The sequence below is a fragment of the Pristiophorus japonicus genome, unplaced genomic scaffold, assembly GCF_044704955.1.
Source record: "Pristiophorus japonicus isolate sPriJap1 unplaced genomic scaffold, sPriJap1.hap1 HAP1_SCAFFOLD_42, whole genome shotgun sequence".
In the NCBI taxonomy this organism is placed as follows: Eukaryota; Metazoa; Chordata; class Chondrichthyes; family Pristiophoridae; genus Pristiophorus; species Pristiophorus japonicus.
Genome location: NW_027254090.1, coordinates 6,274,573 through 6,346,350, shown reverse-complemented (window position 1 = coordinate 6,346,350; position 71,778 = coordinate 6,274,573). Strand labels below are relative to the sequence as shown.

General features: G+C 47.4%; 6 non-coding genes across 6 annotated transcripts; 4 read left to right on the top strand and 2 right to left on the bottom strand.

Moving 5' to 3' along the window:
- Positions 1–4,826: 4,826 nt before the first annotated feature.
- On the bottom strand, positions 4,827–4,898 carry trnaw-cca (transfer RNA tryptophan (anticodon CCA)). Its single transcript has one exon. It is a non-coding gene; the product is annotated as a tRNA-Trp (tRNA).
- A 6,252-nt stretch (positions 4,899–11,150) lies between these two features.
- Positions 11,151–11,223, top strand: trnav-uac (transfer RNA valine (anticodon UAC)). The gene has a single exon. It is a non-coding gene; the product is annotated as a tRNA-Val (tRNA).
- A 35,726-nt stretch (positions 11,224–46,949) lies between these two features.
- Positions 46,950–47,021, top strand: trnaq-uug (transfer RNA glutamine (anticodon UUG)). The gene has a single exon. It is a non-coding gene; the product is annotated as a tRNA-Gln (tRNA).
- Positions 47,022–48,271: 1,250 nt separating this feature from the next.
- trnan-guu (transfer RNA asparagine (anticodon GUU)) lies at positions 48,272–48,345 on the top strand. The gene has a single exon. It is a non-coding gene; the product is annotated as a tRNA-Asn (tRNA).
- Positions 48,346–63,288: 14,943 nt separating this feature from the next.
- Positions 63,289–63,361, top strand: trnak-cuu (transfer RNA lysine (anticodon CUU)). Its single transcript has one exon. It is a non-coding gene; the product is annotated as a tRNA-Lys (tRNA).
- Positions 63,362–65,202: 1,841 nt separating this feature from the next.
- Positions 65,203–65,276, bottom strand: trnan-guu (transfer RNA asparagine (anticodon GUU)). Its single transcript has one exon. It is a non-coding gene; the product is annotated as a tRNA-Asn (tRNA).
- Between the last annotated feature and the right edge of the window lie 6,502 nt (positions 65,277–71,778).

Below are 71,778 nucleotides of genomic sequence, written 5' to 3'. Positions count from 1 at the left end.
TCAGAAAATTTACAAGGTTGTGGGACATTGTGTTTGGTTAATATTGAACCACGAATATGAATCAATCCATTTTTTCCAATATTTAATTGAGCAAGTTTTCAAAATGTTTCCACCCAATTTTGAACCAGGAACTTTTCGCGTGTGAGGCAAATGTGACAACCACTACGCTACGGAAACACTGCATTTGAAGTAATGTTAGGAACATTACCAGAGCTTTAACCTACACAGCTGGACTATACTTCAGGAGCTGGTTTTACGAGAATAGAAAGACGGTGCTATATTTAGGAAGGCTGTGAGTGTGGTAGGAATTGATCCAGTGTTTCCCAGACTTTACACATAGGAACAGGAGCTGGCTATTTAGAAGCGAGTGGGTAGGATCTGGAATGTACTGGAGGCAGACTCAATCTTATCTTTCAAACAGGAGTTGGATAAGTGTCTGAAGGAATAACAATTGCAGGCCTCAGGGGAAAGAGCGGGGGAGTGGGACTCACTGAGAGTCGGCACGGGCTCGACGGGCCGAATGGCCTTCCGTGCTGTAACCATTCCATGATTCTATAAGTTAGTGGCACATTTCATAGTGTTGGTGGAAGCAGAACATTGCAAAGGGACATTGATTGAGTCGGCAAAACAAGATGCATCTGATTCAGGAGATTCGAGGGTTGTGGAAATTCGGGAGTTTAATGAATTTGAAAGGAACATTTTTGTTTTGTGCAGTTTTGGTCAGAGAAATGTTTGTGAAAGGAATTTTTTGCACAGAGGAATGCAGCATTTAATCTTCTGCCTTAACACTTCTTTCTGTGTCTCGTGGTCACATTTCTTTTCGATGTCATTCTTCCAGAATTGCTGTTTCACAAAAACCAGACCCTTGCTCTAAAGTCAGTCGCACTGTTTCCCCAGTCTCCTGTTGATGTTACCAGCAATGAACATTTTGAATCAGATCCCTAAAGCACAGTGTGTAAAATGGGATATGTTTTAACCATTAACGTGGGGCTCACACCCCTGAATCAAAGATTAAGATTCTCATGCTCGACTGATTGACCTCGCCGGGCTTCTGCCAAATGCACCTTTTTGTCGCTGATTGCAGCCAGGCACCTGTTGGCTCCGCCCCAGATGTTTAAACTTGCTGTCGAGGAACTGCCAGGATCCTCTTGAATGGTGGACCAGGCTCGAGGGGCCGAAAGGCCTACTCCGGCTCCGAATCCTTACATGTTTATGATCTTATAACCTTTCACAGGAGAACAAACTCTCCCCTGAGCATGCATGAGGAGAAAGCTCCAGAAAATATTACCACCCGGTGAGCTTTCGCTTGTAAGTGTAAAGTCCTGACCCTGCAGTACAAACTCAGACGTGGCACATGCTGAAGTCAAGGTCACTCTGGACCTGCACCTTTATTTCACAGCTCTCAAGTGCCACACTTGCCTGAGACCTGCCTTTATATACCTGTGTGGAACAGGTATGCAGTGTCTCCTGCAAGTGCACCCCTGGTGGTAACGTATGCTTGTGGTTACAGGTCACATCTCGTTACAGTCATGTATAGCATGGTAAGATACAGTTATATACAGTAGTGTGAGATACCTGACATCACCCTCCCCCTAGGTCTTATTGTCTTTATAGATTCAGACTCTCAGGTGGTCTATGCTCTCGCGTGGAGCGTCTTAGTTGTGGTTCAGTTGTTTGCCTTGGTGCCTGTTTTTCTTTCAGTGTGATTGCTGGTATCTCGCCTGGGCTGTCTGTTGAGACTTCCCTTTCCTCAGGTTGTTCCCTCTCTCTGTCCACCAGGTGTGGTGTGAGTTCCATACTGTAGTCTGCCTCTCGTCCTGCAGTATTGTTGGTGAATCTACTTTTTACTTGGTCTACATGCCTCCGACAGGTTTGGCGATTGTCCATTTGTACAACCAGTAGCCTGTTTTCTTCCTTGCCTGTTACTGTCCCTGCACGTCATTTGGGACCCCTGCCATAGTTTAGCACAAGCACTTTGTCCCCTATCTCATTCCACCTCCCCCTCAAATTTAGGTCATGGTACTCAGTTAGCTTCCGGCGCTTAGCCTCAACAATTTCATGCATGTCTGGGAGGATTAACAAGAGCCTGGTCTTTAAGGTTCATTTCATCAATATTTGCGCGGGGGGAACCCCAGTCAACGAATGTGGACGAGATCTGTATGCCAGCAGCAGTCGCGACAGGCGGCTCTGCAGCGTGGGACCTTGGATTCTGCGCATGCCTTGTTTAATGATCTGCACTGCTTGCTCCGCCTGGCCATTGGAGGCCGGTTTGAACGGTGCCGTCTTAACGTGATTTATGCCGTGGTCAACTATAAAATCTTGAAATTTTCCGCGAGTGAAGCACGGACCATTATCACTGACCAATATGTCAGGAATTCCGTGCATTGCAAACATGGTTCTCAGGCTCTCCACAGTGGTGGAGGTGGTGCTCGAATTTAAAATGGTGAACTCGATCCATTTTGAAAATGCATCAACGGCTACGAGGGACATTTTACCAATGAATGGGCCCGCATTGTCTACATGCACCCGCGACAACGGTTTTTGTGGGCCAGGGCCAGGGGCTTAGGCGGGGCCTCCCTGGGGGCATTACTGAGTTGGGCACAAATGATGCACCGACGGATGCAGAGCTCCAAGTCCGCATCAATGCCAGGCCACCAGACGTGGGATCTGGCTATGGCCTTCATTAGGACGATCCCCGGGTGCTCGCGGTGGAGCTCTCGGACAAACGCCTCTCAGCCTTGCAAGGGCATAACTACTCGGCTGCCCCACATCAGGCAGTCTGCCTGTAGTGATAGTTCATTCATGCGCCTATGGAAATGTTTGATCTCCTCGGGGCAGGCATCGCGGGTCTCTGCCCAGTCACCAGTTAAAACGCATCTTTTGACAAAGGATAACGTGGAGTCGCTGGTCGTCCAGGCTCTGATTTGGTGAGACATCATGGGCGAACCTGTGGATTCAAAGGCACTGATTGCCATGACCATCTCACAGTCCTGTTCGTCCGAACCTTCCGTGGTCGCCAGGGGTAGCTTGCTAAGCGCGTCGGCACAGTTGTTTGTGCCTGGTCTGTGCATTATTGTGTAGTCGTAAGACACCAGCATGAGTGCCCACCGCTGAATGCGCGCCGAGGCTTTGGCGTTTATTGCCTTGCACTCAGATAGCAGGGACATGAGGGGTTTGTGGTTGGTTTCTAACCCGAACTTGGCCACGAAAAGGTATTGGTGTATCTTTTTGACACTGAACACGCACGCGAGCGCCTCCTTCTCAACCATATCGTACCCGCACGCCGCCAGCGAAAGTGACCTGGAGGCATAAGCAATGGGTTGTAATTTACCCGCATCATTGACATGCTGTAAAACGCACCCGACCCTGTACACTGACGCATCACATGTAAGAATTAACTTTTTACCTGGGTCAAAAAAGGCTAAAACACTGTTGGAACATAGAAGATTGAGTTCTTTATTGAAGGCGCGTTCTTGGGCGTCCCCCCAAAACCAATCACACCCCTTTCTAAGTAGCACGTGGAGAGGCTCCAGCAGCGTGCTCAAGTTCTGCAGAAAGATCCCAAAGTAATTGAATAGCCCGAGAAAGGCGGGCAGTTCCGAGATATTCCAGGGCCTGGGTGCCAGACGAATTGCTTCGGTTTTGGATTCTGTTGGGCGGATTCCATCAGCGGCAATCCTTCTGCCCAAAAATTCAACCTCAGGCGCGAGAAACAGACACTTGGATTTCTTAACTCTTAGGCCTACTCGATCCAATCGACTTAGTACTTCCTGCAAATTGCGGAGATGGGAGTCGGTGTCCCTGCCCGTGATGAGTATGTCATCTTGAAACACAACCGTCCCCTGGATGGACTTGAGCAGACTCTCCATGTTGCGGTGGAATATAGCAGCTGCCGACCTGATGCCGAATGGGCATCGATTGTACATAAAAAGGCCTCGATGTGTGTTGATGGTGGTGAGTAGCTGAGACTCTTCGGTCAGTTCTTGCGTCATATACGCAGATGCAAGATCTAGTTTCGAGAAAAGTTTTCCTCCAGCCAACGTGGCAAGTAGGTCCTCTGCTCTGGGCAGCGGGTATTGGTCCTGTAGGGAGACTCTGTTTATGGTAGACTTGTAATCCCCACAGATTTGTACGGATCCATCAGGCTTCATGACGGGGATGATGGGACTTGACCAGTCGCTAAATTCCACGGATGAGATAATGCCTTCCCGCAGGTCCAGTTCGTGTTCAATCTTTTCCCTCATCACATAAGGCACAGCTGTAGCCTTGTGATGGACCGGTCTGGCATGCTGTGTGATGTAGATTTTAACTTTAGCCCCTTTGAAGGTACCCACACCTAGCTGAAAGAGATGTTCAAAACGACTTAGAACTGCAGAGTAGTGTGAGATACATGACAGTAAGGTGAACGTGTGAACGGCCACACTGCAGAAACATCTGCACCTTCAGCACCAGGTCAGACGGAGATGCTGAGTGAGCAGGTGAACTGCAGAATACCACTTTTTAGGAGCTGATCGTTGTGCCAAGCAAATGAGTTTTGCTTAATGACTAAAAATAAAAGGTGCTAGAAGTGGGATTCAAACCCACACTTTCAGAGCAGACTGAACACAACAGCTTAGACCGCTCGGCTGTCCTGACTATCAAGTGCTGTATATGGCCACCTGCAGGTTGATTTTGAACTTTTGTGTCTTGTCACAAGAAATAAATGAGGGCAACAGGTGTTTCTCTGACTGACACCGGGGAAACAGTGAGACAGACCTTGGAGCAAGGGTCTGGTTGTTGCCAAACAGCAAAGAAAATATTAATTCCGGGATTTCCCAAAAGAGCAGTGACCTCGACATGATTTGAACACGCAACCTTCTGATCTGGAGTCAGACGCGCTGCCGTTGCGCCACAAGGTCTACACCTGGAGCTTGAGATGTTCCTCTATATGAAGATTCTGCAATACAAGGGGCTTTAAAATCCCTGCCCATTCCCACCAGGTATCAGAAGAAGCGCTCACCTGCCAGTCACCGTATGTTTTTTGGTTAACTTTCGTGTTGTTTTCACGGGAAAGCATCAATAATTAACCCGTCATCTTCTTTTGTACAATGAAAGAAATGCTGACTGAGGGACAGTCGATACTTCAATCATTTGTTCTGTGCTTTGCATGTTAACTGTTAAACCATATCCCATTTTACACACTGTGTTTTAGGAGTCTGGTTCAAAATCCTCATCGCTGGCGACACCAGGAATCTGGGGCAACTTTTGTCAAATTTAACAGCACCGGTTATTCCGACACGCCAAATTTCTCCGGTGGATCCATTTTCTCTCGCTAAAAGTTATCTATTTATTGGTGAAATAAAGAGCAACTAAGGAATAAGGGAGTCCTTTTGCTAAGAGAATAAATAGAAAAGAAAAACAGCAAATGCTGAAAGTCTCAGCAGGTCAGTTAGCATTTGCCAGGAGACGAGACTCGCCTCCGATTGTTCCCCGATAGGAAATTTAAACATAATGGTCCCGCCCGGGATCAAACCGGTGACTGTCACGTGGAAAGCAAACGTGATAAGCGCTACACTACGGAATGCTCTGGCACAGCATCCCCAACAGAGGGGAGCTGACCAGTGAGCTCCCTCTGTGCTGATCACCACTGATTTTTAATGTGGAAGCAAGTCATCCTCGACTCCGGGGATTACCGAAGAGGAGAGGAGGATCAGGAATGTATAGGCTCACCTTAAACAACTTCTGTCCCACACTGAAAGTTCTCAATCCTTCTCCTCCGCTGCCCTTTACAGAAATGTCACAAATCACCCAGCCACCGTGTTCACTTCCACATCCTCACAGTGGGGACACAGAGGCTCCTACCGTCTCCCCGTGATCAGCGAACTCAAAATTAAACCGGGAACACGTGTCCGGCAAAGGGCAGGAGAAGCGGGAGAGTGTGTAAGCTCGTTCTGTAACAGATAGTAGTGGGGTTATTAACGGCGATTACAGCAATCATTAATCCTCTCACACACCTCAATTATGTTTCTGCGATGAACTGATTGAGAATGGAAAGGGTTAATGCTCGGGATCTTAACCACTCGACCACCAGGGAACAGCTTCGATAATTTGTATCAATATAAAAATATATGTTTATATATGAACCTGAATATCAACGGCTAGCTGTCTAGACCTCATGGCACAACGGTCGTGAATCTAACTTTGAGTGAGAGAAATTGTTCCACAGTGACACCCATTTCATCTTTTCAACACTAGAAACTGAGACAGGGGAAATAAATAGAGAAATACAAGCACAGGGATACAGACAAGAGGAAGAGAGAAGGGAAAATACTGTCCCCACACAGAACTAATGCAGAAACCCCTCTGCTGCGCTCGGGGTGGCCACCCGCAGCCTGGATAGACTAACGTCCCAACAGTTCATTGACTGTCGGAGTGGGACCGTGCGGCGCTTCAGAAGACAGGTCGAAAAAGCCAAGTCACTGATTCGGTCTCATGTGCTTCTCTAATCAAGAGTAGCCACACACAAAAACTTGCTTTTATAATGGCTATACATTACCATTCTGATTGTCAAGCAGTTGGTTTGTTGATCTAAAAGCGTGACTTCAGCTGAGTCGAAGTTAAATGAAATTTGCGAGAAGTCTTGGGTTCCAATCCTGGACGAGTCCATTATTGTCCCGGCGAGTTTTGAAATTGCATAGAAATTTTGCAAAGAAGGACTTGCATTTCTGCAGTGCTTTCAGAACTCATGTCGTCCCAAAGCGCTTTGCAGCCGTTGAGTTATGTTTGAAGTGTTGTAGTGTGTGGAAAGATGTGCCCAAATCACCCCACACAAACCTCAACTCTTTGCGAAGGAGTTTGGTGCAAATAATCAGGTGCCTCAGGGACTTGGGCTTTCTTTGAATGAGTTCTGCTTGTACCTGCATTCAAGCTTGAAACAGCAACTGGGCTTCCATCTCACGGGAGCAGCGTGTAGCGGTTCGCGAGTAGGTGACGAGGTTTGGGGTTGATGTGCGTCACTTTCAATCTTTGAAATTTCACCAAGCAAAGAAATGGTGAATCCAACTGTCCCTGCAAGCATTCAGTTCCTGTTTAATCACAGGAATATCTGCAGTCAGGAGCTGAAAAGGAATTAAAACCTAATACTGGCTTCGGGACAATCAGAATACTTCATCACAGACAAGGCACCGGAAATCTGGAAGATCGATCACACCGGTTGTGGGAGAGCTGGTTGGCGGTGACATGGAAGTGTCTGCAGTGTGCAGGACCAGACTGCTTCCACGCATCCACAGTGAATGTCCCACCCTTTATTTGGGAAAAGTGCAACTGAGAGTGGACAAGTTCCAACTGGTCGGAGCAATCTGAAGCTTTAACTGACGGACACCCTGGATTGGGATGTCTTGCAGTGTACATTTGCGTCAGTCTCTGTGGCGCAATGGGTTAGCGTGTTCGGTTGTTAACCAAAACATTGGTGGTTTCAGCCCCCTCAGGGACTTCAACTGTTTTCCCCAAGGATACTGTGCCGCACAGTTCCAGGTTGTCATTGTGTGCTTTGGTGTCACGAATATATTCTGCAAACATTGCCAGCTGTGCTGTTATCCAGTGAGTTCCCACTCCAATACTTTTATGAGCATTCAGTTCAATTGTCGAGTTTGAGTGTATCCAGAACTGAACATAGATATCAGAAAATTTAACAAGGCTGTGGGACATTGTGCTTTGTTAATATTGAAACACTAACATGAATAAATCCATTTTTTCTAATATTTAATTAAACGAGTTTTCAAAATGTTTCCGCCCAGTTTCGAACCAAAGATCATTTGCGAGTGAAGAAAATGTGACAACCACTGCACTACGGAAGCACTGCAATTGAAGTGATGTTAGGAACATAACCAGAGCTTTAACCTACACAGCTGGCCTACACTTCAGGAGCTGGTTTTACGAGAATAGAAAGACGGTGCTATATTTAAGAAGTCTGTGAGTGTGGCAGGAATTGATCTCGTGTTTCCCAGACTTTACACATAGGAACAGGAGATGACCATTTAGCAGCGAGTGGTTAGGATCTGGAATGCACGGCTTGAAAGGGTGGTGGAGGCAGACTCAATCTTATCTTTCAAACGGGAGTTGGATCAGTGTCTGAAGGAAAAACAATTGCAGGGCTACGTTAAAAGAGCGGGGGAGTGGGACTCGCTGAGAGTCGGCACGGGCTCGACGGGCTGAATGGCCTTCCGTGCTGTAACCATTCCATGATTCTATAAGTTAGCGGCACATTTCATAGTGTGGGTGGAAGCAGAACATTGCAAAGGGACATGGATTGAGTCGGCAAAACTAGAGGCATCTGATTCAGGAGATTCTGGTGAAGCGGAAATTCGGGAGTTTAATGACTTTGAAACGAACATTTTTGTTTTGTGCAGCTTCGGTCAGAGAAATGTTTGTGAAAGGAATGTTTTGCAGAAAGGGATGCAGCATTTCATCTTCTGTCTTAACACTTCTTTCTGGGTGTCGGGTCACATTTCCTTTCGATGTTATTCTTCCAGAATGTATATTTTCTTTGGTGTTTCACAATAACCAGACCCTTGCTCTAAAGTCAGTCTCACTGTTTCCCCAGTCTCCTGTTGATGTTACCAGCAATGAACATTTTGAACCAGACCCCGACAGCAGTGTGTAAAATGGTTTATGGTTTAAGAGTTAACTTGCAGAGCATAGATAAATTATCCAATTATGGACTCTCCTTCAGTTAGAATTTCTTTATTTGTGCAAAAGAAGATCATCGGTTAATTAACGATGTATTCCCGTGAAAGCAACATAAAATGTAGTTAAAAAGTAATCAACAAACTTGGTGTTTGAACCCGAGAATCTGAGATTAAAAATCTCACGCTGTATCAACTGAGCTCGCTGTGCTTCTGCTAAAGCAAACGTTTTTGTCACTGATTGCAGCCAGGCGCCTGTTGGCTCTGCCCCAGATGTTTAAACTTGATGTCGAATAACTGCCAGAATCTTCTTGAATGGTGGACCAGCTCGAGGGGCCGAATGGCCTACTCTGGCTCCTAATCCTCACATGTTTATGATCATATGACCTTTCACAGGAGAACAATCTCGCCCTGAGCATGCATGGGGAGAAAGCTACAGCAAATATTCCCACCCGGTGAGCTTTCGCGTGTGAGGCGAACGTGTTAACCGCTACACTGCGGAAACATCGCCACTTTCAGCACCAGGTCAGACGGAAATGTTAAGCGAGCAGGTGAACTGCTGAATCCCACTTTTAAGGAGCTGGCCGTGGTGCCAAGCAAATGAGTTTTGCTGAATGACTAAAAATAAGAAAAGGGATTTGAAACCGCGCATTAAGAGCAGACTGCAAACTGAACGCAGCACCTTCGACGGCTCGGCCATCCAGACTGTAAGTTCATTTAAATTTTGAACTTTCGTGTCTTGTTACATGAAGTGCATGAGGGCATCTGGCATATCTGTGCCTGACACCGGGGAAACAGAGAGACAAACCTTGGAGCAAGTGTCAGGTTATTGCCAAATAGCAAAGGAGTTCACAACTCCTGAAGAACAATGATCCTGACATGAATTGAATACACAGCCTTCTGATCTGGAGTCAGACACACTACCGTTGCACCACTAGGTCTACAGTGCAAATTTTCCATGTTTGGAAACATGAAGGTTCCTGAAACACAGTTTCATTTACGCTGCATTGGTTCAATGAAAGGGCTTTAAAATCCCCGGCCACTCCCACCGTGGGTTAGACAGCATCAGAAGCAGTGCCCACCTGTCACTCACCCTCTCACACCCGCTTTCATCACCTGCTGCCCGCGGACTGCAGCAAATCCAGTTCATCATCATCAAAGGCAGTCCCTCGAAGCGAGGATGACTTGCTTCCTCGCCAAAAAAGGATGAGTTCACAGGTGTTGCAATATTCCAGGTCCTGAACTGTATGTTGAAGGGTGGAAGATATCTGTGCGTGGATTTTTTTAACATGTGATGGCCGTTGCACCCCAGCTATCACACGGGCTTGACAGAGCGGGGCCTTGGTCCAGTGGCAAAGGTTAAATAAGACGACTGGAGACCAGCTCTGCTGCACGGACCCATTGTGCACACATATCTCAGTGTGGGCTGGCCCGTGCTGCCCCTGGGCCCCTGGCCCTGAACTCATGCCTCCCCTGGGCCCCGATCACATCCCTCCACAGTCTCTTGCCGCTCCTTCGCCCCGATCTCGCCGCTCCTGCTGCATCTGTCCACGCTCCAATCACCGACCTGGACCTTGATGACGTCACTCTTCGCTGCCGCCGCCCTCCTGCACCAGCTCGCGCTGCTCCCTGGTGTCGTCTCCCGGGACCTCCAAGCTGCTCCCAGGGCCGCTCGCCGTTCCTTTTATGGCCCCGACCTGCCGCTGGTGTTCTCCCGTTAGTGTATCCAGGCTGTGGGTGGCCACCCCGAGCGCAGCAGAGGGGTTTCTGCATTAGTTCTGGGTGGGGGCAGTATCTTTCCCCTTCTTTCTTCCTCTTGTCGATATCCCTGTGCTTTTATTTCTCTATTTATTCCCCCTGTCTCAGTTTCTCGTGTTTAAAAGGGAACAAAAGATGAAATGGGTTTCATTGTGGAACAATTTACTTCACTCAAAGTTAGATGCACTGCTGTTCGCCATGAGGTCGAGGTAGCTAGCCGTTGATTTTCAGGTTCATATATAAATATATATAAATATATCTACATCTATCACAACTGTTCCCTGGTGGTCGAAGGGTTAAGTTCCGGTGCACTAACCTGGTAACGATACTCGATCAATTCATCGCATAAAAATAATTGAGGTCTGTGAGACGATTAATAATTGCTGTAAGCACCATGAATACCAATACATTCTGTGATAGAACGAGCTTACAGACTATCTGGCTTCTCTTTCCCTTTGCCGGGCACGTGTTCCGGGTTTAATTTTGTAAATTGAGCGAGTTCGCTGATCGCGGGGAGACGGTAGGAGCCTCTGTGGCACCACTGTGAGGATGTGGAAGTGAACACGGTGGCTGGGTGATCCGTGACATTTCTGTAAAGGGCAGCGGAGGAGAAGGATTGAGAACTTTCAGTGTGGGACAGAAGTTGTTTCAGGTGAGCCTCCTCATTCCCGATCAGCGCAGAGGGAGCTCACTGGTCAGCTCCCCTCTGTTGGGGCTGTTATACCAGTGGTTTCTGTAGTGTAGTGGTTATCATGTTTGCTTTACACGCAAAAGGTCCCTGGTTCGATCCCAGGCAGAAACATTTTGTTTAAACTTGCCAAATGGGAACAATCGGAGGCGAGTTTAGTCTCCTAGCAAATGCTGCCTGATTTGCTGAGGTTTCCAGAATTTGCTGTTTTTATTTGCTATTTATTCTCCTGGCCAAAGGGCTCCCTTATTCCTGAATTGCTCTTATTTAACCAATAAATAGATAACTTTCAGTGAGAGAAAACGGATCCACTGGGGACCTTTCGCGTGTGAGGCCAAGGTGATATCCGCTACACTGCAGCCCATCAAAGGGAAGAAACCACTGAATATAAAGGATGAGCTCACAAATATCAGGGGCAGTGCAGTCTGGTCAACGTCAAACCCTCCTTTCTTATTCAGCAGAGGCATGAACGGGAGTCAGACGCCACAAAGTATAATTAAAGGCACAAATACAAGTAACACTTCAAAATCTTTTCACTGTAAAATTATTTTACTTTATTTGAAATCCTGCTGCATTGAATCTGAAAATGAGCACCGTAGGATTTTATCTTCACTAATGATTCTATTTTCTGTGCATGGTAGGAATAACCGGTGTTGTTAATTTTGACAAAAGTTGCCCCAGATTCCTGGTGTCATCAGCAATGAAGATTTTGAACCAGACACCTACAATACAGTGAGCAAAATGGGTCAACATGCATAAGAACATAAGAAAATAAGAAATAGGAGCAGTAGTCGACCATACACCCCTCGAGCCTGCTCCGACATTTAATACGATCATGGCCGATGCAATCATGGACTCAGGTCCACTTTCCTGCCCGCTCCCCAAAGCACAGGACAAATGATTGAAGTGTCGACTCTCCCTCAGTCAGCATTTCTTTCATTGTGCAAAAGAATGTGAGGGGTTAATTAATGATGCTTTCCCGTGAAAGCAACACAAAATTTTAAGAAAAAAACATAAGGTGACTGGCAGGTGAGCGCTGCTTCTGATACCTGGTGGGAATAGGCGGGGATTTTCAAGCCCCTTGTATTGTGAAACCTTCATATCGCCGAACATCTCAGACTTCATGTGTGGACCTTGTCAGGCAATGGTAGCACGCCTGACTCCAAATCGAAAGGTTGTGTGTTCTAATCATGTTGGGGTTGCAATTATTTTCAACATTGTTCTTCCAGAAAATATTTTCTTTGCTGTTTGGCAATAACCAAACCCTTGCTCCAAGATCTGTCTCACTGTTTCCCCGGTGTCAGGCAGAGATACGCCTGCTGCCCTCATTTATTTCATGTGTCAGGACACAAAAGTTCAAAATCAACCTGCAGGTGGCCACATCTACCATTGAATACTCAGGGTGGCGGAGTGTTTTAAAGTGCTGTGTTCAGATCGCAGTTTCCTCTGGAGATGCATGTTCGACTTTGACATTTCTTCTTTTTAATCATTTAGTGAAACTCATTGTTTGACACCACGACCACCTCCTTAAAAGTGGCATTCTGCAGTCCACCTGCTCGCTTCACATTTCTGTCTGACCAGGTGCTGAAAGTGCAGATGTTTCCGCAGTGTCGCGATTAACACGTTCACCTCACAAGGGAAAGCTCCCTGGCCGAGAATATTTTCTGGAGCTTTTTCCTCATACATGCTCAGGGGCGAGTTCTGTCCTGAACACTTTAGCTGAAGTGCTGAGTTCATTGCCCATGTTGTTAGCAGCCTGCCAGTGAATCTGTTTAAGATGTTCAAACAGATTCCTGACAAAGATTTCCCGGCTCGCTTCCCGGAGACACCGTGGTCACCAGCGCCCCAGTTTCAGTGGGTCAGCCCCGGGAGGTAGGCCATCCATTAGAGAATACCCAAGATCAGGGATCAGTCTACGGACAGGGATCCCCAGCCGGCAGCCTTCGGCGGTGAGGGACTCACAGGAGAGGTCGTGGTGGACCAGCCACGAACTGAGAGTCCCCAGCCGACAGCCCCCGGCAGTGCAGAATCCTCAGTTAATGAAATGAACTCAGCAGCCACACCTAAAGGGGAAGTGTGTTGTTGCCCCAGAGGGGCCATTCCCCCGATAATGTGGGACTCAGGCACACCTCCAGTCAGAACACTCTGGGTCCTGCGGTACAGACTGCCTCACCGCCGGCCACACTGGCAAACCAGAGGCTGAATAAGGGAAGGAAAAGAACAGGGATTAACTTGGCCAGTCGGAGACGGGTGGCAGATGTATATAATAGCACGATATGAGTTTAAGAATGTTTAAGAATTCTAGTTTTAAATTAAAATTTTTGAAATTTCAGGTCACCACAACCTCACGAGGAATCCATGGTTAAAGAAGTAGTGAGAGGAATAAGATCGGTTATGAAGGAGTTGTGGCTGGCAGTGTAAGGGGTGGTTTTCAGGGAGTCAGCTTTCCCTTCTGACCTTATATGAGCGGTTCCGAATCGCTCGCTGACCCTTGGTTCTCGACACTGGAATTATGAAGGGACTGTAAAAGACTTGGACCGACAATCGGTTTCAAGGTAGGAAGAAGGTATGGCTTTATTGTGTTTATAAAGAAGTAAAAGGCACACCTTTAATAACACACACAGACCAATACACACTGAGGGGTACAACACATTGAATTAATTGTCAAATTACAGCCTGTGGGGAAAAGAATACAGCTTAAACTCGAAATGGGGTAAAGAGGAGAATGCAGATACATTTACACAAGTTATCCCAGTCTCCCCCCTCCCAATTCCCCTAACTAACTAAGTTATAGCTCTGAGGGTTCAGGGGCTATGCTCACCAATCCCTTTAGACAGTTGCCGGTGATTCGTGGTTTCGGGGTTCGCTGCACTTGGCCTTCTAGGCGAGCCGTACCCCGGACAGAGGAGAGGACTTCGGACTGCGTAGTCTTCGGTTGGGGTGCGTCCGTTGATACGCTAAGTTGCGTTTTGGATGTATGGGGTAAGTACCCACTTTCTTTGGTTAGGAGTAGTTTTAGTTAGTCCCTTTTGGTAATTTCTTCCCCGTTGGGTCGTTCAGAAGTAGATTGTAGAGTGATTGTCAGTTTGGTTGCTGACAACCTTCCGTTTCGTAGGCCTCGTGCTCGGTCAGTTCTTGATGAATTCTGGTAGTTTCCTTCACTGTTCCATTTCTTCACTGTAGAGGAAGTAGGCTGCTTGCGTCTGTGTCTGTTATCCAGTCTATGTCCTTGTTCGAGTCAGTGCGAGTTCCAGTCTGTGTTCTGTTAGTTTTTCCTTGTAAAACTGGGGGATAGATATATCCCCCAAAAAAGGCTTTGTTATCTCCTATCAAATCTCTTGGGCTCTGTTTAAACTGTTCTGTCCATTGATTTTCAAATGTCTCCTTTGTCGGCAGTAACTCGATTAGGGTGTGAGAATGTGCTATCACTGGTTTTGCATTGTTTGAGGATTGTCCAGTTTTCCTGACCATGATTTCCATTGTGCTTGATTGGGTCATTCGATTATCTCTTATGGGATGAATAGATCCCCCCAGACAGTCTGGGATCCTTAATACATGAATTTGCTTCACAGAGTTTAGCCCCACCTCCTGTATTCGGTAACTCTTTTTCGCAGCCAAAATGTTGTAGAATCTTAAAATTGATCTGCTCCTTTCCATAGATGTTTAGTGGATCTCAGGCTTCTGAAATTTAGGTCCATTTTGAATTCCCTTTCCTATGAGTCCAAACACTGTGGGGGGGGGGGGGGGTCTCGATGAATGCATTTTATCCCCTGCAGGCATCGTCTGCCCCTTTAAACTCATTTCAAAATCCCAGAAATGAATTCTTCTCCTCTGCAGGGGAAAGGTACCAGGCATCTTTGCGAGATATTGGTAAATTCTACATTCCCCCCTGTGATACCATGTCATTTATGGTATCATCTTACAGGTGAGCAAAGTTCCTGGCTCTCAAGAAATAACCTTCCCTGTAAATTAACTAAACTAATACCCAAAATATGCATTACACTTATGCAACATCACCACAGATACACACTTTTCCCTTTACAGGTACAAACTTTTTACGTTTACACCCTCCCAGCTTGGAGGGGGTTCCATCCCTACAATTGCATTTCAGCACAGTTACATTTCATTTCAATTACATTATATTCACCAGCATGTAGTCAACGTACAACCACATTACAGAAGGAAGAACATAGATTAAAATTAAACAACATCAATTGGTCTCCTGAGGTTTGTCCATCACCTGGTAATGTCTGGATCCTGCCCTTGAGAACTGCTCTCAGGCTGGCTGACACACAAGACAAACTCAAAACAATCACCTAAACATTACTGCAACATTACCCTCAATTCTAAACTAAACCTTAAAATGTAAAATGGTGCAGTCAGCAACCTTCGACTAAAAATTAGAGCTATGTACAGCCGCCACCCGTCTCCGGGTGGCCTGGTTAGTCCCTGTCAGGCCCATGCCAGGTGCGGTCTGATAGCCGCCTGGATGCTAGGGTTTCCCCGCAGCCGGTGAGCTGGAGAACCTTGTCTCTGGGACAGCTCGATGCTACTGCTCCTGTGAGACCCTCACCGCTGGAGGCGGCTGGCTGGGGGTCCCTACTCTGAGTGGCCTCTGTACTTCTGACCTTCGGCCTTTCCTGTCAGGCTGCCCTTCTCCTAGGGTAGAATCGCTGAGGCTCAGATGCCGGTGACCACGGTATCTTTGGCCGTGGTGTACGGAGGGTCCTTCTCAGGGCTTGGGTTACTGGGGGTGCGTCCGAATCCCAAACGATGGGTGGGATAGCCCCTCCAGTTTGCAATTCACCGTCCCTATAGGCACGGTTTCTGAGCCTGCCACATTCCCTGTGGGCCGTCCACCGTCGGGGGCGGCCAACGGAGGGTCCCTGTCCTGAGGACAGTTCACACATCCCGGCTGCCCTCTGTGCTTGGCTGACCCTGGGTTGTAGAGCTTGCACTGGTTGATGTGGAACCACTTAGTACAGCGGGGCAGCTTTATGGCATAGACCATCGGGCTTGCCTTGTCGACAATGCTGTATGGCCCCATATATAATGCTTCACAAACCCCGACCCGAGCATGGTTCCTCACCATGACCTGGCCTCCTATCTCCCATTCGTGGTCTTTGCTGGGTTCTAGCAGCATTCGGTTACTCTGATGCTGTCTGCCCATGTTACGAGCAGCCTGCCAGTGAATCTGTTTGAGGTGTTCAAACAGGTTCCTGACAAAGCAGTCCCAGTTCACCTCTCTGAACTGACCTTCTGTGAGCACCGGGGCAAGGACATGGGTGGGGGTCCGCATGAGCTCGCATGGGGAATACCCCGTGCTCTTTGACTGGCTGGCTCTGATCCCGATTAGGACCAACGGTAAGACCTCCACCCACTTTTGGGGTGAGTCTCCTGTCTCCTTCCGCAGCCTTTCTTTAATGGTGTAGTTTAAAAGCTCCACATTACCCGATGACTGTAGATTGTGGGCAATGTGCCATTTCCCCTCAATGCCGAGCACGTTAAGGGTTGCCTGCAATAACTGCCCGGTGAAATGGCTCCCCTGGTCCGACTCCACATACTGTGGGAGTCCCCACCGGGAGAATACTTCCCTCACTAGAATCTTAGCTGTTCCTAGTGCGGTGGCTGTTCGGCAGTTGAAGGCTTCAACCCATTTTCAGAACACGTCCACCAGGACTAGCCAGTATTTGTAGCCTCCCTGGGCGGTGGTTAGGGGCCCGATGCAGTCAATTTGGATTGACTGCCATGGTCCCTCTACCCTCCTTACGTGTCCTAGGGACACCTTCCTTTTCTGGGGGTCAGGGTTGTTCGCAGACACACCAGGCAGTTCGCACAGAACCCACGGACATCCTCCCTGAGTCCCGGCCACCATCCTGCCTGTTCCACCCGTTGCCAGGTGGTCTCATCCCGGGGTGTCCCACTCCTGGACCCTCATGGGCCAGTTTTAGGAATTCCCTCTGGTGCTGCTGTGGCACGACCCATTGTCCCTCTTCAAACAGCATGCCTTCATTAACGGTAATGGCTGCTGTGCCGTACGGACCTTCTACTCTCTCTCCTCTAGCTAGCGCGTTCAGGACAGCTTTCAGGACCGGGTCCTGTGCCTGAACTGTTTTTAAGTCCGGGGCCAAAGCTATCCCTGTACTCTCTGCTGCCCTGTTCTTATTCTTGACCGCTGCTATGCGGCCGGTGTCATAGGGGTCGCAGAACTTTCCCGTGCGGGCACCTTCTTTGGCCAGTTTGTCAGCCTGTTGGTTTTCCTCTGCATGGGGTTCGGTTTTTGAATGGTCCTTCACCTTATGTATGTAGACCTTTCCTTCTTCCCCCACCGCTGTCATGATTTTCTCCAGCAGGGGCTTGATTGCCAGGGGACTCCTGTCAGCGGACGTGTATCCGCGACGGGACCATATAGCCAGCTACTCTGTACACGAATTGCAGGTGAACATACTCTCCGAGCAAATCGTGTACGGGGTAGGGAATTCCTCGGGGTGGGGCACCACGTACATTACGGCGGACAGTTCAGCATGCTGGGCGCTCATGAAGCTGCGGAGCTTGATTACCCGGGCAATACCTGACCTGGGGTCATAGGCTCCGCACTCAGTGAGTCGTTTGCCAGCAGATACCATGCTGGACCCGTCCACGTAGATGTCCCGGCCTGTAGGGTGTAACCCAGCCCGAAGGCAAATGTTCACCTCCCATACCCCTTCTACGGCGCACCTGTGGGCTTTCCCTGGGTAGATTAGGTTGGCTGCGAGCCTTGGCTCATGGGGGCCTTCTACTCTGAGGTCCATCTGGGAGAGGAGCAGGGTCCAGTGAGCAAAGCGGGCAATGCTCACCATCCCGTCCTTAATCACCCCATCTAGGAGCATCTGAATAGATGTGTGGTGGGTTAGGAGTGTTAGAGGAGACCCTCCCGTGAAGATCAAGGATCTTTTCACTGCCCAATGTGTGGCGAGGAGGTGTCTCTCACAGTTGTAGTACCCCTTCTCCACATCTGTGAGGATCCTGGAGGAGTAAACCACCGGTCTCAGCTGGCCGTGCCGCTCTTGAAGCAGCACTGAGCTCAAACTGTCCCCGCTGGCTGCCCTTCCAGGAAAAACTCCTTTCCTACATCTATCGCTCCTCAGGCTGGCGCGGTCTGCAAGTCCTTCTTGAACTGATTAAATGCTGCCTCACAAACCCTCATCCCAGTCCCACTCTACCCCCTTGAGTAGGAGCCTGAGCAGAGGGGCTGCGGTGGCTACATAATCCTCAATAAAGTCTCTGCAGTACCCGGTGAGCCCTAGAAAGGATCTTACCCCTGTCACTGTGTTGGGGGCTGTTAACTCCTGTACTGCCTCCCTTCTAGCCTTGTCTATGGCCCGTTCCCCAGCGCACACAGTCAGCCCCAGGAACTTGACTTCCTTCTGGCCGATCTGTGCCTTATTCGGGTTCACTTTAAACCCTTCTTCTTTTAGCAGCTCCAGCAGCTCAGCCAGCAGTGGGTCATGCTCCTCCCCCTGATCGGTGAACAGGAGCAGGTCATCCACATACTAACCAACTGCTGGGGTCTGCTAAAGCCCTTTAAACAGTTCGCCATGCATTGGTGAAAAATGCTGGGCTGTTGTGGAAGCCCTGGGGAAGACAGTTCCACGTGTATTGTTGGCCCTTAAAGGTAAAGGCGAACTTGTACTGGTCCTCCCGATATAAAAGAATGGACCAGAACCCATTTGAAATGTCCAACACCGCGAAAGTGGTCGCGGATGCTGGAATACTCCCTCTGAGGTTGCTACGGCTGCTACAGTGTGTGCACAGGCAGGGATATTCTTATTTAGCACTCGATAGTCCACGGTGGCCCTCCATGAGTTGTCCGGTTTCTTAACCGGCCACAGTGGAGAGGTCACATGGGTTGCTATCGGTCTTAACACCCCTTGCTCTACCAGTGATCCCAGCGCCGTTGTCAGGACTACCTCTGCCTCCCTGGGGAAGTTATATTGCTTTTGTGGTTGGGTCATGAGGTCCCCTTCTATACTAACTTCCACCCCCGTTACCTGCCACAGTCATGTTTGTGGGTGGCGAATGCTGCAAGGTGTGCCCGTACATATGCCTGGTACTCCACTGGGGTGTTACTGACCAGTAATTCCAAGTCATAACCCTCCTTTGGCTTCACGGTACACAACGTTCCCTTGGCCTCTTTTTCTGGGATCGCCGCCACCTCACCTTCCCTGTCTGTCTCTATGGCTCCCCATCGACAGTGGTTCCTCAGATCCAAAAGGATCTAGTGGCTAATGATAAAATCAGCCCCCAGGATACATTTTCCCTCCTGCTCCCATTTCATCAGGACACACTTCCATTTGGTTTTGAGTGTCCCCAACTGAATGGTGAGCGGGATGGGAAACAAACCAGTTTGCTCGTTGCCTGTGAACCCCACTAGACTGCACGGGACCCCGTTCGATAGAGGTGAGGTAGCCGGGTTATCTGCATGTACAAGGGTGCAGGAAGCACCAGTATCTAGCAGGTAGGTCCCGTTCACTTTCTCCACCTCCATTGTAACGCACGGTCTCTTCCAGGCATCGTACTCTAGGGAACACAGGTACACAGGCTGCGCTGGCTATAGTCATACACATGGGTGGGTTGGAGCAGAGGAATTTACCGTACCGGCTACTGTACCGGTTGCGGTAGCTACTGCTCCCAGTCCATTTATAAGTGTCTGCAGGGTTGCTACGAGTGTCTCATATGAGTCGGGTGTTCCTGCCCCGGCCTTACGGGCTGGGTCTGAAGTGGTCTTTCCCTTAGTCTCTTTCCATGGGTTCCTACAGTCCTTCCTCCAGTGCCCACTTTTCCCACACCCAAATCTTTCACCCCCTTTGTAGGGAGGATTCCCACCTTCCTGATGCCACTCTCTCTTGCCTTGGCTGGGTTTAATCTGATGGACTTTCCCGTTCCGGTAAGCCAGGGTCAACTGTCTGACCACTGTCTCCTCGGTGGTTCTGGGATCTCTTGGATCGAACCAGACCTAGACTTTTGCCTTTGTTCCAGGTAAGCTGTTTGCCACCAGGCTGCGGAGCCAGTGAGCCAGCTCGTTAGGGGCCAGGTGGGCCCGGTCAAGAACCCCACTACAGGCCCTTTCGTAGACCGGCCACAACCTGTCGGCGAAAGCCTGTGGAGTCTCCCCATGGAGCTGTACTGTCGTCTCCACTCGGGAGAAAGGACTCCCGTCGTTCATACCCATGGCCTCTAGAACCTCCTCCTTCAACGTAGCGTACGTGTTTCGCCCCTTTCTGCTGTCCGCAGAGAGGGAATGGCACAGCTTGGTGTCTCGTGAGAGGAGCAACAGCTTAGCCTGCTCTGAATCATCGCACCCGTTAATATCCCCTGTGTGTTCCACTTCCAGGAAGTGTACCGAGGGATCCCCCTGTTGGGTGAGCTTAATTAGGTGGCCGATCATAGCGCTCAGTTTCTGGGTGTCATGGGGGCTATGAAATTGCTTACTAGGGGTCCTGCTGCCCCATTTGCACCAGGTGGGCCAAACGTCTGCTGCCGGACCGAGTGCATTGGCCCTGGTTCCAGCCCTCCTTGTATTGGCTTGCCTGCTTCCCCCTGCTACCAAACCGATTTAAAACTTGGGGCCGCCGGTAATGGTAGTTCGCAATCCTTGCATGCCCCGCACTCTGGTTGACACCCCCGCTGCTCTGGGCTGTTCCCGGGAGCTGCAGGTGGTGACTGCGGGGTTTCTCCTTGCTCTACCAGGTATTCCTGGGCTAAACCCGGGTTTATCAGGCACACCATGCCTTTAGCCCGGGATAGAGCAAGGTTCAAGCCTTGGCTCAGCTGCTGGCAGGGGCCATGGTCACCAGCCTCAAATTCCCTGGTACTGGCTACCTAATAGGCTACCTGAATGTCTTTCACCCTCTCCCCATAATCTTTAACTTGCTTGGCGAGGCAGGAATTATATTCCCGCAATGCAAGTTCGCTATTCTTGGCTTCAATAATCTGACACTGTAAAAGGTCCAGTTGGGTTTTGTGCCTTTCTTTAGTGAGCTCTCTACTTTCCTTTCACTGTCCCACCTCAGTCCACAGCCTTTCCCCGACTGTGTCCCTTGCACTGGACCTCTCTTCTGCCTGCCTCAATACTCCCTTTAATTTCTCATTCTCCACATCTAGAAGCCGGATCTGTTGCTGAAGGCAAATTAGCCAAATCGCCTTCTCTTTTGACTTTTTATGGTCCTTGCTCTCGGTCCATTGAGCTGCAGCATCTTCTGGACGCTCAGCATACAATAGATCGAGTCCCCACTCCTTCGCCACATTTACCCTCTTAAACACATAAGAGGAAATTTCCTCTTCCTTTTTGCTTCTTTTCATGAAACCACTCTCTCTCTTATCACGTCCCTTGCCCCAGAGGCCCTTGGTGGTCACCATTATGTAAGGGGTGGTTTTCGGAGGGTCAGCTTTCCCTTCTGCCCTTAAGTGAATCGCTCCCACACCCTTGATTCTAGACACTTGAATTATAAAGGGGCTGTGACAGACTTGGGCAAACAATCGGTTTCAAGATAGGAAGCAGGGATGGCTTTATTGTGTTTAAAAGGAAGCAAAAGGCACATCTTTAATAACACACACAGAACAGTAATAGCAACAGACACTAAGGGGTACAACACGTTGAATAAGTTGTCAACATACAGCCTGTGGGGAAAAGAATACAGCTTAAACTCTAAATGGGGTGAAAAGGAGAATGCAGATACATTTACACAAGTTATCCTAGCCTCCCCCGCTCTCAATTCCCCTGACTAACTAAGTTATAGCTCTGGGGGTTCAGGAGCTATGCTCACCAATCACTTTTGTCAGTTGCCGGTGAATCGCGGTTTCGGGGTTCACTGCACTCGGCCTTCTAGGCGAGCCGTATCCCGGACGGAGGAGAGGACTTCAGACTGCGTAGTCTTCAGTTGGGGTGATGCAGTAAGTTGCGTTTTGGATGCATGGAGTAAGTACCCACTTTCTTTGGTTAGGAATAGTTTTAGTTAATCCTTTTTGGTAATTTCTCACCCGTTGGTTGTTCAGAAGTAGATTGTAGAGTGGAAATAAATGTCGATTCTTCGGTTTTTGCTGAGTTGGTTTCGGTTGGTCGTTTCGCTGGTTGTGGTGACCCGGATTGTCAATTTGGTTGCTGACAACCTTCCGTTTCGTGGGCCTCGTGCTGTTTGCATGCTCGGTCGGTCCTTGATGATTTCTTACACTTTTCTCCACGACTCCATTTCTTCACTCCCCACCTCCGGCTGCTTGTGTTCTTTTCCTTGTAAAACTGGGAATAGATATATCCCAAAAAGGCTTCCTTATCTCCCACCAAATCTGGCCCAGCTCTTTGTTTCAAGGGAGCTGCTCATTAGTTTTGAGCTCTCTTCTTTGTCAGAATTTGTCGGGCTTGTTCAGCAGTAATTTGATTGAGTTGTGTCATTTCGATAATGGTTGGTAATTTGATTATCTATTAGGGGGTGAATTGGTGTTGCATAGTTCCCCCAGACAGTCTGGGATCCTTAATACACGAATTTGCTTCACAGAGGTTAGCCCCATGTCATGTATTCCGTAACTCTTTTTTCGCAGCCAAAATGTTGTAGAATCTTAAAATTGATATGCTGCTTCCCAGAGATGTTTAGGGGATCTCAGGCTTCTTTTAATTTAGGAACAAATTAAATTCTCTTGCTTATGAGTTAAAACACTGTGGGGGCTCCATGAATGCATCCCCTTTTATCCCTTGCAGGCCTCGTCTTCCTCTTTAAACTCATTTGTGTCCCAAAGTTTGTCCTTCCATTTTAAAAGTCCAGAAAGGGATTCTTCTCCTATGCAGGGGAAAAGATACAAGGAATCTTTGCGAAATATTGGTAAATTCTACATCTCCAAAGCAAGTAAAGCAGTATTAAATATGGAAACCAAAACTGCACGCAGTATTCCAGGTCTTGCCTTACCAATCTCCTTTATAACTGCAACAAGACTTCTCTGCTTTTCTACTCCATCCCCTTTGCAATAAAGGCCAAGATTCCATTGGCCTTCTGATCAATTGCTGTACCTGCATGCTAACCTTTTGTGTTTCATGCACAAGTACCCGCAGGTCCCGCTGTTACTGCAGCACTGTGCAATTTTTCTCCATTTAAATAATAACTTGTCTTTGATTTTTTCTGCCAAAGTGCATAACCTTGCACTTTCCAACATTATACTCCATCTTCCAAATTTTTGCCCATTCACTAAGCCTGGCTATGTTGTTTTGCAGATTTATTGAGTCCTCCTGACACATTGCTTTTCCTCCAATCTTTGACTACGTTACACTCGGTCCCTTTTTCCAAGTCGTAAATATAGATTATAAATAGTTGGGGTCCCAGCACTGATCCCTGCAGCACCCCACTAGTTACTGTTTACCAACCAGAGAATGAACCATTTATCCTGACTTTCTGTTTTCTGTTAGTTAGCCAATCCTCTATCCATGCTAATATATTACCCCCAACCCCGTGAACTTTTATCTTGTGCAGTAATCTTTTATGTGGCACCTTGTCAAAATGCCTTCTGGAAGTCCAAATACACCACATCCCCTGGTTCCCCTTTATCCACCCTGTTCATTACATCCTCAAAGAATTCCAGCAAATTTGTCAAACATGACTTCCCTTTCATAAATCCATGCAGACTCTGCCTGACTGAATTATTTTTTTCCAAAAGTCGGAGAAGCAGTGACCGGAGGAGGTTTGAGCAGCGGCCTATAAAGGCCCAGCGGGAGTCCGGGGATCGGTGGCAGTCGGAGGAGCAGCGGCTGGAGGAGCAGCGAGCAGCGAGCTACAGCTGGTGCAGGGTCAAAAGTAAGAAAGAAGTCAAAAGTAATCAAAGGGTGACGTCACAGCCAAGAGGGTAAGTGATTGGCTGGTTGAGTGGTGAGTAGTTTTCTGTTTCTTTGTCTTTCTTCTTGTTCTTAGCAGCAAGACACCTTTGGCATGTTGTCAAATTAAGTAATCTAATGGTTAAGTCATGGCAGGAGAGCTCGGACATGTGTCATGATCCTCCTGTGCTATGTGGAAAGTCAGGGGCGCTTCCAGTGTTCCTGATGACTACATGTGCAGGAAGTGTATCCAGCTGCAGCACCTAACAGGCCGCATTGCGGCACTGGAGCTGCGCATGGTGTCACTCTGGAGCATCCGCGATGCTGAGGATGTCGTGAATAGCACATTTAGTGAGTTGGTCACTCCGCGGGTAAAGGTTACTCAGGCAGCTAGGGAATGGGTGACCATCAGGAAGAGCAGTGGAAGGAAGGTAGTGCAGGAGTACCCTGGTGTCATCCCCTGCAAAAAAGATACACCATCTTGGGTACTGTTGGTGGAGATTACTCATCAGGGGAAGGCAGCAGCAGCCAAGTCCATGGCACCAGGGGTGGCTCTGCTGCACAGGAGGGCAGGAAAAAGAATGGGAGAACAATAGTGATAGGGGATTCAATTGTAAGGGGAATAGATAGATGTTTCTGCGGCTGCAATCGAGACTCCAGAATGGTATGTTGCCTCCCTGGTGCAAAAGTCAAGGATGTCTCGGAGCGGCTGCAGTGTATTCTGGAGGGGAAGGGTGAACAGCCAGCTGTCGTGGTACATATAGGTACCAACGATATAGGAAAAAACGGGATGAGGTCCTACAAGCTGAGTTTAGGGAGCTAGGAGTTAAATTAAAAAGTAGGATCTCAAAGGTAGTAATCTCAGGATTGCAACCAGTGCCACGTGCTAGTCGGAGTAGAAATTGCAGGACAGCTCAGAAGACTATGTGGCTTGATGAGTAGTGCAGGGGGGAGGGGTTCAAATTCCTGGGACATGGGAACCGGTTCTGGGGGAGGTGGGACCAGTACAAACCGGACGGTCTGCACCTGGTCAGAACCGGAACCAATGTCTAGGGGAGTGTTTGCTAGTGCTGTTAAGGAGGGTTTAAACTAATATGGCAGGGGGATGGGAACCTATGCAGGGAGATAGAAGGAAGTAAAATGGGTGCAGAAGCAAAAGATAGAAAGAAGAAAAATAAAAGTGGAGGGCAGAGAAACACAAGGCAAAAATCAAAAAGGACCACATTACAGCAAAATTCTAAAGGGAGAAAGTATATTAAAAAGACAAGCCTGATGGCTCTGTGCCTCAATGCGAGGAGTATTCGTAATAAGATGGACGAATTAACTGCATCAACAGCAATTAACAAATATGATATAATTGGGATTACAGAGACATGGCTCCAGGGTCAACAAGGCTGGGAACTCAACATCCAGAGGTATTCAACATTCAAGAAGGATAGACAGAAAGGAAAGGGAGGTCGGGTAACGTTGCTGGTTAAAGAGGAAATTAACGCAATCGTAAGGAAGGACATTAGCTTGGATGGTGTGGAATCTGTATGGATAGAGCTGCGGAATACCATAGGGCAGAAAACACTCATGGGAGTTGTGCACAGACAACCAAACAGTAGTAGTGAGTTTGGGGACAGCATCAAACAAGAAATTATGGATGCGTAAAGGTACAGCAGTTATCATGGGCAACTTTAATCTGCATAGACATTGGGCTAACCAAACCGAGAGGCGGGAGTGCGTGGTTGGTGAGGCCTATAAAAGGCCCAGCGGCAGCGAGAGGCGGCCGCAGTCCGAGAGGCGGGAGTGCATGGTTGGTGAGGCCTTAAAAGGCCCAGCGGCAGCGAGAGGCGGCGGCAGTCCGAGAGGCGGGAGTGCATGGTTGGTGAGGCCTATAAAGACCCAGCGGCAGCGAGAGGCGGCGGCAGTCCGAGAGGCGTACCTGTGCAGCTGCAGCGGGGAGAGAAGGCAAAAAAGAAGTAGAAAGAAATCAAAAGGTGACGTCACAACCAAGAGGGTGAGTGATTGGTGAGTAGTTTTTCTCTTTTCTTTTTTCTCTTCTATATCAGTGAGTAACTTTTAACATTATTGTTGCCAATTTAAGTGTATCTAAGGGTTAAGTCATGGCAGGAGAGCTCGGTCGGGTGTTATGCTCCTCCTGTACCATGTGGGAACTCAGGGACGACTCCAGTGTCCCTGACGACTATATCTGCAGAAAGTGTATCCACCTCAAGCTCCTGACGGTCCGCGTTGCGGAATTGGAGCTGAGGGTGGATTCACTCTGGAGCATCCACGATGCTGAGAATGACATGAGTATCACGTGTAGCGAGTTGGTCTTACCGCAGGAGAAGGGTCCACAGCCAGCTAGGGAATGGAAGACCAGCAGGAAGAGTAGTGCAAGGAAGGTAGTGCAGGAGTCCCCTGTGGTCACCCCCCTGCAAAACAGATACACTGCTTTGGGTACTGTTGAGGGGGATGACTCATCAGGGGAGGGCAGCAGCAGCCAAGTTCATGGCACCGTGGCTGGCTCTGTTGCACAGGAGGGCAGGAAAAAGTGTGGGAGAGCGATAGTGATAGGGGATTCGATGGTGAGGGGAATAGATAGGCGTTTCTGCGGCCGCAACCGAGACTCCAGGATGGTATGTTGTCTCCCTGGTGCAAGGGTCAAGGATGCCTCGGAGCGGGTGCAGGACATTCTAAAAAGGGAGGGAGATCAGCCAGTTGTCGTGGTGCACATTGGTACCAACGACATAGGTAAAAAAAAGGAATGAGGTCCTACAAAACGAATTTAAGGAGCTAGGAGCTAAATTAAAAAGTAGGACCTCAAAAGTAGTAATCTCGGGATTGCTAACAGTGCCACGGGATAGTCAGAGTAGGAATCGCAGGATAGCGCAGATGAATACGTGGCTTGAGCAGTGGTGCAGCAGGGAGGGATTCAAATTCCTGGGGCATTGGAACAGGTTCTGGGGGAGGTGGGACCAGTACAAACCGGACGGTCTGCACCTGGGCAGGACTGGAACCAATGTCCTCGGGCGATTGTTTGCTCGTGCTGTTGGGGAGGATTTAACCTAATATGGCAGGGGGATGGGAACCAATGCAGGGAGACAGAGGGAAACAAAAAGGAGGCAACAGCAAAAGACAGAAAGGAGATGAGGAAAATTGGAGGGCAGAGAAACCCAAGGCAAAGAACAAAAAGGGCCACTGTACAGCAAAATTCTAAAAGGACAAAGGGTGTTAAAAAAACAAGCCTGAAGGTTTTGTGTCTTAATTAAGGAGTATCTGCAATAAGGTGGATGAATTAACTATGCAAATAGATGTTAACAAATATGATGTGATTGGGATTACGGAGACGTGGCTCCAGGATGATCAGGGCTGGGAACTCAACATCCAGGGGTATTCAACATTCAGGAAAGATAGAATAAAAGGAAAAGGAGGTGGGGAAGCATTGCTGGTTAAGGAGGAAATTAAGGCAATAGTTTGGAAGGACATTAGCTTGGATGATGTGGAATCTATATGGGTAGAGCTGCAGAATACCAAAGGGCAAAAAACGTTAGTGGGAGTTGTGTACAGACCTCCAAACGGTAGTAGTGATGTTGGTGAGGGCATCAAACATGAAATTAGGGGTGCGTGCAATAAAGGTGCAGCAGTTATAATGGGTGACTTTAATATGCACATAGATTGGGTTAACCAAACTGGAAGCAATACGGTGGAGGAGGATTTCCTTGAGTGCATAAGGGATGTTTTTTTAGACCAATATGTCGAGGAACCAACTTGGGGGGAGGCCATCTTAGACTGGGTGTTGTGTAATGAGAGAGGATTAATTAGCAATCTCGTTGTGTGAGACCCCTTGGGGAAGAGTGACCATAATATGGTGGAATTCTGCATTAGGATGGAGAATGAAACAGTTAATTCAGAGACCATGGTCCAGAACTTAAAGAAGGGTAACTTTGAAGGTATGAGGCGTGAATTGGCTAGGATAGATTGGCGAATGATACTGAAGGGGTTGACTGTGGATGGGCAATGGCAGACATTTAGAGACCGCATGGATGAATTACAACAATTGTACATTCCTGTCTGGCATAAAAATAAAAAAGGGAAGGTGGCTCAACCGTGGCTATCAAGGGAAATCAGGGATAGTATTAAAGCCAAGGAAGTGGCATACAAATTGGCCAGAAATAGCAGCGAACCTGGGAACTGGGAGATATTTAGAACTCAGCAGAGGAGGACAAAGGGTTTGATTAGGGCAGGGAAAATGGAGTACGAGAAGAATCTTGCAGGGAACATTAAGACGGATTGCAAAAGTTTCTATAGATATGTAAAGAGAAAAAGTTTAGCAAAGACAAACGTAGGTCCCCTGCAGTCAGAATCAGGGGAAGTCATAACGGGGAACAAAGAAATGGCAGACCAATTGAACAAGTACTTTGGTTTGGTATTCACTGAGGAGGACACAAACAACCTTCCGGATATAAAAGGGGTCGGAGGGTCTAGTAAGGAGGAGGAACTGAGGGAAATCCTTATTAGTCGGGAAATTGTTTTGGGGAAATTAATGGGATTGAAGGCCGATAAATTCCCAGGGCCTGATGGACTGCATCCCAGAGTACTTAAGGAGGTGGCCTTGGAAATAGTGGATGCATTAACAGTCATTTTCCAATATTCCATTGACTCTGGATCAGTTCCTATGGAGTGGAGGGTAGCCAATGCAACCCCACTTTTTAAAAAAGGAGGGAGAGATAACAGGGAATTATAGACCGGTCAGCTTGACATCGGTAGTGGGTAAAATGATGGAATCAATTATTAACGATGTCATAGCAGTGCATTTGGAAAGAGGTGATATGATAGGTCCAAGACAGCATGGATTTGTGAAAGGGAAATCATGCTTGACAAATCTTCTGGAATTTTTTGAGGATGTTTCCAGTAGAGTGGACAAGGGAGAACCAGTTGCAGTGGAATATTTGGACATTCAGAAGGCTTTCGACAAGGTTCCACACAAGAGATTAATGTGCAAAATTAAAGCACATGGGATTGGGGGTAGTGTGCTGACATGAATTGAGAACTGGTTGTCAGACAGGAAGCAAAGAGTTGGAGTAAATGGGGACTTTTCAGAATGGCAGGCAGTGACTAGTGAGGTACCGCAAGGTTCTGTGCTGGGGCCCCAGCTGTTTACACTGTATATTAATGATTTAGACGAGGGGATTAAATGTAGCATCTCCAAATTTGCGGATGACACTAAGTTGGGTGGCAGTGTGAGCTGCGAGGAGGATGCTATGAGGCTGCAGAGCGACTTGGATAGGTTAGGTGAGTGGGCAAATGCATGGCAGATGAAGTATAATGTGGATACATGTGAGGTTATCCACTTTGGTGGTAAAAACAGAGACAGACTTTTATCTGAATGGTGACAGATTAGGAAAAGGGGAGGTGCAACGAGACCTGGGTGTCATGTTACATCAGTCATTGAAGGTTGGCATGCAGGTACAGCAGGCGGTTAAGAAAGCAAATGGCATGTTGGCCTTCATAGCGAGGGGATTTGAGTACAGGGGCAGGGAGGTGTTGCTACAGTTGTACAGGGCCCTGGTGAGGCCACACCTGGAGTATTGTGTACAATTTTGGTCTCCTAACCTGAGGAAGGACATTCTTGCTATTGAGGGAGTGCAGCGAAGGTTCACCAGACTGATTCACGGGATGGCGGGACTGACCTATCAAGAAAGACTGGATCAACTGGGCTTGTATTCACTGGAGTTCAGAAGAATGAGAGGGGACCTCATAGAAACGTTTAAAATTCTGACGAGGTTAGACAGGTTAGATGCAGGAAGAATGTTCCCAATGTTAGGGAAGTCCAGAACCAGGGGACACAGTCGAAGGATAAGGGGTAAGCCATTTAGGACCGAGATGAGGAGGAATTTCTTCACCCAGAGAGTGGGGAACCTGTGGAATTCTCTACCACAGAAAGTTGTCGAGGCCAATTCACTAAATATATTCAAAAAGGAGTTAGATGAAGTCCTTACTACTAGGGGAATCAAGGGGTATGGTGAGAACGCAGGAATGGGTTACTGAAGGTGCATGTTCAGCCATGAACTCATTGAATGGTGGTGCAGGCTAGAAGGTCCGAATGGCCTACTCCTGCACCTATTTTCTATGTTTCTATATTTCTAAATACAGTGGAGGAGGATTTCCTGGAGTGCATTAGGAATGGTTTTCTTGACCAATATGTCGAGGAACCAACTAGAGGGCTGGCTATCCTACACTCGGTGATGTGGAATGAGAAAGGATTAATAGCAATTTTGTTGTGCGAGGCCTCTTGGGGAAGAGTGACCACAATATGGTACAATTCTTTATTAAGATGGAGAGTGGCACAGTTAATTCAGAGACGAGAATCCTGAACTTGAGGAAAGGTAACTTCAATGGTATGAGATGTGAATTGGCTAGAATAGACTGGCAAATGAGACTCAAAGGGTTGACGGTGGATAGGCAATGGCAAACATTTAAAGATCATATGGATGAACTTCAACAATTGTACATCCCTGTCTGGAGAAAAAAATGAAACGGGGAATGTGGCTCAACCGTGGCTAAGAAGGGAAATTAGGGATAATGTTAATTCCAAGGAGAGGCATATAAATTGGCCAGAAAAAGCAGCAAACCTGAGGAGTGGGAGAAATTTAGAATTCAGTCGAGGAGGACAAAGGGTTTAGTTAGGAGCGGAAAATTAGAGTATAAGAGGAAGCTTGCAGGGAACATAAAAACTGACTGCAAAAGCTTCTGTAGATATGTGAAGAGAAAAAGATTAGTGAAGACAAACGTAGGTCACTTGCAGTCAGAATCGGGTGAATTTATAATGGGGAACAAAGAAATGGCAGACCAATTGAACAAATACTTTAGTTCTGTTTTCACGAAGAAAGATACATAGAACCTTTCGGAAATACTTGGAAACCGAGGGTCTAGGGAGAAGTAGGAACTGAAGGAAATCTTTATTAGTCAGGAAATTGTGTTAGGCAAATTGATGGGATTGAAGGCCAATAAATTCACAGGGCCTGATAGTCTGCATCCCAGAGTATTTAAGGAAGTAGCCCTAGAAATAGTGGATGCATTGGTGATCATTTTCCAACAGTCTATCGACTCTGGATCAGTTCCTATGGACTGGAGGGGAACTAATGTAACAACACTTTTTAAAAAAGGAGGGAGAGAGAAAATATATAATTATAGACCGATTAGCCTGACATCAGTAGTGGGGAAAATGCTGGAATCAATTATTAAAGATGAAATAGCAGCACATTTGGAAAGCAGTGACAAGATCAGTCCAAGTCAGCAAGGATTTATGAAAGGGAAATCATGCTTGACAAATCTTCGATAATTTTTTTAGGATGCAACTAGCAGAGTGGACAAGGGAAAACCAGCGGATGTAATGTGTTTGAACGTTCAAAAGGCTTTTGACAAGGTCCCACACGAGAGATTAGTTTGCAAAATTAAAGCATATGTTATTGGGGGTAATGTATTGACGCGGGTAGAGAACTGGTTGGCAGACAGGTAGCAGGGAGCAGGGATAAATGGGTCCTTCTCAGTATCGCAGGCAGTGACTAGTGGGATGCCACTGGACTCAGTGTTGGGACCCCAGCTATTTACAATATACATCAACGATTTAGATGGAATCAACGGAATTGATTGTAATATCTCCAAGTTTGCAGGTGACTCTAAGCTGGGTGGCGGTGTGAGCTGTGAGGAGGATGCTAATAGCCTGTAGGGTGACTTGCACAGGTTCGGTAAGTGGGCAAATACATGGCAGATGCAGTATAGTGAAGATAAATGTGAGGTTATCCACTTTGGTGGCAAAAACGTGAAGGCAGAATATTATCTGAATGGTGACAGATTAGGAAAAGGGGAGGTGCAACGTGACCTGGGTGTCATGGTACATCAATCATTGAAAGTTTGCATGCAGGTACAGCAGGCGGGGAAGAAGACATATGGCATGTTGGCATTCATAGCTGGGGAATTTTGAGTATTGGAGCAGGGAGGTCTTACTGCAGATTTAAAGGGCCTTGGTGAGGCGTCACCTGGAATATTGTGTTCAGTTTTGGTCTCCTAATCTGAGGAAGGATGTTCTTGCTATTGAGGGAGTGTGGCGAAGGTTCACCAGACTTATTCACGGGATGGCAGGACTGACACATGAGGAGAGACTGGATCGACTGGGCCTGCATTCACTGGAGTTTAGAAGAATGAGAGGGGATGTCATAGAAACATAAAAAATTCTGACGGTACTGGGCAGTTTAGAGGCAGGAAGTATGTTCCCGATGTTTGGGGAAGTCCAGAACCAGGGGTCAGAGTCTAAGGGATAAGGGGGAAGCCATTTAGGACCGAGATGTGGAGAAACCTCTTCACTCAGAGAGTTGTTAACCTGTAGAATTCTTTGCCAGTTCGTTAGATATATTCAAGAGGGAGTTAGATGTGGCCCTTAAAGCAAAAAGGATCAAGAGGTATGGATAGAAAGCAGGAAAGGGGTACTGAGCTGAATGATCAGCCATGATCTTATTGAATGGTGGTGCAAGCTCGAAGGGCCGAATGGCCTTCTCCTGCACCTATTTTCTACGTTTCTATGTTTCTATGTCCTGCTACTGCTTTTTTAATAATGGACGCCAACATTTTCCCAACCACAGACGTTAGGCTAACTGGTCTATAGTTTCCTGCTTTTTGTCTTCCTCCTTTTTTAAATTGGGGCATGACATTTGCAGTTTTCCAATCTGCTGGGTCCGCCCCAGAATCCAGGCAGTGCATGTCCACAGATCCCTGAAAGTAGCAGGCCAGGTCGATAAGGTGGTTAAGAAGGAATATGGAATGCTTGCCTTTATTATCCGAGGAATAGAATACAAGAGATGTGGTCGGTGGGGCAGGTTTGGCCACTGCTGGAGTACTGCGTGCAGTTCTGGTCGCCATATTACAGGAAGGACATGATTGCACTGAAGGGGATACAGAGGAGATTTACGAGTCTGTTGCCGGGAGTGGAGAATCTTAGCCATGAGGACAGATTGGGTAGGCTGGGTTTGTTTTCCATGGAACAGAGCCTGAGGGGAGACTTCTTTGAGGTGTATAAAATTATGAGGGGCCTAGATATAGTGGATAGAAAGGGCCTATTTCCCTTAGCAGAGGGGTCATCAACAAGGAGGCATAAATTTAAAGTAATTGGGAGAAAGTTTAGAGGGGAAATTTCTTCACGCAGAGGGTTGTGGGGGTCTGGAACTCACTGCCTGAAAGGGTGGTAGAGGCAGAAACCCTCACCACATTTAAAAAGTGCTTGGATGTGCACCTGAAGTGCCGTAACCTGCAGGGTTATGGACCTAGAGCTGGAAAGTGGGATTAGGCTGGATGGCCTCTTGTTGGCCGACGCGGCCACGATGGACCGAAATGGCCTCCTTCCGTGCTGTAAAGTTCTATGATTCTATGATCTCCTTCACAAAGAGTTGAGGTGCGGGTGAGGTGACTTGGGCACATCTTTCCTCACGTGACAACATTTCAAAGGCAACTCAACGACTGTAAAGCACTTTGGGGCATCATGAGTTCCTGACAGACGCTGCAGAAATGCAAGTCCTTCTTTGCAAATTTCGATGCAAATTCAAAATTCGCGGCAAAATGAGGGCTCGTCCGGGATTTGAACCCGGGACCTCTCACATATTTCAAATAACAACCACCAAAGCGAGAATCATACCTCTAGACCAACAAGCCGACTATGTAGTTTATTTGGCGATAAGGTGTAACCATTATTAAGCATTTTTAGTTTGTTGCTATTCCTGATTGGAGGAGCACATGAGACGGAATCAGTGACTTTGTCTTTTTGACATGTCTTCTGAAGCGCCACACGGTCCCACTCCTGCAGTCAATTAGCTGTCGGGACGTTAATGTATTCATCATCATCACCTTCATAGGCGGTCCCTCGAAATGAGGATGACTTGCTTCCACGCCAAAAAAGGATGAGTTCATGGTCGTATGGTGTTACTCCTCCCTGTGCGATCCCCAAGTTTGGCCAGTGAGCGTACAGCCTGACCTGACGGCCTCTGCGTTTCACTCAACAAGTGAGACACCATAAGTAAAGAATAATCGCGAGTTGACAGACAACCAAAAAGTGGGAAGCTATTCTGATCCCGGCAGGAACTTCTATATTTCTGAAAATGTCCCACCAAGGTGGAATTGTGATCTCTAGAATCTTTCTCCCTATCTCAATTGTTTTCTGTTCTCGAGAATCGAAATGTTTTTGTGAGATTACTACAGCTGCTAGCAGAGCAGTAAGTTGTTCGGGTAGTGGGGGAATTTCATCGCCAAATGTACAACATAATCCTGCAGGTTTGTGATGTTTTCCCTCACAGTGAGGTGAACAGTGGAGGGTTCAGGAATGGGGACAATCCGTTCCTGGGCCACTTGAACTTCTGCCTCGGGTTTGAAGCAAAAACTGCTGTCACTGACCGGACACCAGAAGTGACCATGTTGGTCGTGGGGCGCATTGGTGGTGACACAATATGTCCCACCCCCGATGTATGCTCCCTGTGGAGGGACATGGTTTTGTGCCATTACCTCCATGGTACAGTTGATAGACTGTGCACCAGCAGCTTTAAGCACACACTGTGGTTTAGAATAGGTGTTCAAGTGCTGGGGACACAGTATTATGTGTGCACCCGGAGAGGTCAGTACCCGTCACAGCGTGTTCCCACTTTATGACATAGGGTGGGACTGCTGTGAAATGAACATGTGCACCTCCTTGAATAACTCCAATGTTCTCCACCCTGGATACAGTGTGGGAAGGGCTGTCCCACCCATGACCGACATCCTTAGTACTATCCCCATGATGGTGTGATTAGAACATCGCGATCGACTGGGACAGGGTAAGTTTCAGAAGCTGGGCAGAGCTGGCACGGGCTTCGTCAGTTACTGTACGGGTGGAGGGCTGCGAGGTGCTTGTTACTGATCCAGGAGGGGACTAAACCTTGTTTTAAATCCTCCAGGTTGTTGCGGCCCTCGCCCAACAACCATGCCCCGTACAGCACACACACCTCGTTCTGTGCAACCTGGTCAGAAGCATTCCTATCCTCCCGTATGAGTGCCTTCCCTGTCTGTGCATGTTTTTCCAGCTCAGCCACGATTTCCTTTCAATGGATCATCATAGCCTGGTCCTCGTGTAGCTCTGAGCCTTCTCCTGTGTTTTCTTCTTTCATTATGTTTCTCAGTTGGTTCTTTAGACCATTTATCTGCATGTGTAGTTCTATATCGTCCAGGCTATTTATCACAGAGGATCCTGCATGATATGCAGTTAAAATGTCATTCAAGGTGCCCCTTCTAGGTCTTCCCGTGCCCATGGTGTCCCGAGCGTATAGGATGTATATATCTGTTTTGTCTACATTCTCAAATTCTAACTCATAAAAGTTCTTGAACATTTTTCTGAGTAGGGCCTGGTATAGCTGCTCTGTTTCCTTCGGGCACCAGTCAGGTATATGCACCTCGGTAAGTTTAAAATAACTGAAGCTACTGCATAATGTAGCCCCTGGTATAACACCTTTTCGGTTGGTACCAATACTAATCTGTTCCCGAGTCACTTGGTGGTGGTCGGACACCTTTCTGTTATTGTTCTCACTGGCGGGGTCGTGGGCAGGGGTTTCTTAATGTGTGCTATAAATTCGGTGGTGTTAATTGGGAGTGGGGAGTGTGGGACCACACACCCGTGTAGGCTGGAATCCCACCCCATCCCTTCCCCGTCATCTTCCCATTGCCTGGCAAAGGCGATTGATATGTCTGCAGGACAGATCTCCTCTGACAACCACATGCAGACGTAAATTCCCTGTTCAGACTCCCACCACTTGTTCTAACACACCTTCACTCCTCCCCGTGTCCCCGTGATGGTACGGTACGTGTCATTCCCGAGTCTTTCCCAGTCAGAGTGCTGATCCCCCACATCCTTGCTCAGCTTCCTGAGCCAGCACCATCTACCCAGGGGAATCTTTCCTTTACAAGTCAAACATACACGTTTTCCCTCCGTGACACTGACCCACGCAGCAACGACCCGTATCCTGGGGCATGGAATAGAGGCCTCCCCAGAGGTAAACCTTTCCTGGCTGGAGTAGTGGGTGGAATGAGACCCCATCCACCCTGGCCACCTTCCCTCGTGGGCGTACACGGCGAGCTCTTCCACACCCGGGGTGCCACCCCCTGCAGTCACGATCGGTGCTCTCTCTCCTGAGACCATAAATGGAGGATTCTTCCACGTCTCCTCAGCTGTCGCTGCTCATCCTTATCAGGGTGAGCAGGAACAGGACCCTGTTCATGTTGTTATCGATCTTGTAGTACCTCTTTTACTGCCTACAAGGTGGGGTCTTTTCCTTTCCCCAATACATATGTCACTATTTAGTCACCGGCTGTCGGCTGAAACTCTTAACTTCTATATTCATATAAACATCCTTATCCTATTCTACTCGTTTCACACCTTCCAGACGTGTGGTTTCTTTTCGGTTGTGGTGCCCTGAAATCATTACATGCATAATCTACACTACGCTAGATTCTTAAGAAACATACCTTAACACATATCGTATTATTTATGTACATCGGCCACCCATCTCCGGGTGGCCAGGTTAATTCCTGTCCTTCTCTTTTCTTCCCTGGCCTCTGTGTTTCCAGCGGGGCCGGTAGTAGGTCGGACTGTACCGCAGGACCTGGAGTGTCCTGACCGGAGGTGGGTCTGAGTCCCACACTATTGGTGGAATGTCCCCTCCAGTGATACAGCACACCGCTCCTTTGGGGTTGGCTGCCTGGTTCATTTTGTCCCCTGGGGGTTCTGCCTGGTTGAGGGCCATGGGCTGGGGACCCCCAATTAGTGGCTGGTCCATCACTATCTCTTCTGGGGCTCCCTCGTCGCCCGAGGCTACCGGCTGGGTGTCCCTGCTCGCAGGCTGGTCCTTGATCTTAGGTACCCTTTCACGGCAGGTCCCTCTCCCAGGGCTGAACCACTTAAATTGGGGCGCTGGTGAACACGGTGCCTTAGGCCGTGGCGTGCGGTGAGTCCTTCTCAGGTTTTTGACCCCTGGGTGTGCGTCCAAGTCCCAAATGATTGGGGGGATAGCTCCTCCAGTAATTGAGTCCACCGCCCCTCTGGGTACAGTCTATGGGTCTGCCACGTCCCCTGTGGGATTTCCAAAGTCGGGGGCTGCTGGCTGAGGGTCCCTGCCTTTAACACAGTTCCCTGTTCCTGGCTGTCCCTTACGTTTCGCTGCTGTCCCGGGGTTGAAAAGTTTGCACTGGTTTATGTGGAACCACTTTGTACGGCGAGGCATTTTCACGGCACAGATCATGGGGCTTGCCTTGTCGACAATGTGGTACGGCCCCATGTACAGTGCCTCATAAACCCCTACTCGAGCGTAGTTCCATACCATAACCTGGTCCCCTATCTCCCATTCGTGGTGTTTGCGGGGCTCCAGCAGCAGTCAGTTGCTCCGATGCTGTTTTCCCATATTGTCAGCAGCCTGCCAGTTAATCTGTTTAATGTGTTCAAACAGGTTCCTGACAAAGCTGTCCCAGCTCGCTTCCCTAAGCTGACCTTCCGTGAGTACCGGGGCTAATGCGTGGGTGGGGGTTCACCTGGCTCTGCCGGTCATGAGCTCATACGGGGAGTACCCCGTGATCTTTGACTGGCTGGCCCGGATCCCTATGAGGACCAGTGGTCGGACCTCTACCCACCTCTTGGGTGAGTCCCCTGTCTCTTTTCGCAGTCTTTCTTTGATGTTGCGGTTTAAATGCTCCACGGGCCCGGATGACTGCGGGTTGTGGGCGACATGCAATTTCTCTTTGATGCTGAGCACCTTAATGGTCTCCTGCATCACCTGCCTGGTGAAGTGGCCCCACTGGTCGGAATCCACGTGCTGGGGTAGTCCCCATCGGGAGAACACCTCCCTGACCAGGATCCTGGCTGTTCCCAGGGCAGTGGATGTTTGGCATGGGAAGGCTTCCACCCATTTGGTGAATATATCCACCAAAACTAGACAGTACTCGTAACCTCCCTGGGCGGTGGGTCGAGGCCCAATGTAATCGACCTGGATCGACTGCCAGGATCCCTCTACCCTCCTGATATGTCCCATAGACACCTTCCTTTTCTGGGGGTCGGGGTTGTTGGCAGCGCACACCAGACAGCTGGCACAGAACTCGCGGACGTCTTCCCTGAGTCCTGGCCACCACCCTGCCTGTTCCACCCGTTGCCAAGTGGTCTCAGGTCCAGGATGTCCTGCTCCTGGACCCTCGTGGGCCAGCTGGAGGAATTCTCTCCGCTGTTGTTGGGGTACTACCCATTGCTCCCCCCTGAACAGCATCCCTTCTGTACGGGCCGTCTACCCTTTCCCCTTTTTCTAGCGTGTTCAGGACATTTTTAGGGACGGGGTCTTGGATCTGAACCGTTTTTAGGTCCGGGGACAATGCCACCCCTACCCTCCCTGTCATCCCAATCCTGCCCCTGACTGCTGCGATGGGGCCTGGGTTGTACGGATCCTAGAGCTTGCCCGTGCGCGCACCTTGCTTGGCCAACGTGTCAGCCTGCTGGTTTCCCTCGCTACGGGGTTCAGTGGTGGAATGTGCCTTCACTTTATGTATATAGATCTTCCCTTCCTCCCCCACGGCTGTCATGATCTTTTCCAGTCGGGGCTTAATTGCCAGGGGTCTCCCGTCTGCAGATGTGTATCCGCGACGGGACCAGATAGCCAAGTACTCCAGGCACGAATTGCATGTGAACATACTGTCCGAGAAAATCGTGTGTGGGCTGGGGAATACTTCGGGGTGTGTGACTACATACACCACCGCAGACAGTTCAGCGTGCTGGGCACTCATCGTACTGGGGAGTTTAATCACCAGGGCAATGCCTGCCTCGGGGTCATAAACTCCACAGCCTGTGAGTCGTTCACCCGCAGATCCGTGCTTGAACCGTCCACAAGGATCTCTCGGCCTCTGCGGTGTAACCCAGCCCGAAAACCTATGCTAATTTCCCATACCCCTTCTATGGAACACCGGTGGGCAGTCCCTGGATAGATCATGTTGGCTGCGAGTCTTGGCTCGCAGAGATTCTTACCCCTTAAGTCCATCTGGGAGAGGAGTAGGGTCCAGCGAGCAATGCGGGCACTGCTCTCTGTCCCGTCCTTGATCCTCCCGTCCAGGAGGATTTGGATGGGCGTATGGTGGGTAAGGAGTGTGATAGGGGACCCCATGTGAAGATCAGTGAACTTTTCACAGCCCAGTGAGTGGCTAGGAGGTGCCTCTCAAAGTTGGAGTATCCCTTCTCCACATCCGTGAGTATCCTGGAGGAGTAGACCACTGGTCTCAGCCGGCCATGCCGCTCTTGGAACAGTACTGCACTCAGGCTGTCCCCACTGGCTGCTACCTCCAGGAAAACTCTTTTACCCCCAACAATAGCCCCGAGAGCTGGCACGGTCTGCAGGTCTTTATTGAGTTGGATAAATGCTGCCTCGCAACCTTCGTCCCATTCCTACTCCACTCCCTTGTGTAGGAGTCGGAGCAGAGGGGCTGCTGTGGCTGCACAATCCTCAATGAAGTCTCTGCTGTACACGGTTAGCCCGAGGAAAGATCTTACTCCTGTCACTGTGTTGGGGGCTGGTAACTTCTGCACTGCTTCCCTTCTAGCTTTGTCAATGGCCCTTTCCCCAGCGCGCACAGCCAGTCCCAGGAATTTTACTTCTTTCAGACCGATCTGTGCTTTTGTAGGATTCACTTTAAACCCTTCTTCTTTCAGCAGCTCCAGCAGTTCAGCCAGCAGTGGGCCATGCTCCTCCCCCTCATCGGTGAACAGGAGCAGGTCGTCCACATACTGTACCAGCTGCTGTGGTCTGCTGAGGCTCTTTAAACAGTTGGCCATATATTGATGGAAAATACTGGGGCTGTTGTGGAAGCCCTGAGGGAGACAGTTCCAAGTGTATTGCTGTCCTTTAAAGGTAAAAGCAAACTTGTACTGACCTTCTCTTCTTAAAGGTATGGACCAGAACCCGTTGGAAATATCCAGCACCGTGAAGGTGGTCGCGGAGGCTGGGATACGTCCAATGAGGTCAGCCAACGGCAGCAACCGTGGGTGCACAGGCGGGGATGTTACGGTTGAGTATTCGATAATCCACCGTGGCTCTCCAGGTGTTGTACCGTTTCTTAACCGGCCACAACGGAGAGTTCACATGGGTAGCTATTGGTCTCAATACCCCTGTTTCACTAAAGAATCCAAGGCTGTTTCCATGTCTGCCTCCGCCTCCCTGGGGAAGTTATACTGTTTCTACGGTCGGGTCATAGGGTCACCATCTATGCTAACCTCAACCCCGTTTATCCTCCCACAGTCATGTTTGTGAGTGGCAAAAGCTGCAAGGTTTGACCTCACATACTCTTGGTACTCCATCGGAGTGTTACTGACCTGTGATTCATGGTCGTAACACTCCTTGGCTTCATGGTACACACCTTCCCTTTTCCCCATTTTTCTGGGATAACCATCACATCACTCTCCTGTCCCATACATACTGACCCCGAAAGACAGTGGTTTCTTAAATCCACGAGGATCCCATGGCCTCGAATGAAGTCATCCTCCAGGATCCCTCTCCCTTCCTGTTCCCACTTCATCAGGACACAAGTCCATTTGGTGTGGAGTGTTCCGAAACGAATAGAGAACGGAACGGAGAAAGAGCCAACCTTCTCGGTGCCTGTGAAACCCACCAAACTCTAGGGGACCCCGCTAGACAGAGGTGAGGCGGCGGGGTTATTTACATATACAAGGGTGCTTGATGCACCGTTATCCAGCAGGTCAGTCCCTTTCACCTTTTCCACCTACATCTGAACGGTCGGTCTCCCCCACGCATCGTACTCGAGGGAACACAGGTGGACAGGCTGTGTCTGTTCTAGTCACTGTTATGGCTGGGATGGGGCAGATGGGATTTCGGTACCGGTGGCAGTGGCTACCCTCCCAGAGCCATCCAGCATTGTTCGCAGCTCAGTCAGAAATGTATCAAACGGGTGGGGAGGGGCTGGCTTCTCAGTCTCGGTCTTTTGGGCAGGGGCAGCAGAACTCTTCCCTGCGCTACTCTTCCATGGGTCTGGAAAATGGACTCCCGTCATTACAGCCCATGGCTTCTAGAATATCTTCCTGGACAGCAGCACATGTCCTCTGCCCCCTTTTATTCTCGGCAGAGAGGAACCTGTACAGCTTGCTGTCCAGTGAGAGGAGGTGCATCTTTGCTATCTCGGCATCATCACACGCGTTAATATCCCCTGCCTGTTCCACTTCCATAAAGTGGACCGAGGTGTCCCCCTTTGGGGTGAGCTTTCCCAGGTGACTTATCATAGCCCTAAGCTGTTGGGTCTTGTGGGGAACCACAAACTGTCTTTCCAGGGGCCCCAGACCCCCAGCACCGGTGGGCGGGCCAAACATTTGTTGCCGGACCGGGCACATTGGCCCTGGTTCTGGCCCTTTCTGTTCTGGCTCGCCTACCCCTCCTCCCTGCTGCCAAGCCAAGCTCAAACTCGGTGCCACAGGTGGTGGTGGTCCGCTATCCCTGTCCGCCCCACAACTCGTTCACCCTCCTGCTGCCGAACCGGTATAGTCACCGGCACCACAGGTGGTGGTTGAACAGTTTCCTCCTTCTATTCCAGGTTTACCCGGGCCGTACCCGGGTTTATTAGGAATACCATGCCTTTTGCCTTGGACAGAGCAAGGGTTAAACTTTTGATTTGTTGCTGGCAGGGACCGTGGTCTCCTGACTCAATAGTGCTGGCTACTTTATAAGCTGCTGTACGTCTCCTCCAACTCTTTTACTTGAAGGGTGAGGCGAGTGTTTTCCTCCCACAGTATCTTTTCATTATTCTTAGCCTCGGTAACCTGACACTGTAAATAGTTCTGGCTGTTTTTGAACCTTTCCATTCGCTGTGTCTTTCCATGTTTTAGCTTCCGGAGTTCTCTCCACACAGTTCTTCTGCCATAGCCCTGTCATGTGATGTTTCTGCACATTCACATCGTTCTGCCTGCAGTGACTCGATGTTCTTATCTAGGAGTTGGACCTGTCGCTGCAGGCAAGCCAAACAAATTGCCTTTTCTACTGATTCCTTATGGTCCTTGCTGGGTGTCCAGGGCCGCAGCGTATCCTGGATGCTCAGCGCGCAACAGACCAAGCACCCATTAATTAAGTACATAAGAATTAGGAACAGGAGTAGGCCATCTAGCCCCTCGAGCCTGCTCTGCCATTCAACAAGATCATGGCTGATCTGGCCGTGGACTCAGCTCCACTTATCCGCCCGCTCCCCATAACCCTTAATTCCTTTATTGGTTAAAAATCTATCTATCTGTGACTTGAATACATTCAATGAGCTAGTCTCAACTGCTTCCTTGCGCAGAGAATTCCATAGATTCACAAGCCTCTGGGAGAAGAAATTCCTTCTCAACTCGCTTTTAAATTGGCTCCCCCATCTTTTGAGGCTGTGCCCCCTAGTTCTAGTCTCCCAGACCAGTGGAAACAATCTCTCTGCCCCTATCTTGTCTATCCCTTTCATGATTTTAAATGTTTCTATAAGATCACCACTCATCCTTCTGAACTCCAACGAGAAAAGACCCAGTCTACTCTATCTATCTTCATAAGGTAACCCCCTCATCTCCGGAATCAGCCTAGTGAATCGTCTCTGTACCCCCTCCAAAGCTAGTATATCCTTCCTGTAGTAAGGTGACCAAAACTGCGCGCAGTACTCCAAGTGCAGCCTCACCAATACCCTTTACAGTTGCAGCAGGACCTCCCTGCTTTTGTACTCCATCCCTCTCGCAATGAAGGCCAACATTCCATTCGCATTCCTGATTTCCTGCTGCACCTGCAAACGAACTTTTTGGGATTCATGAACAAGGACCCCCAGGTTCCTCTGCACCACAGCATGTTGTAATTTCTCCCCATTCAAATAATATTCCCTTTTACTGTTTTTTTTCCCAAGGTAGATGACCTCACATTTTCCGACATTGTATTCCATCTGCCAAAACATAGCCCATTCGCTTAACCTATCTAAATCTCTTTGCAGCCTCTCTGTGTCCTCTACACAACTCGCTTTCTTCCCAGTAATCTTTGTGTCATCTGCAAATTTTGTTCCACTACACTCTGTCCCCTCCTCCAGGTCATCTATGTATATTGTGCACAGTTGTGGTCCCAGCACCGATTCCTGTGGCACATCACTAACCACCGATTTCCAACCCGAAAAGGACCCATTTATCCCGACTCTCTCCTTTCTGTTAGCCAGCCAATTCTCTATCCATGCTAATACATTTCCTCTGACTCCACGTACCTTTATCTTCTGCAGTAACCTTTGTGTGGCACCTTATCGAATGCCTTTTGGAAATCTAAATACACCACATCCATCGGTACACCTCTATCCACCATGCTCATTATATCCTCAAAGAATTCCAGTAAATTAGTTAAACATGATTTCCCCTTCATGAATCCATGCTGCGTCTGCTTGATTGCACTCTTCCTATCTAGATGTCCCGCTATTTCTTCCTTAATGATAGTTTCAAGCATTGATAGTGACATTCACTTTCTTATACACATCGGAGGAAATCCTTTCTGTCATCTTGGTTCTTTCCTCCAAAACAGCAATCTCTGCATCACGTCCTTTACACCAAAGTCCTGCCGCGGTCGCCATTCTCTTGGGGGTGGTGTGTGGGATCAGGTTCATCTCTGACCTTCTGAGCAGATTGAATCGCTCGCACTTCCTGGGTTCTAGACTTTAGATTTATTTGGCGATGTGCAAAGAACAAGAGACAACTAGTTTTGGTGCAAAGAACCTCAATTTTAACAAGGGTAAGAATGTACAATGTCAAGCTTGTAATTACTAGAATAAAAAAACACTTTACCAAACATTCTTGGGGTTACAGAATAATAATACACCTCCCACATCCCAATGCCTAACTCTGACTAGGTCAAACTCTTGGGCAAACAGGGATTATGCTCACCAATCCTCTTATTGTCAGTTGGCGGTGGTTTGCAATTTTGGGTTTCACTGGACTCTGTTAGTTCTGCTTGCCATACCCTGAATGTTGTGAACGACTTCTTGCTGTGTAGTCTTCAGTTGGGTGGTGTCCGCTGATGCGGTAGGGCGCGTATTGGATTTATGGGTAAGTACCAACTTTCTTCCGTCAGCAATTGGTTTTAAAGTTCTTTTGGGTAATGTTTCACCTGTTGGTATCGAGGAACAGATTGTAGAGGGGAAACTTTCGAATCTTTGGTTTCTTCTTGAGGACTGTTTATCTTAGAATTTGTCGGTCGCGGTGTTTTCGATGTTACCACATTGGCTGTGGTCAGTTGCTGCTGCGATGATGATGTCGGAAGTTACTGGGAACTGCTTTCTCTGCTGTGATGATGTTCTTTCTTCTCCTTCAGTAGCAGGGCAGTGTGGTCCAGGAGAGTCGTCGAGGCTGAAGATGTTGGAGCTCAGAAGACCTGCATAGGAGGCTGTGTAGCAAGCTCTCTGGAAGGCTTATTACAAACTGCTGCAGTGGTCTCTCTTCTTTTTCCCTCGTTCCCCTTCTCCTTCTTTCGTTTAAAAACAGGGCCCCAGTTATACTTTGGGAGCCGTTCTAATCTGCGCGCCAAATGAGCCCCGATTCTTTGATTTTAATTTTGGCGGGCTTGATATCTCTTTGATATATTTTGGCGGGCCCATTAATGGTAACCTGTCTCGGATGTGTCGATCTTTTGAATTTGTTTCTTGTTCGGGAAAATTAGATTTTTGGTATTTGCAATGTCAGCCTCGGCCTGGATTTTCCATGCGGGCTGGATGGGCCATTGTCATTATGTATACGCTGGATGGGTTTCCTGCTCTGAGTGATGGCTGGCTAGCTCTGGGTTGATTGTTGCTATGTTAATGTCTCCCGGGGAGATGGGTTTTCGAGTTTACACAATTCCCCAGACAATTTGTTCAGCTTCAATATCCCAGACAGTTTCAATACACAAACTGGTTTCTTTGAACGATCCTTTAGTTCTCAGCCCTTTCCACACGGACCCAATCTGCCTTGTAAAATCCCAAATTCGATTAAAACTCGTAGTTTCTTCCAGTTAGGATCCCAAACTTTCTGGTTGATAGTTCTAAATTAAATTTCCTTTCCAATGAGTCCAAACACAGGGGAGGTTGTCCCACGAATTTTTGCCATCCTACTCCTGCAACTATTTTCTATGTTTCTATGTTTCGATGTTTCTATGTTTCAAAAACTTTGGCATGATTGGTTCCATGGTGTAATGGTGAGCATTCTGGACTCAGTAAACCAGTGATCTGAGTTCACATTGTGGTGGAACCTCAATTCTTGCTGTCCCAGCTGCTGAAAATTTGGGACAAACAAGTGAAAGACACCTGGTGCTGGTGGGCAGTTTTGTTGCCTTTGTCAGTGTTGCTTGGTCTAGTTGTGAAATCATGTGTTCAACCATCAGTTACCTGTTACAAATCAGCGGAGGAGAAACCAGTTTTTTATCTAATGCTGCCTTTACCTGCACGATGTGTGCTGAGATTATCTGTGCAATATGCATTCAGCAGGATGAATAAAAGCAACGCTTTTGAAATGCAGGCACTGCATGTTTTGTACTCGAAAAAATTTGCATTTTCTTTTCATGCCAAGCATTTTACATTAATGCATTGCAATGCCAACGCACTTTTTACCTGGCAAGACTGAAGTACAAGCTGTGATGAACAGTGTGAAACAGAAACAGCTACTTGAGAACCCATAGCCTCGACGGCACCTGTGTGAATTGCTCTGCATCGATAATTAGCAGAGAGCAAAGAGAGGAAACTGACGGTGTGGATGAGAAAAGGCCAAGCCAAATTGTAATGTTGCAGATGGTTTTGTTGTTTTTGAGAAATGTTTCAAAGATTTTGTCATGGTTGTTGCCATGGTGTAATGGTGAGCACTCTGGACTCTCAATTTAATGATCTGAGTTCAAATCTCAGTCGAACCTGAATGCTTGTTGTCCCAGCTGGTGAAAATTTGTGACAAACAAGTGAAAGACACCTGGTGCTGGTGGGCAGTTTTGTTGCGTTTGTCATTGATGCTTGATCTACAAGTCGAGTTGTCAAATCATGTGTTCAACCGTCAGTTATCTGCTACAAATCAGCGGAGGAGAAATCACTTTGTTGTCTAATGCTGCCTTTGTCTGCACAATGTGTGCTGAGATTATCTGTGCAATATGCAATCTACAGGATCAATAAAAGCAATGCTGTTTGAAATGCAGGCACTGCACAGAAACAAAGAAACACAGAAAATACTTGCAGGGGTAGGCCATTCGACCCTTCGAGCCTGCACCATCACTCAATAAGATCATGGCTGATCAATCACCTCAGTACCCATTTCCTGCTTTGTCTCCATACCCCTTGATCCCTTTAGCCGTAAGGGCCACATCTAACTCCCTCTTGAATATATCCAACAAACTGTCTTCAAAAACTCTCTGCAGTAGTGAATTGCACAGGTTAACAACTCTCTGAGTGAAGAAGGTTCTCCTCATCTTGGTCCTAAATGGCTTTAACTGTGTTCTATGGTTCTGGACTTCCCCAACATTGGGAACATTCTTCCTGCATCTAACCTGTCCAGTCCCATCAGAATTTTATATGTTTCTGTGAGATCCCATCTCATCTTTCTAAACGCCAGTGAATAAAGGCACAGTCGATCCAGTCTCTCCTCATATGTCGGTCCTGCCATCCCGGGAATCAGTCTAGTGAACCTTCGCACTCGACAAAACGTTTTCTTTTTATGCCAAGCATTTTACATTAATGCATTGCAATGCAAACGCACTTTTTACCTGGCAAGACTGAAGTACAAGCTGTGATGAACAGTGTGAAACAGAAACATCTGCTTGAGAACCCATAGCCTCGACGGCATCTGTGTGAATTGCTCTGCATCGATAATTAGCAGAGCGTAAAGTGGGGAAACTGATGCGAGACATGAGAAAAGGCCGAGCCAAAGTGTAATGGTGGCGATGATTTTGTTGTTTTTGAGAATTTTTTCAAAGATTTTTGCGTGGTTGGTTCCATGGTGTAATGGTGAGCACTCTGGACTTTGAATCCAGCAATCTGAGTTCAAATCTCAGTGTAACCTCAATTCTTGTTGTCCAAGCTGCTGAAAATTTGAGACAAACAAGTAAAAGATACCTGGTGCTGGTGGGCAATTTTATTGCCTTTATCATTGATGCTTGATCGACAAGTCTCGTTGTCAAATCCTGTGCTCTGTGGGAGCACAGTCCCGCATTGCTGAACTCTTTGCTTCAGCACGCAGTCTGAAGTTTGGATTAAAAAACAGGAAGATTGAAGTTTGGATGGAAAAGAGAATGTTAGACAATGTGGTGCCTTCAGCCAGTGAGATGAGTAACTGGTCATTGTCTGGATGATATATATATTTGAGTACCTTGTTACGGTGGGAATAATGGAAATTCAGGACTAAACGATTTGACGATGTCTGTATGTTCTGTATTTGAGTTTAAACTTGTTACTATATAATGAGATCTGCAAGTTAAACAAGCAATATTAAATCTGTCTGTTAAACGATTCAGAAAGCAGTTCGTCTGGATTGTCTAAATGCAAAGAATAAGAGTTCAAAGGCTTTTTCAGTATAAAGATGACTGCAGTATGGACTGCAGAGACACAGATATCAGAGACACTAGACATTTGGAAGGTGTGTTTCTCAAGCAGCCACGGAAATCGAAGCAAGCTGCCTTTGTGAAGTGTTCTCAGTAACTTTCATATTTGGTTTGCTGAGTATGAATGTTTAACTAAAAGACCCGATCCTGCCTTTCCTACAACGGAGTGTGTGCGGGTAATTCGACGTTAAAAGCAACGAAGCGAAAAGAGCAAGACAGCCGTTTACAACATTTTGGTGACCCCGACGTGATTTTCAAAAGTTCGTTAGCTCATTCGAAGCCCCCGACATGAAGCAGAAAGTTGGCTGAGTTGTTGGAAGAAGTGTTTCCCACACATCAGTTCGAGGGGTGAGCATTCTCTTAGTTGTCGTGATTAAAGGGATCTTCAGTTAGTAATGGGAGGCTCAGGGGATATTCCATTTGAAGTCCGGTCATTTCTGAATGAGTGGATTGAGTTGAAAGGGGGAACTAATGGGATAAGACAGGAAACAATGACAGGAAGATGGAGAGAAACACGGCAGTCCTTAGTGGAGAGTGTCCAGTTAAAAAAGATTAAAGTGTTTGGCTTCCACACATCCACAATGAATGTCCCACCCTTTACTTGGGAAAAGTACAACTGAGAGTGGACAAGTTCCATCCCGGTCAGAGCAATCTGAAGCTTTAACTGACTGACACCCTGGTTTGGGATGTCTTGCAGTGTGTAATTGCGTCAGTCTCTGTGGCGCAATGGGTTGGCGCGTTCGGCTGTTAACCGAAAGGTTGGTGGTTCGAGCCCACCCAGGGACGAAGCATTTAACTGTTTTTCCCCGTGGATTCGGTGCTGCACGATTCCAGGTTGTCATTGTGCGTTTTGGCTGCGCGAATATATTCCACAAACATTGCCAGCTGTGCTGTTATCCACAGAGTTCCCACTCCAGTATTATTATGAGCATTCAGTTTGAGTGTATACAGAACTGAACAGAGATATCAGAAAATTAAACAAGGTTATGGGACATTGTTTTTTGTTAATAAGGCTACAGGGAAAGGGCGGGTTAGTCGGATTCGCTGAGAGTCGGCACGGGCTCGACGGGTCGAATGGCCTTCCGTGCTGTAACCATTCCATGATTCTATAAGTTAGTGGCACATTTCATAGTGTGGGTGGAAGCAGAACATTTCAAAGGGACATGGATTGAGTCGGCAAAACTCTAGGCATCTGATTCAGGAGATTCGGGGGGCATGGAAATTCGGAAGTTTAATGACTTTGAAAGGAACATTTTTGTTTTGTGCAGTTACGGTCAGAGAAATGTTTGTGAAAGGAATTTTTTGAACAGAGGAATGCAGCATTTAATCTTCTGCCTTAACACTTCTTCCTGGGTGTCGGGGTCACATTTCCTTTCGAGGTTATTCTTCTCAAAAATGAGTTAGATGTAGTCCTTCAGACTAGGGGGATCAAGGGCTATGGCGAGAAAGCAGGAATGGGGTATTGAAGTTGCATGTTCAGCCATGAACTCATTGAATGGCGGTGCAGGCTCAAAGGGCCGAATGGCCTACCTCTGCACCTATTTTCTATGTTTTCTGTGTTTCTTGAATTTAGATTTCCTTTGGTGTTTCTCAATAACCAGACCTTTGCTCTAAAGTCTTTCTCACTGTTTCCCCAGTCTCCTGTTGATGTTACCAGCAATGAACATTTTGAACCAGACACCGAAAACACACTGTGCAAATTGGGACATGCTTTAACAGTTAACGTGGGGCTCGAACCCCCAAATTCGAGATTAAGATTCTCATGCTCGACCGATTGATCTCACGGGGCTTCCACCAAATAGACGTTTTTGTCGTTGATTGCAGCCAGGCGCCTGTTGGCTCCGCCCCAGATGTTTAAACTTGCTGTAAAGGAACTGACAGGATCTTCTTGAATGGTGGACCAGGCTCGAGGGGCCGAATGTCCTACTCCGGCCCCGAATCCTTACATGTTTATGACCTTATGACCTTTCACAAGAGAACAAACTCGCCCCTGAGCATGCATGAGGAGATAGCTCCAGAAAATATTCCCACCCGGTGAGCTTTCGCGTGTGAGGCGAACGTGTTAACCGCTACACTGCGGAAACATCGCCACTTTCAGCACCCGGTCAGACGGAAATGTTAAGCGAACAGGTGAACTGCTGAATCCACTTTGATGGAGTTGATCGTGGTGTCAAACAATGAGTTTCACTTAATGATTAAAAATAAGAAATGTCAGATTTAAACACAGACCTCGAGAGAAGACTGCAACCTGAACACAGCACCTGAGACCGCTCGGCCAGCCTGACTATTTAATGCTGTATGTGGCCATCTGCAGGTTGATTTTGAACTTTTGTATCCTGTCACATGAAATAAATGAGGGCAGCAGGTGTATCTCTGTCTGACACCGGGGAAACAGTGAGACAAACCTTGGAGCAAGGGTCTGGTTATTGGCAAACAGCAAAGAATATATTAATTCTGGAAGAACAATATCTAAAAGTACAGTAACCCTGATGTGATTTAAACACGCTACCTTCGGAACTGAAATCAGTCACGCTACCATTGCGCCACGAGGTTTACGTCATAAGACTCAGATGTTCGTCTATATGAAGGTGTCACAATACAAGGAGCTTTAAAATCTCCGCCCATTCCCACCTGGTGTCAGAAGCAGCGCTCACCTCCCAGTCACTGTATGTTTTTTTCTTAAACTTTTGTGTTGCTTTCACTGGAAAGCATCATTAATTAACCTCTCACCTTCTTTTGCACAATGAAAGAAATGCTAACTGAGGCACAGTCGATACTTCAATCATTTGTCCTGTGCTTTGGGGAGCGGGCAGGGAAGTGGACCTGAGTCCATGATCGGATCAGCCATGATCGTATTTAATGTCGGAGCAGGCTCGAGGGGCGTATGGCCGACTCCTGCTCCTATTTCTTATGTTCTTATGGTCTTCTGCATGTTGACCCATTTTACACACTGTATTTTAGGATCTGGTTCAAAATCTTCATTGCCGATGACATCAGGAATCTGGGGCAACTTTTGTCAAATTTAACATCACCGGTTATTCCGACCATGCACAGAAAATAGAATCAGTAGTGAAGATAAAAGCCCACGTTGCTCATTGTCAGATTCAACGCAGTAGGATTTCAAATACATTTTCAGAATTTTACAGTGAAAAGATTTGGAAGTGTTATTGCATTTGTGTCTGTAATTAAACTTTGTGGAGTCTGACTCCCGTTCATGCCTCTGCTGAATAAGAAAGGAGAGTTTTACGTTGACCAGACTGCACTGCCCCTGATATTTGTGAGATCATCCTTTATATTCAGTGGTTTCTTGCACTTTGATGGGCTGCAGTGCAGCGGATATCACGTTGGCCTCACACACGAAAGGTCCCCGGTGGATCCGTTTTCTCTCACTGAAAGTTATCTATTTATTGAAGTGAAATAAAGAGCACTTAAGGAATAAGGGATCACTTTTGCCAGGAGAATAAATAGCAAATAAAAACAGCAAATGCTGGAAATCTCAGCAGGTCAGGCAGCATTTGCCAGGAGGCGAAACTGGCCTCTGATTGTTCCTCGAAAGCAAGTTTAAATATAATGCTCCTTCCCGGGATCGAACCTCATACCTTTCATGTGTAATGCAAACGTGATAAGCACACGTGATAACCACTACACTACAGAAACCTCTGGCACAGCTGGCACAACAGAGGGGAGCTGACCAGTGAGTTCCTTCTGTGCTGACCAGGAATGTGTTGGCTCATCTGAAACAACTTCTGTCCCACACTGAAAGTTCTCAATCCTTCTCCTCCACTGCCCTTTACAGAAATGTCACGGATCACCCAGCCACCGTGTTCACTTCCACATCCTCACAGTGGGGCCACAGAGGCTCCTACCGTCTCCCCGCGATCAGCGAACTCGCCCAGTTTAAAAATTAAACACGGAACACGTGCCCGGCAAAGTGCAGGAGAAGCCAGATAGTCTGTAAGCTCGGTCTATCGCAGAAAGTATTGGTATTCATGGTGATTACAGCAATTATTAATCGTCTCACAGAACTCAATTATTTTTACGCAATGAATTGATCGACAATTGAAACCAGGTTAGTGCACCGGATCTTAACCCCTCGATCACCAGGGAACAGTTATGATACATGTGGATATATTTATATATATTTATATATGAACCGGAATATCAGTGGCTAGCTGCCTAGACCTCATGGTGCAACGGTAGTGCGTCTAACTTTGAGTGAGAGAAATTGTTCCACAGTGACACCCATTTCATCTTTTGTTCCCTTTTAAACACTAGAAACTGAGACAGGGGGAATAAATAGAGAACTAAAAGCACAGGGATATAGACAAGAGGAAGAGAGAAGGGGAAAGATACTGCCCCCACCCAGAACTAATGCAGAAACCCCTCTGCTGCGCTCGGGGTGGCCACCCACAGCCTGGATACACTAACGGGAGAACACCAGCGGCAGGTCGGGGCCATAAAAGGAACGGCGAGCGGCCCTGGGAGCAGCTTGGAGGTCCCGGGAGACGACTCCAGGGAGCAGCGCGAGCTGGTGCAGGAGGGCGGCGGCAGCGAAGAGTGACGTAATCAAGGTCCAGGTCGGTGATTGGAGCGTGGGCAGGTGCAGCAGGAGCGGCGAGATCGGGGCGAAGGAGCGGTGAGAGACTGTTGAGGGACGTGATCAGGGCCCGGGGAGGCATGAGTTCGGGGCCAGTGGCCCAGGGTTAGCACGGGCCAGCCCACACTGCGATATATGTGTGCACTGGGTCCGTGCAGCAGAATTGGTCTCAAGTCGACCTGCTTAACCCTTGCCACTGGACCAAGACCAAGCTCTGTCAAGCCCGTTTGATGGCTGGGGTGCAACGGCCATCACAACAGAAAAAAATCCACGCACAGGCATCTTCCACCCATCGGGATGTAGTTCGGGTCCTTCATTAAAACACCTGTGAACTCATCCTTTTTCGGCGTGGAAGCAAGTCATCCTCGTTTCGAGGGACCGCCTATGATGATGATGATGATGGATACATTAACGTCCCAACAGCTCATTGACTGCAGGAGTGGGACCGTGCGGCGCTTCAGAAAACATGTCGAAAAGGCAAAGTCACTGATTCCGTCTCATTTGCTCCTCCGATCAAGAATAACAACACACACTAAAAATGCTTCAATGATGGTTACACTTTATCTCCGTGCAGCCTCTACATTCTAAAGACACCACAACGGTAGTGTGAATACTTTCTTCCCATCAAAGTTCTATTTGTGCTACTTTGTTGTGGCAACTCTTGATTGCAGTCATCAAGATATCCCTTGAGATATCGGGTAATACTCATTCTTTTCCGTTGGCAATGCTTTTAAGAATCTGAGAAGATTTGACTGGAGGTTTATTAACAGATAGCACTTCGTAAGGCCTTTATCTCCATATTTGCTAAGCAGTTGGCTCGTTGGTCTAGTTGTATGATTCTCACTTTGGGGTTGTTACTTGAAATTTGCGAGAGATCCCGGGCGAGCACATTTTTTGCCGTGAATTTTGAATTTGCATCGAACTTTTGCAAAGAAGCACTTGCATTTCTGCAGCGTCTGTCAGGAGCTCATAACGCCCCAAAGCGCTTTACAGCCGTTGAGTTACCTTTGAAATGTTGTCACTTGAGTAAAGATGTGCCCAAATCACCCCACACGCATCTCAACTCTTTGTGAAGGAGTTCATAGAATCATAGAAGTTTACAGCACGGGAGGAGGCCAATTCGCCCCATCGTGTCCACGCTGGCCAACAAGAGGCTATCCAGCCTGATCCCACTTTCCAGCTCCAGGTCGATAACCCTGCAGGTTACAGCACTTCAGGTCACATCCAAGCACTTGTTAAATGTGGTGAGTGTTTCTGCCTCTACCACCCTTTCAGGCAGTGAGTTCCAGACCCCCACAACCCTCTGTGTGCAGAAATAAATAGGTGCAGGCGAAGGCCATTCGGCTCTTCGAGCCGCACCAACACGGAGAATGAAACAGTTAATTCAGAGACCGTGGTCCAGAACTTAAAGAAGGCTAACTTTGAAGGTGTGAGGCATGAATTGTCTAGGATAGATTGGCGAATGATACTTGAGGGGTTGACAGTGGATGGGCAATGGCAGACATTTACAGACCGCATGGATGAACTACAACAATTGTACATCCCTGTCTGGTGTAAAAATAAAAAAGGGAAGGTTGCTCAACCGTGGCTATCAACGGAAATCAGGGATAGTATTAAAGCCAAGGAAGTGGCATACAAATTGGCCAGAAATAGCAGCAAAAACGGGCACTGGGAGACATTTGGAACTTAGCAAAGGAGGACAAAGGGTTTGATTAGGGCAGGGAAAATAGAGTACGAGAGGAAGCTTGCAGGGAACATTAAAATGGACTGCAAAAGCTTCAAAAGATATGTAAAGAAAAAAAGGTTAGTAAAGACAAACGTAGGTCCCCTGCAGTCAGAATCAGAGGAAGTCATAACTGGGAACAAAGAAATGGCAGACCAATTGAACAGGTACTTTGGTTCGGTATTCACTAAGGAGGACACAAACAATCTTCCGGATATAAAAGGGGTCAGAGGTTCTAGTAAGAAGGAGGAACTGAGGGAAATCCTTATTAGTCTGGAAATTGTGTTGGGGAAACTGATGGGATTGAAGGCCGATATATTCCCAGGCCGGATGGTCTGCATCCCAGAGCACTTAAGGAGGTGGCCTTGGAAAAAGCGGATGCATTGACAGTCATTTTCCAACACCCCATAGATTCTGGATCAGTTCCTATCGAGTGGAGGATAGCCAATGTAACCCCACTTTTTAAAAAAGGAGGGAGAGAGAAAGCAGGGAATTATAGACCGGTCAGCCTGACATCAGTAGTGGTGAAATTGATGGAATCAATTATTAAGGATGTCATAGCAGCGCATTTGGAAAGAGGTGACATGATCGGTCCAAGTCAGCATGGATTTGTGAAAGGGAAATCATGCTTGACAAATCTTCTGGAATTTGTTGAGGATGTATCCAGTAGAGTGGACAAGGGAGAACCAGTTGATGTGGTGTATTTGGACTTTCAGAAGGCTTTCGACAAGGTCCCACGCAAGACATTAGTGTGCAAAGTTAATGCACATGGGATTGGGGGTAATGTGCTGACGTGGATTGAAAATTAGTTGGCAGACAGGGAGCAAAGAGTAGGAGTAAATGGGTACTTTTCAGAATGGCAGGCAGTGACTAGTGTGGTACCGCAAGGGGCCGAGCTGTTTACATTGTTCATTAATGATTTAGACGAGGGGACTAAATGTAGTGTCTCCAAATTTGCAGATGACACTAAGTTGGGTGGCAGTGTGAGCTGCGAAGAGTATGTTATGAGGCTGCAGAGTGACTTGGATAGGTTAGGTGAGTGGGCAAATGCATGGCAGATGAAGTATAATGTGGATAAAGGTGAGGTTATCCACTTCGGTTGAAAAACAGAGAGACAGACTATTATCTGAATGGTGCCAGATTAGGAAAAGTGGAGGTGCAACGAGACCTCGCTGCCATGGTACATCAGTCATTGAAGGTTGGCATGCAGGTAAAGCAGGCGGTTAAGAAAGCAAATGGCATGTTGGCCATCATAGCGAGGGGATTTGAGTATAGGGGCAGGGAGGTGTTACTACAGTAGTACAGGGCCTTGGTGAGGCCACACCTGGAGTATTGTGTACAGTTTTGGTCTCCTAACTTGAGGAAGGATGTTCTTGCTATTGAGGGAGTGCAGCGAAGGTTCACCAGACTGATTCCCAGGATGGCGGGACTGACATATCAAGAAAGACTGGATTCACTGGAGTTCAGACAAATGAGAGGGGATCTCATAGAAACGTTTAAAATTCTGGCGGGTTTAGACAGGTTAGATGCAGGAAGAATGTTCCCAATGTTGGGGCAGTCCAGAACCAGGGCTCACAGTCTTAGGATAAGGGGTAAGCCATTTAGGACCGTGATGAGGAGAAACTTCTTCACCCAGAGAGTGGTGAACCTGTGGAATTCTTTACCACAGGAAGTTGTTGAGGCCAATTCACTAAATATATTGAAAAAGGAGTTAGACGTAGCCCTTCCTACTCGGGGGATCAAGTGGTATGGCGAGAAAGCAGGAATGGGGTACTGAAGTTGCATGTTCAACCATAAACTCATTGAATGGTGGTGCAGGCTCGAAGGGCCGAATGGCCTACTCCTGCACCTATTTTCTATGTTTCTACATTCCAATAAGATCATGGCTGATCATTCACCTCAGTACCCCTTTCCTACTTTCTCTTCATACCCCTTGAGCCCTTTAGCCATAAAGGCCACAGCTAATTCCCTCTGGAATATTTCAAATGAACTGGCATCAACAACTCTCTGCGGCAGAGAATTCCACAGGTTAACAACTCTCTGAGTGAAGAAGTTTCTCCTCATCTCGGTCCTAAATGGCTTACCCCTTATTCCTGAGACTCTGACCCCGGGTTCTGGACTTCCCCAACATCGGGCACATTCTTCCTGCCTCTAACCTGTCCAGTCCCGTCAGAATTTTATATGTTTCTTTGAGATCCCCTCTCATTCTTCCAAACTCCGGTGAATACAGGCCCAGTCAATCCAGTCTCTCCTCATATGTCAGTCCTGCCATCCAGGGAATCAGTCGAGTGAACCTTCTCTGCACTCTCTCAGTAGCAAGAACATCCTTCCTCAGATTAGGAGACGAAAACTGAACACAATATTCCAGGTGAGGCCTCACCAAGGCCCTGCACAACTGCAGTAAGACCTTCCTGCTCCAATACTCAAATCCCCCAGCTATGAAGGCCAAAATGCCATTTGCCTTCTTCACCGCCTGCTGTACCTGCATGCCAACTTTCAATGACCGATGTACCATGACACCCAGGTCTCGTTGCACCTCCCCTTTTCCTAATCTGCCGCCATTCAGATAATAATCTGCCTTCACGTTTTTGCCACCAAAGTGGATAACATCACATTTATCCACATTATAGTGCATCTGCCATGTATTTGCCCACTCACCTAACCTTTCCAAGTCACTCTTCAGCCGCTTAGCATCCTCCTCACAGCTCACACCGTCACGCAGCTTAGAGTCACCTGCAAACTTGGAGATATAACACTCAATTTCTTCATCGAAATCATTGATGTATATTGTAAATAGCTGAGGTCCCAGCACTGAGCCCTGCAGCACCCCACTAGTCACTTCCTGTCATTCTGAGAAGGACCCATTTATCCCGACTCTCTGCTACCTGTCTGCCAACCAGTTCTCTATCCATGTCAATACATTACCCCCAATACCATGTGCTTTAATTTTGCACACTAATCTCTTGTGTGGGACCTTGTCAAACGCCTTTTGAAAGTCCAAATACATTACATCCACTGGTTTTCCCTTGTCCACTCTCCTTGTTACATCCTCAAAAAATTCTAGATGATTTGCCAAGCATAATTTCCCTTTCCTAAATCCATGCTCACTTGGACCGATTTTGTCACTGCTTTCCAAATGCTATGCTGTTTCATCCATAATAATTGATTCCAGCATTTTCCCCACTACTGATGTCAGGCTAACCGGTCGATAATTACCCGTTTTCTCTCTTCCTTCTTTTAAAAAAAGTGGTGTTATATTAGATACCCTCCAGTCCATAGGAACTGATCCAGAGTAGATCGACTGTTAGAAAATGATCACCAATGCATCCACTATTTCGAGGGTTACTTCCTTAACTACTCTGGGATGCAGTCTATCTGGCCCTGGGATTTATCAGCCTTCAATCCCAACAATTTCCTGAACACAATTTCCTGACGAATAAAGATTTCCTTCAGTTCCTCCTTCTCGCTGGACCCTCGGTCCCTGAGTACATTAGGAAGGTTATTTGTGTCTTCCTTCGTGAAATCAGAACCAAAGTATCTGTTTAACTGGTCTGCCATTTCTTTGTTCTCCATTATAAATTCATCTGATTCTGACTGCAAGTGACCGACGTTTGTCTTCACTAATCTTTTTCTCTTCACATATCTATAGAAGCTTTCGCAGTCAGTTTTTATGTTCCCAGCATACTTCCTCTCATGCTCTATTTTCCCACTCCTTATTAAAGCCTTTGTCCTCCTCTCCTGAATTCTAAATTTCTTCCAGTCCTCAGGTTTGCTGCTTTTTCTGGCAAATTTATAGGCCTCTTCCTTGCATTTAACACGATCCCTAATTTCCCTTATTAGCCACGGTTGAGCCACCTTCCCCATTTTATTTTTTCTCTAGACAGGGATGTACAATTGTTGAAGTTCATCCATGTGATCTTTAAATGTTTGCCATTGCCTATCCAGCGTCAACCTTTTAAGTCTCATTTGCCAGTCTATTCTAGCCAATTCACATCTCATGCAATCGAAGTTAACGTTCCTTAAATTCAGGTCCCTGGTCTCTGAATTAAATGTTTCAATCTCCATCTTAATAAAGAATTCTACCATATTATGGTCACTCTTCTCCAAGGGGCCTCGCACAACAAGATTGCTTATTAGTCCTTTTTCATTACACATCACCGAGTCTAGGATAGCCAGCCCTCAAGTTGGTTCCTCGACATATTGGTCTAGAAAACCATCCCTAATACACTCCAGGAAATCCTCCTCCACCGTATTTCTACCAGTTTGGTTACCCCAATCTATATGTAGATTAAAGTCGCCCATGATAACTGCTGTATCTTTATTGCACGCATCTATAATTTCTTGTTTGATACTGTCCCCAAACTCACTATTACTGTTTGGTGGTCTGTGCACAACTCCCACTCGTGTTTTCTGCCCTTTGGTATTCCGCAGCTCTATCCATACAGAGTCCACACCATCCAAGCTAATGTCCTTCCTTAATATTGCGTTAATTTCCTCTTTAACCAGCATCGTTCCCCGACCTCCTTTTCCTTTCTGTCTATCCTTCTTGAATGTTGAATACCTCAGGATATTGAGTTCCCAGCCTTGGTCACCCTGGAGCCATGTCTCTGGAATCCCAATTATAACATATTCGTGAATTGCTGCCTCTGAGTGAATTCATCCACCTTATTACGAATAATCCTCGCATTGAGGCACAGAGACTTCAGGCTTGTCTTTTTAATACACTTTGTCCCTTTAGAATTTTGCTGTAATGTGGCCCTTTTTGATTTTTGCCTTGTGTTTCTCTGCCCTCCACTTTTACTTTTCCTCTTTCTATCTTTTGCTTCTGCCCCCATTTTACTTCTTTCTATCTCCCTGCATAGGTTCCCATCCCCCTGCAATAATAGTTTAACCCCTCCCCAACTGCACGAGCAAACATTCCCCTAGACATTGGTTCCGGACCTGACCAGGTGCAGACCGCCCGATTTGTACTTGTCCTATCTCCCCCAGAACCGGTTCCAATGTCCCAGGAATTTGAATCCCACCCTCCTGCACTACTCATCAAACCATATATTCATCTGAGCTATCCTGCATTTCCTATTCTGACTAGCTCGTGGCACTGGTAGCAATTCTGAGATTACTACCTTTTAATTTAATTCCTAGATCCCTAAACTCAGCTTGTAGGACCTCATCCCATTTTTCCCTCTCTCATTGGTGCCTATATACACCACGGCAGCTGGCTATTCACCCACCCCCTCCAGAGTGCGCTGCAGCCACTCCGAGACATTCTTGACCTTTGCACCAGGGTGGCAACATACCATTCTGGAGTCTCGATTGCAGCCGCAGAAACATCTATCTATTTCCCTTACAATAGAATCCCCTGCAACTATGGCTCTCCCACTCTTTTTCCTGCCCTCCTGTGCAGCAGAGCCACCCATGGTGCCATGGACTTGGCTGCTGCTGCCTTCCCCTGGTAAGTCATCTCCCCCAACAGTACCCAAGGTGGTGTATCTGTTTGCAGGGAGATGACCGGAGGGGACTCCTGCACTGTCTTCCTTCCACTGCTCTTCCTGATGTTTACCCATTCCCTCTCTGCCTGAGTAACCTTTACCTACGGTGTGTTCAATTCACGACATCCTCAGCATTGCGGATGAATCCGTGCGCAGCTCCAGTGCCGCAATGAGGCCTGTCAGGTGCTGCAGATGGATACACTTGCTGCACATGTAGTCAGCAGGGACACTGGAAGCGTCCCTGACTTCCCACACAGCACAGGAGGAGCATGACATGTGTCTGAGCTCTCCTGCTATGACTTAACCATTAGATTTACTTAATTTGGCAACAATTCCAAAGTTTCTTTGCTGCTAAGAACAAGAAGAAATCAAAGAAACAGAAAACTACTCACCACTCAACCAGCCAATCACTTACCCTCTTGGCTGTGACGTCACCCTTTGATTACTTTTGACTTCTTTCTTACTTTTGACCCTGCACCAGCTGTAGCTCGCTGCTCGCTGCTCCTCCAGCCGCTGCTCCTCCGACTGCCGCTGATCCCTGGACTCCCGCTGGGCCTTTATAGGCCGCTGCTCACATCTCCTCCGGTCACTGCTCCTCCCACTTTTGGAAAAAAATAATTCAGTCAGGCAGAGTCTGCATAGATTTATGAAAGGGAAGTCATGTTTGACAAATTTGCTGGAATTCTTTGAGGGTGTAATGGACAGGGTGGATAAAGGGGAACCAGTGGATGTGGTGTACTTGGACTTCCAGAAGGCATTTTGACAAGGTACCACATAAAAGATTACTGCACAAGATAAAAGTTCATGGGGTTGGGGGTAATATATTAGCATGGAGAGAGGATTGGCTAACGAACAGAAAACAGAGAGTCGGAATAAATGGTTCATTCTCTGGTTGGCAATCAGTAACTAGTGGGGTGCTGCAGGGATCAGTGCTGGGACCCCAACTGTTTACAATCTATATTAACGGCTTGGATGAAGGGACTGAGTGTAATATGGCCAAGTTTGCTGATAATACAAAGATGGGAGGAAAAGCAATGTGTGAGGAGGACACAAAAAATCTGCAAAAAGACATAGCCAGGTTAAGTGAGTGGGGAAAAATTTGGCAGATGGTGTATAATGTTGGAAAGTGCAAGGTTATGCATTTTGGCAGAAAAAAATCAAAGAACAAGTTATTAGTTAAAAGGAGAAAAATTGCACCGTGCTGCAGTACAGCGGGACCTGGGAGTACTTGTGCATGAAACACAAAAGGTTAGTATGCAGGTACAGCAAGTGATCAGGAAGGCCAATGGAATCTTGGCCTTTATTGCAAAGGGGATGGAGTATAAAACAAAGAAGTCTTGCTGCAGTTATACAGGGTATTGGTGAGGCCAGACCTGGAACACTGCGTGCAGTTTTGGTTTCCATATTTAAGAAAGGATATAGATGCTTTGGAGGCAGTTCAGAGAAGGTTCACTCGGTTGATTCCGGAGATGAGGGGGCTAACTTATGAGAAAAGGTTGAGTAGGTTGTGCCTCTACTCATTGGAATTCAGAAGATTGAGAGGTGATCTTATGGAAACGTGTAAGATTATGAGGGGGCTTGACAAGGTGGATGCAGAGAGGATGTTTCTGCAAACTAACCTTTTATGTTTCATGTACAAGGATCCCCAGGTCCCTCTGCACCGCAGCATTTCTTAATCTCTCCCCATTTAAATAATTATTTGCTTTTTTATGATTGCTACCACAGTGGATAACCTCATATATTAGGTACTATGGGCCGAGTGCCCTGTTTTTTTGCTGATTCGATGGTTGTATAAAAAGTTATTAAAATTGACAGTTGCTCGGCAAACATATTTGTATTTCCTGCAGTGTACTCCTTACTCTTCAAGGGCTAGATTTTCCCCAAGCAGTTTTGTCGGCGCACTGACCTCAAGCGCACCGACTTTGCGCGCTGGAAACGGCTCGGGGAAAAACTCGCCCCATCCTGGCCGCTGTGTACAGTCCCCGGAGTCCTGGCGTGGCGTCGATGGTGAAGTGGGGGGCGGAGCCAAATGCCTGCGTCGAAAACACTGCTGGCACCTTCGCGCATGGGCAGTAGGGAGAGAAAACTTGGCAATCTGCCATTTTTAAACAGTGTCAAACCCGATGAAAAGCACAGCAGCTTCTCAGCTTCTCCGGTCGCTCGGCGGGCTCTCCCCCCGTCCCTCCCCGATAAAACGCACAGCTCCAGCATCTGCAACTTCTCCGGTCCACAAGCTCACACTTCTCCGGTGTGTCTTCCCTCCCCTATCCCAGGGATATGGGGACCGAGTGCAATGGAGCCAAGTTTGCTGATGGTACAAAGATGGGTGGGAAAGTAAATTGTGATACAGCAAAGTAAATCTCAATTCCGGAAGAACAATATGGAAAAGTACAGTGACCCCGACGTGATATAAACATGCAGCCTTCTGATCTGGAGTCAGACACACTACCATTGCACCACGAGGTCGACAGCGCAGAGTGCCCATGTTTGTATACATGAAGGTTCCTGAAACACAGTTTCATTTACCCTGCATTGGTGCAATGAAAGGGCTATAAAATCCCCGGCCACTCCCACCGTGGATCAGACAGCATCAGAAGCAGTGCCCACCTGTCACTCACCCTCTCACGCCCGCTTTCTTCACCTGCTGCCCGCGGACTGCAGCAAATCCAGTTCATCATCATCATAGGCAGTCCCTCGAAGCGAGGATGACTTGCTTCCACGCCAAAAAAGGATGAATTCACAGGTGTGTCAATGATGGACCTAATATTCTAGGTCCCGAACTGCATGTTGAAGGGTGGAAGATACCTGTGCGTGGATTTTTTTTAACGTGTGGTGGCCGTTGCACCCCAGCCATCACACGGGCTTGACAGAGCGAGGTCTTGGTCCAGTGGCAAGTGTTATCCAAGATGACTGGAGACCAGCTCTGCTGCACGGACCCAGTGCCCACATATATCGCAGTGTGGGCTGGCCGGTGCTGCCCCTGGACACCTGGCCCTGAACTCACGCCGCCCCTGGGCCCCGATCACATCCCTCCACAGTCTCTCGCTGCTCCTGCTGTACCTGCCCACGCTCCAATCACCGACCTGGACTTTGATGACGTCACTCTTCGCTGCCGTCGCCCTCCTGCATCAGCTCGCGCTGTACCTTGCCGTGGTACACCACCAGGCTGCTCCCAGGCCGCCGCTCACCGCTCCTTTTATGGCCCCGACCTGCCGCTGGTGTTCTCACGCAGGTCGGGGCGTCCACGCTGCTCCCAGCAAATCCAGTTACACCCCGTGTAACCACACAATTCTCAGCTGTGATTGTAAGCTGAATATATTTAAAGCTATCGCAGAGGCTGCACGCAGTGTTCCCTGGTAGTATAGTGGTTAGGTTCTAGTGCTCTCACTGCCGTGGTCTGGGTTTGATTCCCGGTCAGAGAAAGCATTTTTACAGAGCAAGCTGACAAATATAATTCAAGTCTGTGAAATACTGAATAATTGTTTCAATCATCATTAATCCATCCATCAGTGTTGCACACTGAAGGAAATACAAATATGTTTGCCGAGTGACTGTCGAATTTTAATAACTTTTTATACAACCGTAGAATCAGCAGAAAATCAGGATATTCGGACCACAGCACCTAATATTCCGCCCATGTGCAAGAGTAAGGAAATCTTGCTCCAATTGTACAGGGCCCTGGTGAGACCACACCTGGAGTACTGCGCACAGTTTTGGTCTCCTTTTCTGAGGAAGGATAAACTTGCCTTGGAGATGGTACAACGGTGGTTCACCAGATCGATTCTTGGGATGAGAGGACTGTCCTATGGTGAGAGATTGTGTAGAATATGCCGATGCTCTCCGCAGTTGAGAAGAATGAGAGGTGATCTCATTGAAACAGACAATATTCTGAAGGGGATTGACAGATTAAATGTTGAGAAGCCCGGCTAGCTCAGTCGGTAGAGCATGCGACTCTTAATCTCAGGGTCGTGGGTTCGAGCCCCACGTTGGGCGATTACTTTTCATTAAACTTTTATGTTGCTTTCGCGGGTCAATATCATTAATGAACCCATGATCTTCTTTTGCACAATGATAAAAATGCGAACTGAGGGAGAGTTGATAATTTAATCAAATAATGAAAGCAGTGCCTCAGACCGCTCGGCCGTCCTTACTGTTAGATGTTCCAGATACAAGTTATTACACTGGAAAGTTTCAGACCGGGCGCTTGTTCAGGGCTGCTGGAAGGCCCAGTGACCGGGATAACCTCTCCCCCGAGGTTTTCCTGAGCCTGTGCTCGGTGTACGGGGAGCTTTGGTCCGGGTCCGAGGTAGCTTGTATCCCAGGGACAGTCAAAACTTCAAAAAGTGAAATTTAATAACTCATGAAACTTTATTCCTTGATGAAGTTTTATCCCCGATCTGATTTTACACAATCTGTATTGGAGGAGACTGGTTTTAAATGTGCATTGCTCATTCAACAATGTATCCAAAACAGCTTTTATTGCAGACAAGTTTTTGTTTGAGAAATAATGTTTCTGCGCAGGCTTGAACCGGGAACTTTTCACGTGTGAAGGAAATGTGATAACCTCCACACGACTGAAACTGCTGCTTAGCTCAGTGCCCAGAGAGAAGTGTTCAGCAACAAGCTGAAATGCTCAATCCCTCTCTCTGCAAAAAGTTCATTTCACAAACATTTCTCTGACCAGAACGGCACCAAACAACAATGTCCTCCTTTCAAAGTCATTAAACTCCCCAATTTCCACGTCTGCAATTTTAAGGACAAGGACTGAAAGCTCTTTGCGATCAGAAAATTGCAGGAAACCCTTTGCGGTTAATGACAGGGCTTTTGATGGTTGATTTCTGTTCACATCTTGTGTTATGTATTTAACCCTTGACAACCTGTGCACACCATCATCAGAGGGCCTACCTGTCGGAGTCCCAAGGGATCCCAGTATCCCTTGGGAGCACGGTAAGTAAGCAGGCCACCCATGAAGTACCTGTACTCTGGAGTCTTATTAAAGGAGCTAAGGTCACACTTACTCAGTGTTCACAATACTAAGTTTCATCCTTTATTATGAGCGTATCAATTGGCGACGAGACAATGAACAACCACGCAAAAATGCAAGGAACAGTTGGTCTCCTGGAGAAGTTCTCAGAAGTGGACGATTGCGAAGTCTTTGTGGAGATACTCGACCAATACTTCGTGGCCAACGAGCTGGAAGGGGACGAGAACGCTGCCAAATGAAGGGCGATCCTCCTTACTGTCTGTGGGGCAGCAACCTATGGCCTCATGAAGAATCTTCTAGCTCTGGTGACACCAACAACTAAATCCTATGAAGAATTGTGTACGCTGGTCTGCGAGCATCTAAATCCTAAAGAAAGCGATCTGATGGCGAGGTATCGGTTCCACACGTGCCAACGGTCGGAGGGCCAGGAAGTGGCGCGCTATGTCGCCGAATTCAGGTGCCTCGCAGGACATTGCGAATTTGAGGGATTCCGAGAACAAATGCTGAGAGACATTTTCATGCTAGGCATTGGCCATGCGATAATTCTTCACAAACTGTTGACTCTCAGAATCTGAGCAAAGCCATAACGATAGGTCAGACAATTTCCACCAGTTCCTTTAAACACAATAACGTAATTTATTTCTCTTGGACTGGATGGAGGACCATGGTCCATGTAAAAAATTGTTATCGTTTTCCATGAACTAAATGTTCATAAAAGTATTGGAGTGGGAACTCACTGGATAACAGCACAGCTGGCAATGTTTGCGGAATATATTCGTGCAGCCAAAACGCGCAATGACAACCTGGAACTGTGCGGCACTGAATCCTCGGGGAAAACAGTTAAAGGCTTCATCTCTGGGTGGGCTCAAACCACCAACCGTTCGGTTAACAGCTGAATGCGCTAACCCATTGCGCCACAGAGACTAACTTAAATGTAGACTGCAAGACATCCCAAACCAGGGTGTAAGTCAGTTAAAGCTTCAGATTGCTCCGACCGGGATGGAACTTCTCCACTCTCAGTTGTACTTTTCCCAAATAAAGGGAGGGACATTCATTGTGGATGCATGGAAGCAGTCTGGTCCCGCACACTGCAGACACTTCCATGTCACCGCCAACCTGCTCTCCCACAACCGTTGTGACCTACCTTCCAGCCTTCCATTGCCTTGTCTGTGACAAAGTATACTGATTGTCCCAAAGCCAGTCGTCGGTTTTAATTACTTTTCAGCTCCTGACTGCAGATATTCCTGTGATTAAACCTGAACAAAAGGATTACAGGGACAGTTGGATTCATCATTTCTTTGCTTGGTGAAATTTCAAAGATTGAAAGTGACGTACATCAACCCCAAACCTCGTCACCGACTCGCTAACTGCCACACGCTGCTCCCGTGAGATGGAAGCCCAGTTGCTGTTTCAAGCTTGAATACAGGTACAAGCATAACTCATTCAAAGAAAATCCAAGTCCCTGATTATTTGCACCGAACTCCTTCGCAAAGAGTTGAGGTTTGTTTGGGATGATTTGGGCACACCTTTCCCCACACTACAACACTTCAAACATAACTCAACGACTGTAAAGCGCTTTAAGGCATCATGAGTTCCTGAAAGGTGTTGCAGAAATGCAAGTCCTTCTTTGCAAAAGTTCGATGTAATTTCAAAATTGGCGGCAGAATAGTGGGCTCGGCCGGGATCTCTCGCAAATTTCAATTAACAACCCCGAAGCGAGAATCATACCCCTTGACCAACAAGCTAACTTTTTGACAAACTTGGAGATAAAGTGTAACTTTGATAAAAGCATTTTTTGTGTGCAGCTATTCTTGGCAGAAGGAGCACATGAGATCGATTCAGTGACTTTGCTTTTTCGACTGTCTTCTGAAGTGCCGCACAGTCCCACTCCGACAGTCAATGAGCTGTTGGGACGTTAGTGTATCCAGGCTGTGGGTGGCCACTTCGAGCGCAGCAGAGGGGTTTCTGCATTAGTTCTGGGTGGGGACAGTATTTCCCCTTCTCTCTTCCTCTTGTCTGTATCGTTGAGCTTTGGTTTCTTTATTTATTCCCCTGTCTCAGTTTCGAGCGTTTAAAAGGGAACAAAAGATGAAATGGGTATCACTGTGGAACAATTTCTCTCGCTCAAAGTTAGATGCACGACCGTCGCGCCATGAGGTCTCGGCAGCTAGCCGTTGTTATTCAGGTCCATAAATAAATATATATTTTTATATTGATACAAATTATCGAAGCTGTTCTCTGGTCGAGTGGTTCAGATCCCGAGCATTAACCCTGTCCATTCTCAATCAGTTCATCGCAGAAAAATAATTAAGGTGTGTGAGAGGATTAATGATTGCTGTAATCGCCGTTAATAACCCCACTACTATCTGTTACAGAACGAGCTTACACACTCTCCCGCTTCTCCTGCCCTTTGCCAGACAGGTGTTCGGGGTTTAATTTTACAAACTGGGCGAGTTCGCTGATCGCTGGGAGACGGTAGGAGCCTCTGTGGCCCCACTGTGAGGATGTGGAAGTGAACACGGTGGCTGGGTGATCCGTGACATTTCTGTAAAGGGCAGTGGAGGAGAAGGATTGAGAACTTTCAGTGTGGGGCAGAAGTTGTTTAAGGTGAGCCAGCACATTCCCGATCAGCACAGAGGGAGCTCACTGGTCAGCTCCCCTCTGTTGGGGCTGCTGTGCCAGAGGTTTCTGCAGTGCAGGAGTTGTCACGTTTACTTTATACGTGTAAGGTCCCTGGTTCGATCCCAAGTGGGGGCATTATGTTTAAACTTGCTGTGGATGAACAATCAGAGCTGACTTTCGTCTCCGAGCAAATACTGCCTGAACTGCTGAGATTTCCAGCAGTTGCTGTATTTATTGATTAAAGTATCGACTGTCCCTCAGTTTGCATTTCTTTCATTGTGCAAAAGAAGGTGACGGGTTAATTAATGATGCTATCTCGTGAAAGTAACACAAAAGTTTAACAAATAAACATATGGTGACTGGCAGGTGAGCGCTGCTTCTGACACCCTGTGGGAATGGGCGGGGATTTTAAAGCCCCTTTTATTGCAGAACCTTCATATTGACGAACATCTCAGACTCAGTGTTTCGGCCTCGTGGTGCAGCAGTGGTGTGTCTGCCTCTTGATCAGAAAGTTGCGTGTTTTAATCATGTTGAGGTCCCTGTCCTTTTGGGTAATTACAGAATTAAATTTTCTTTGCTGTTTCGCAATAACCAGACCCTTGCTCCAAGGTCTGTCTCACTGTTTCCCCGGTGTCAGGCAGAGATACGGCTGCTGTCCTCATTTACTTCATGTGAAAGGACACAAAAGTTCAAAATCAAACTGCAGGTGGCCACACATAATATTGAGCAGTCAGGATGGCCGAGCGGTCCAAGTTGCTGCATTCAGGTTGCAGTCTGCTTTGAAAGCGTGGGTTCCGTAGTGTAGTGGTCATCACATTCGCTTAACACGCAAAAGGTTCCTGTTTCAAAACCAGCTGATAACGTGCTCAATTAAATATGAGAAGCATTGAATAATGTGCATTTCTGCTTCAGTATTAACAAAGCACAATGTCTCCCAGCCCTGCTATATTTGTTGAATACTCTGTACAGTTCGGTACACATTCAAACTCTACAGTTTCCAGCCCTGACGGTGCAGAAAGCCCCTCTCAATGCTGCACATTCCAGCTGCTTTCAGTTGATTTGTGAGAGATTATTGACGGATCCTGCAGCTGTGAAAAGGAATGATGTGTGAGAGGGGTCATCAAACGAGGCCATGTGGCTTGAATTAAAGAAAAAAAAGGGGCGATCACACTACTGGGAGTGCACTATAGACCCCCGGGCAGTTAGAGGGAGATAGAAGAACAAATATATGTGCAGATTGTTGAAAAGTGCAAAACCTATAGAGCTGAAAGAGTGGAGGTTTTAACTACCCGAATATTAACTGGGAAAATGATAGTGTGAATGGCACAGATGGTGGAGAATTCCTAAAATGCATTCAGGAGAACTTCTTTATCCAGTATGCAACAAGCCCATCAAGGGAGGGGCGGTTCTGGACTGAATCTTGTGATCGAAGAGGGGCAGGTAGAAGGGGTATCAGTGAGAGAGCATTTTGGTGCGAGTGATCATACTCAGTCAGGTTTAGGGTAGTTATAGAAAAGGACAAAGGGAACCAGGAATAAAAGTTCTCAATTGTGGTAAAGCCAATTTTGCAGAGCTGAGATGGAATTTGGCCAAAGTGGACTGAGAACGGCTACTTGCTGGTAAATCAGTGTCAGAGCAGTGGGAGGCATTCAAGGAGGAGATCCTGAGGGGACAGAGCAAGTATGTTCCCTTAAAACACAGGTGGGACGAACAAATCTAGAGCTCCCGGGATATCAGGGGACATACAGGGAAAGTTAACGAAAAAAAGGGAAGCTTATGACAGATACCGATAACTCAATACTGCAGAAACTCTAGAGGTGCAGATTTGCAATTAAAAAATATATCAGGAAAGCAAAGAGAGAGCATGAGAGAATGTTGGCAATTAAATCTGGGAAAACCCAAAGATGTTTTCCAAATACATTAAGAGCACGATGATAACAAGATAAAGAGTGGGGCCTATTAGAGTCCATAAAGGGAATCTGTACGCGGAGGTGGAAGACGTGGGTAGGATTCTTTATGAATACTTTGCATCTGATTTCACAACAGAGAGGGGCAATGTGGACTTTGCAATGAGGGTGGAGAAGTGTGAAATATTAGATGAAATAAACATAGTGAGAGAGGAAGTATTGGTGGTTTAGCAGCTTTGAAAGTGGATAAATCCCCAGGCCCGGATGAAATGTATCTCAGGCTGATAAGAGCAGCAAAAGCGGAAATAGCAGAGGCTCTGACCACCATTGTCCAATCCTCACTGGCTACAGGTGCGGGGCCAGAGGATTGGAGCACTGCGAACGTTGTACCTTTGTTTAAAAAGGGCGAAAGGGATTGAGTAAATACAGGCTGGCCAGCCGAACATTTTACAATTATTTGTAAAAATCCTGAGGGGCAGGATAAATCTTCATTTGGAAAGACATGGATTAATCAAGGATAGTCAACATGAATTTGTCAAGCAAAGGTCGTGTCTGACTAAGTTGATTGCATTTTTTGAGGAGGTAACCAGGAGGGTTGATGAGGGCAGTGGTACGATGTAATGCATATGCACTTTAGCAAAGCTTTTGATAAGGTCGCACTTAGCAGACTGGTTACGAATGTAAGAGCCCATGGGATTCAAGGGCAAAGTGGCAAGTTGGGTCCAAAATTTGTTCAGAAGCAGGAATCAAAGCGTAATGGTTGATGGGTGATTTTGTGATCCAGTGGGGTTCCGCAGGGCTCAGTGCTGGGTCCCTTGCTTTTTGTGGTATACATCAATGACTTGGACTGAAATGTTGAAGGTATGAGTAAGAAGTTTGCAGATGACACTAAAATAGGCTGAGTGGTAGATAATGAAGAAGGAAGTGGCGGACTACAGGAAGATATCAATGGATGACTCAAGGCGCTTTGCAGCCAATGAAGTACTTTTTAAAGTGCGGTCACTCTTGTAATGTGGGAGACACAGCCGCCAATTTGCACACGGCAGGCTCCTATAGGCAGCAGTGTGATGATGACCAGATCATTTGTCTCTGTGATGTTGATTGAGGGATACATATTGACCAGGACACTAATCCTGGCCACATTGATCCTCCCACCACTTCACACTGTTCTCCGAGGGACCAGCGCGATGATACTAAAACAACAAGCGAAGTTGGTAAGCTATCCATGCAGTCCATCGGAATCCAGCCACAGCACCTTATACCACGGGTAACATCTCTCCATGTATTCTGGAATCTGGATCAACAAACCATAATCCCATTTTATAAGGGATTCCGGGAGGTGCTTCAAGCTTTATTACATATATGTTAACATTTATAAGGTATTTAAACAAATACCGACATTTTTGAAATGGGCGTCTGGGTGACGTCATCAAAACCCTGGTCGTCATTTTGGAGCGTGAGCAGGAACATCGGCAGGGCCCAGGTAGAGAGGAGTGGGAAGGACGGGGCGGATGAGCGGCGAGTGTTTGTGGCGAGATGCGGTGAATGTTTATGGTGGAGGAGCGGTGACAGATCGTGGAGGAGGTGTGACAGATGGGGGTACGGGGCCCAGAAGAGCCGAGGGCCCAGGGGCAGCATGGGCCCAGACCACACTGCGATATGTGTGGGCACTGGGTCCATGCAGCAGAGCTGGTCTTCTGTCGTCTTGGTTAACCCTTGCCACTGGACCAAGACCTCGCTCTGTCAAGCCCGTGTGGTGGCTGGTGTGCAACGGTCACCCCACGTTAAAAAAATCCACACAAAGGCATCTTCAACCCCCTCAATTGGAGTTCAGGACTGGAACATCGGGTCCTGCATCGAAACACCTGTGAACTCATGGAAGCAAATCGTCCTCGATCGAGGGACCGCCTATGATGATGATGATCAATGTATTGGTCAGGTGGGCAGAACGGTGGTAAATGGAATTCAATCCGGATAAGTGTGAGGTAATGCATTTGGGGAGGTTTAACAAGGCAAGGGAATACACATTAAATGGTACGACACTGAAAAGTGTAGAGGAATAAAGGGACCTTGGAGTGCAGGTCTGCAGATCCCTGAAGGTAGCAGGCCAGGTAGTTAATGTGGTTAAGAAGGCATATGGAATACTTGCCTATATTAGTCAAGGCATGGAATACAAGAGCAAGGAGGTTATGCTTGAACTGTACAAAACACTGGCTACACCACAGCTGGAGTACTGCGTGCAGTTCTGGTCACCACATTACAGGAAAGATGTGATTTCACTGGAAAGGGTGCAGAGGAGATTTACTAGAATGTTGCCTGGTCTGGAGAATTTTGGCTATGAGGACAGTTTGGAGATGCTGAATCTGTTTTCTTTGCAACAGAGGCTTCTGAGCGGAGACCTGATTGAGGTGTATAAAATTGAGGGGTCGAGATAGAATGGATCGGAAGGTCCTGTTTCCCTTGGCAGAGGGGTCAACAACCAAGGGGCGTAGAATTAAAGTAATTGGGGGAGGTGTAGAGGAGATATGAGGGGACATTTCATCACCCAGAGGGTGGTGGTGGTCTGGAACTCAATGCCTGAAAGGGTGGTAGAGGGAAGGACCCTCACCACATTTAAAAGATACGTGGATGTGCACTTAAAGTGCCGCAACCTACAGAGCTCTGGACGGAGAGCTGGAAAGTGGGATCAGGCTGGATAGCTCTTGGTCAGCCGGCGGGGACACGATGGGCCGGAATGGCCTCACTCTATGCTGAATCTTTCTGATTCTATGATTCTATTAATATAGATATATATATATATACCATTATCGTCATTTTCCCTTGGTGGTCGGGTGGTTAAGATCTCGAGCCATAACCCTCTTTCTATTCTCAATCAGTTTATCACATGAAAATAATTG